General features: G+C 38.1%; 4 protein-coding genes across 4 annotated transcripts; 2 read left to right on the forward strand and 2 right to left on the reverse strand.

The window, feature by feature from the left end:
* The first annotated feature begins 2,374 nt into the window (after positions 1–2,374).
* LOC131537190 (gastrula zinc finger protein XlCGF57.1-like) lies at positions 2,375–11,861 on the forward strand. Its single transcript, XM_058770487.1, has 2 exons — positions 2,375–2,869; positions 10,170–11,861. Exons 1-2 carry the CDS (start codon positions 2,731–2,733, stop codon positions 11,357–11,359), a joined length of 1,329 nt encoding a protein of 442 aa, XP_058626470.1. The 5' UTR covers positions 2,375–2,730; the 3' UTR covers positions 11,360–11,861.
* Positions 11,862–14,087: 2,226 nt separating this feature from the next.
* On the reverse strand, positions 14,088–19,920 carry LOC131537237 (uncharacterized). Its single transcript, XM_058770557.1, has 9 exons — positions 19,905–19,920; positions 17,499–17,686; positions 17,272–17,377; positions 16,926–17,063; positions 16,556–16,831; positions 16,392–16,449; positions 16,084–16,289; positions 14,659–14,818; positions 14,088–14,545 (listed from the first exon to the last, which is right to left on the reverse strand). Exons 5-9 carry the CDS (start codon positions 16,748–16,750, stop codon positions 14,466–14,468), a joined length of 699 nt encoding a protein of 232 aa, XP_058626540.1. The 5' UTR covers positions 16,751–16,831; positions 16,926–17,063; positions 17,272–17,377; positions 17,499–17,686; positions 19,905–19,920; the 3' UTR covers positions 14,088–14,465.
* A 7,138-nt stretch (positions 19,921–27,058) lies between these two features.
* LOC131537301 (membrane-spanning 4-domains subfamily A member 8-like) lies at positions 27,059–33,182 on the forward strand. The gene is made up of 7 exons (XM_058770609.1): positions 27,059–27,348; positions 27,799–27,909; positions 27,999–28,067; positions 28,382–28,525; positions 30,609–30,722; positions 31,860–31,940; positions 32,158–33,182. The coding sequence occupies exons 1-7, from the start codon at positions 27,163–27,165 to the stop codon at positions 32,227–32,229; spliced, it is 777 nt and encodes a 258-aa protein (XP_058626592.1). The 5' UTR covers positions 27,059–27,162; the 3' UTR covers positions 32,230–33,182.
* Positions 33,183–56,920: 23,738 nt separating this feature from the next.
* LOC131537412 (membrane-spanning 4-domains subfamily A member 4A-like) lies at positions 56,921–62,391 on the reverse strand. Its single transcript, XM_058770790.1, has 7 exons — positions 60,430–62,391; positions 59,904–60,014; positions 59,740–59,808; positions 59,309–59,452; positions 58,917–59,030; positions 57,400–57,480; positions 56,921–57,177 (listed from the first exon to the last, which is right to left on the reverse strand). The coding sequence occupies exons 1-7, from the start codon at positions 60,610–60,612 to the stop codon at positions 57,106–57,108; spliced, it is 774 nt and encodes a 257-aa protein (XP_058626773.1). The 5' UTR covers positions 60,613–62,391; the 3' UTR covers positions 56,921–57,105.
* Between the last annotated feature and the right edge of the window lie 9,698 nt (positions 62,392–72,089).

Genomic DNA, 72,089 nt, shown 5'->3' on the forward strand with positions numbered 1-72,089 from the left:
ACTATTCAAATTGATTTGTGATGTCATATATGCTATTTTTGGTTTGTTTCACCAAGTTACGGGTCACTTTTAAAAGAAATGTAAGCACGTCGTATAAAAAATCGGATATAGTCACAAAATCGGAATTGGTCATCAAGACCTGCAGTGTAAATGCAGCCATTGAGTCGAAAAAGGCCCAGCAGAGGTTGTACTTCCTTCCTTCAACCTGCCACAGGAGCTGCTGAAACAGTTCTACTCCACCATCACTAAATCCGTCCTCTGCACGTCAATAACTGTCTGGTTCAGCTCAGCTACCAAATCTGACCTCAGAAGACTACAGAGGGTAGTCCGGACTGCTGAGCGAATCATTGGTACAACCCTCCCCACTCTCCAAGAACTGTGCTCATCCAGAGTGAGCAAAAGGGCTGGCAAAATCACTCTGGACCCCTCACATTCAGCACACTGCCTCTTTGAATTGTTACCGTCTGGTCGACGCTACAGAGCTCTGAGCACCAGAATGACCAGACACAGGAACAGTTTCTTCCCCCAAACAATCCATCTCATGAACACATGACAATAAACGTGGAACACACAACACACATTATTTATTTAACACACATGCTTATTTACATTTCCAATTTGCACATATCATACCTGTACATACATAATTGTCTATATTATATATTGTGTTTTTGCTATTTTGTACATTTGTAAATTATTATTTTTATTATCTGTCGTGTCGCTGTCATTCTGTTGCACTGTGGAGCTTTTGTCACTATAACAAATTCCTCGTATGTGTAAACATACCTGGCAATAAAGCTCATTCTCATTCTCTCTCTCATTCTCTCTTTAAATAATGACCAAATCACATTTGAGGCATAAACAAATGTTTATTTCATGAAAATGCTATTTGATGTTTTTCTTTACTGCAACAAATGCATTTAAATGAGAACTGTCTGTAATATCTGGGCTAAGATTAATGTAAGAAAAAAAAACATTTAAGTCATTTTTTTCTCTCAAACTTTGCTCTGTTTTTCATTCTGTTCTGCTTCAGATTCTCTTCATGCAGACCAACATGAGAAGAATGAGACACACACAGTTTGCTTCACATCTCCTCTTTCTTACAGTTTATTGGTCAGATGAACAATTTAAAAGTGAGGATGAAGAGAATGGCTATGACTGGTTAGAGCTAGTCTGAAAAGATAATGTTGAAGGTCAAGATCCTTGGACAGCATTTATCAGTAGAAGAGATTGTACTGAATTGCCTTCTGTCTTTCTCACTGCAGAGCGTATGTGTTTGTCACTCTCGGTCTCACTTTTAATAACAGATTTAGAATTTTTCCACTACAGTGGTGATTAAATATTTGTGTAGTTATTAGCAAAGCTCTCTTCAGTAGTGTTATGATTTTATATGTCTAGGACTATCGTTTATCCATTGAAAAAAGATTTGTAAAGACTGTTGTCAATTTGGATTTAGACCGAAATTTACTGCACATATGAAGATAGCCCGTCCCAAATGAGCTGGATGAGCTCAGTTGGGGAGGTCACTAGTATAAATATCATTTACTAAATGTAAATGTAAATATCAGTGAGGACAACAGTGACCTCAAATGCTGCTTCGGGACATGAAGGGCTTCTCCGGCACCAGAACTATCGCTGATATTGCCTTGAGCAAAGAACTTTTTGATATTTATACTTTGTTTAATACTTGTATAGCCAACAGTAGTTGTAGAATACTTGTACTGCTAGAGATACTATGTCAAAGTAGGTGCCCTTTAAATTGAGTTTGGTCCATCATTTGTCCCATTGTTTTTAAATTGCATCATAGAAAATTGATAAGCTTGAGGTTTGAGTTGCCTTTAAAAAAAAAAAAAAAAAAAGGGTTTGTGTACTTTAGAAAAAACACCTTGTGTAGATAAATAGTGATTTTTAAAAAAAAATGATAAACTTTTTTTTTTTTTTGACCATTAAACCAAAAATTTCTTTCAAATAAACACCTACCTGAGTGGAAAATGAAGGAATTTGGTGACATATTTTGAAACATACTTTTTAGTAAACATAAGAGTTTTGGTATCAGGACTGTGAAAAAAATGGATCAACCTTTCACATTAAAAAAAACGTGTAAATAATAATAATAATAATAACGTTAGATTGACCAGAACAGATTTTGTATATTACTACTCTGTCTTCAAAAAAAAAAAAAGATTAAAAATGATTTTTTGTTTGTTTGTTTTGGAAGAAAATAGCAACCATTCGGTGGAATGGTCCGTTTATATTAGGGAACCTTGTTTGATTTTCAATGAAATATTTGACTGAATCCTCAGGAAGACTGTTGGTGTTGTTCGAATGCCATGTGAATCTATGATTATTATAATTAAGTTCTTTTCATTTATTTGTGCAGGTCGGCTTTTTTAAAGGAAAATTGAACAGCGCACCTTATGCACCAAGTAATTTTACCCTCCCTCCTCTCGACGATTTACACTCCAGTCCAGCGGGTGGCGCTAAGACATTCATTTGTTTGTCAAACACCATTAAACCTCAGAGGAAGAAGTTTAGTTTCATTGCGCTCTCTGTTGTGATGCTGGTGTAATACAAACTGTTAAAATTGTTGTTTCTGTCAATATAAAAATACAGTTTTTGAATCAGATCAGTAAATACCTGTAATATTGTCATTCTCATAGTCGTGAGTAAGTTTTGAAGCAAGCAGGAATATCTGGAGGAGTATCATTTGAACTGAGATCTGCTGTGAAGATGGTGTTTGTTAAAGAGGAGAGAGAGGAGGACACGAGTGAACCAGAAACCTGGAGAATAAAACACGAGGAACCAGAACCCTGGAGAATAAAACGCGAAGAACCAGAACCCTGGAGAATAAAACAGGAGGAACAAGGAGGTTGGTGTTTATTATTTATTCATCTTTAATGACTTTGTGGTACACAGAGCTGAGTAGTAACTGATTATGTGTAATCTAGATTAAGTAAGGCAATTCCAAAATGAAATACTTGTAATTAGATTAAATTACGTTTTAAAATACTTGTAATCAGACTACAATGACTTTTTTATTGATTACATGATTACATATTATTCACACAATAGCAATTCGTAGTTTATTGATTCTCCTTAATTCTTCTTTTTCATCTTTTAAATGTTTTTCTAAAGTAGCCTGTTACTTATATACATCCAGAAAATCTTCCAGTTTTACAAAACATTCACACAAAGAGCTGCTGCATTTACAAAAATCATTCATGTTTTATGTTTCAACATTGCATGAACTATTGATGAACATGTTAATTTTGATTTGAATTATCACACACTATTATTTATCCATGTATTACTATGTCTTAGGAAAGCTTTTGTCTTTCAACCACATTAAATTCACAAATTCATGTTATTTACATGCAGTGTAACAAACTTTTTTTTTGTCATTTGAGCCTCTTGCACCTAATTTACTTGAAGTACCCCTTAGATTTTAAAATAAATATTTTAATAATTAAGCATCACATTTACGGCTGTGACAGTATGGGATTTTTTCTTACTGCGGTGAAGAAGCAACAAATATTGTTGGTTAATCGCACAAACAAAATAATATTTATTTCTGTAACTTTGTTGTATTTGTCGATATCTTTTGAGTTTAATAGGAATTATGGAACAGTCTTCAACCCTTTACGGACACCTTGGCAATTGAATCGCCATTGACTAGTAGATTTTTTTGTTTACTCGCCGGACTGATAATACTAGGTCTATATATATATATATATATATATATATATATATATATATATATATATATATAGTGGGTACGGAAAGTGTTCAGACCCCCTTAAATTTTTCACTCTTTGTTATATTGCAGCCATTTGCTAAAATCATTTAAGTTCATTTTTTTCCTCATTAATGTACACACAGCACCCCATATTGACAGAAAAACACAGAATTGTTGACATTTTTGCAGATTTATTAAAAAAGAAAAACTGAAATATCACATGGTCCTAAGTATTCAGACCCTTTGCTGTGACACTCATATATTTAACTCAGGTGCTGTCCATTTCTTCTGATCATCCTTGAGATGGTTCTACACCTTCATTTGAGTCCAGCTGTGTTTGATTATACTGATTGGACTTGATTAGGAAAGCCACACACCTGTCTATATAAGACCTTACAGCTCACAGTGCATGTCAGAGCAAATGAGAATCATGAGGTCAAAGGAACTGCCTGAAGAGCTCAGAGACAGAATTGTGGCAAGGCACAGATCTGGCCAAGGTTACAAAAAAATTTCTGCTGCACTTAAGGTTCCTAAGAGCACAGTGGCCTTCATAATCCTTAAATGGAAGACATTTGGGACGACCAGAACCCTTCCTAGAGCTGGCCGTCCGGCCAAACTGAGCTATCGGGGGAGAAGAGCCTTGGTGAGAGAGGTAAAGAAGAACCCAAAGACGACTGGTTGCAATCGAGGGAAAGATGAATGCGGCCAAGTACAGGGATATCCTGGACGAAAACCTTCTCCAGAGTGCTCAGGACCTCAGACCGGGCCGAAGGTTTACCTTCCAACAAGACAATGACCCTAAGCACACAGCTAAACTAACGAAGGAGTGGCTTCACAACAACTCCGTGACTGTTCTTGAATGGCCCAGCCAGAGCCCTGACTTAAACCCAACTGAGCATCTCTGGAGAGACCTAAAAATGGCTGTCCACCAACGTTTACCATCCAACCTGACAGAACTGGAGAGGATCTGCAAGGAGGAATGGCAGAGGATCCCCAAATCCAGGTGTGAAAAACTTGTTGCATCTTTCCCAAAAAGACTCATGGCTGTATTAGATCAAAAGGGTGCTTCTACTAAATACTGAGCAAAGGGTCTGAATACTTAGGACCATGTGATATTTCAGTTTTTCTTTTTTAATAAATCTGCAAAAATGTCAACAATTCTGTGTTTTTCTGTCAATATGGGGTGCTGTGTGTACATTGAGGGAAAAAAAAAGAACTTAAATGATTTTAGCAAATGGCTGCAATATAACAAAGAGTGAAAAATTTAAGGGGATCTGAATACTTTCCATACCCACTGTATGTGGGGCGGATCTATCAAAATAGTGGCGCGACCCTTTTGGTGTATAGGGGCGTGTTTGTTTTGGTGATTTCAAATATCAACATTGGCTTCCAGAAATTGCTTACCCTGCCTTTAAAAGTCCGGTTGTGCTTAATGGGTACATTTTTGTACCCCTTAAGCACACCCGTTCCCATTAAGCTCACATCATGTTTTATTAAAAATTCTTGTTTGTTTTAAACAACCTTTTTAAAGAATAATTGAAAAAAAAAAAAGTTTTAATTGAAGGTACAAAGTCAATCACAAAACAAAAAAACATCACTAAAATCATGCAACAAGGCATTCAATTTGATCAGTTATATATTCACAGTGAAGTGTCATTTAAGCACATAGCAACATCTGGACTAGTCCACGTTCAGCTAAGTAACACGTTAAAAAATCAAACAACAAACTATTTACAAAGTCGGTAAGTATATGAAATCTAGTGTTTTAAAAATCTGTTTAAGTTTTAAAAGTCGTGTAGTGTATTCCAGCCTTTAGTCGCTTTTTTCCTGGACCGATATGACAGGTCTCTAATGGCTCCTCCTATGAATGGACGACATGCCTCTTTCATCTTTGGACATAAACTACAGTTATGTCTAGATTTTTTTCATCTTAAAGCTGTGAAAATCAGTTATTAATCATTTTTATAAAGATTAACTTTAAATATTAACTAATGGTTGTCACTTTAAGTCTGTTTATGAAGAATTTACATAGACGTTCAATGTGGAAGAGCTTAAAGAGAGCACACTGAGCTTATTGGATTTTGATTTTGTAAGATTTTGTTAAATAAATAATCTAGGTCATGTATCCACAAGTTTCCGGGGGGTGCTACTGTAAAAAAGAACGTGGGTAAAACTTCTGGTGAGGTGGCGGAAGTAGTATACCAATGGTATTTTTTGTGCTAATTAGCGAAGAGGCTAAGCCTGCGTCCCAATGTGCATACTATCCATCCTAAATTCTATGCGACATTAGTAATTTTAAATACTATTTAGGGCAGATAGGGTGGATAGTATGCACATTGGGACGCAGGGTACGTTTTTTTTATTTATTTATTTTTTTCAGGTCTTTTCCACTGTCGGAGCCAGTGCTTTAAACGGGCCGGGCGGGGCTAATAACCTCAGACCTGTTTTACAATAAGTGCTACATTGACTAATTAGTTTGTGTCAGGATTGATAACTAGTCACAGAAATAAAGTGGTATTTACCGTTATTTCACAAAAGAAAGACACACACAGCCTATTATTCAGTCGCGTCTGTTTCTGTTTATTTGTAGTCACAGACAGTTTAGGTCTACATCACATTTAGAAAGAATGATCATTTCTTATCATTTTCCATAAAAAATACGACCATGAGTAGCTTTAGCACTCTCTCCAGTCCCAATACATTGTTATATTTTCAGTCAGAAAAACCGAGAGCTCCCGAACAAAAATTAGGTTAATGATTTATGACATACGCGGAGCTATATATGAACATCAGGTATAAAGAGAGAAGACTTATTGACAGATAAAATATGTAAAGAAATAAATACATCACTTGTCTGATTTTTCAGGTGGTTGTATTTACTATGTTTACCATGGTAATGCGTGCATAGTCTTTTGCATCGCATATTTCTGCTTTGTTGATAATCTACATCAGATCTCGCACAGAAGTTATTTCAAATACTCGCTGCAGTCTGAAAGTGTGTTTTGAGCTAAAATTATTTTACAAGTCTTTAATGTTTATGTTAGCTGGTAATTATATGAAATGATCTGCAGTGCTGACGCTCTCCAGATGCAGAAAAACTCAGACAGTCCTGCTTGTTTACTTCGAACTGGAAGACACTCACACTTTTGACGCAAGGCCTCATGGGGCGTAGGAAACTTGTGGATTAAATTTATACATAGTTAATAGTTCTTCATAATGACGATATTGATGACGAAAAGCTTCCAATTTTAATAGAAAAGGTTCTATTTTGAAGATAAGAGACTAAACAACTTAGGGCAGTTTCTTGGCTGCCCACATGATACTTTAAACATTCAATTAGGATAGTCCTAATTGACCTAATTTTATGTTTAAGATTAAATTAAGCTGGGAGATGACGTGACCCTTCAGTGGCAATGCATGCATAGTCCTTCACTCTGTTCACTTTGTCAGAAATTGTATATATCCTGTCAGTAAATTTTGAACCACTCTTTATTTAGCTCACTATGAGTGCCCCAGCAGTCAAGGACAGCCAGAAAAGAGAGAGTGGACAATCGCCAATAAAGTAAAAATTCAAAGATTCCACCATCTCCAGAGAGGATCTCGATGTTGCTATAGCTAACGGTATCATGCTAGCACTTAAAGAGCAACAAAGTACTCTCATTTCGTTAGTGGCTTTGACTGTAAGAGACCCGATAGACTCTGTACTGACCCCAGCATTCCGTGATCTACAATTGGATATACAAACGACCAACGATTCTGTAAAAGAACTAAAAGCAGAAATTGAAAAGCTAGCCATTGCGGCAAAACAGACATGTGACCGGGTCGGTTCCCTTCAAGCAGCTGCACGTGAGGATAGGAGGACCGTCACAAACTTAAGAAATTAGCTGGAGCAACTCACCGAAAAAATTAGGAGGGGGCGTGAGGCTCCGATGCAGCTGGTTTCCTCAGGGCTAATCATTCCAAGTGGATCCCTTCCCTGAAAGGCCGTGACATCAAGATTGACCGGGCCCATCGCGTGTATGACGGAAGGAAAAACTCGGCCGCATACTCTCATCTTCCATGTACTAAGATGGCATAACAGATCGGCGATCCTGAAAGGTACTCGGCAGGCATATCCAGAAAATACACGCAGGACAATGTCACGCTAGTATCTTTTCCCGACTTTAGTCCAGCCACAACTACCAAGACTCCTCACCTATCCGGCCAGCAGTAATTAAACTACGGCACAAGGATGAGCAGATGATGTTCGACTCTCCTCAAAAGGACCTCGGGCTGTGCGATTAATCACATGCGCAGTAAAGCTGGTTCCGTAATTGGCATTAAATCGCCATCACCTGCTCTCAGATGGAGCGGCATTTACTAAAGAGAGCCGTAGTTCATTGACAAGCTAGGCAATATCGTGTTCAAAATCGAATGTGATTCATCTGCGATTTTGAATGCGATATTGCCTAGCTTGTCCGTGAACTACGGCTCTGTTTAATAAATGCCAACTCTATAACTCAGTGGCAAGGGAAAGCAAATGCCCGGCGGATATCGAATCTAAAACTAACGGCGATAGAAAAGTGATTATAAAGAAAATGCAGCGTGTTGCATTCTTCTGACCTCATTTGCTTGCCTGTATATAGTTTGCATCATCAATAAAATGTATTCTGAGGTCTGAGGTCTTTTTTTATATCACTGTATTGGTTAATTTAGGCACGTTACAGTATTACAGCACAGCGTCAAACAAGCCATGATACAATGTTACGGAAACTAAGCAACGAAAGCATATGTCTCCCTCAGATGTAATGTTAGTTCTGTACATCAGCATCGGATAAAAAACAGCATTATAATCTCCTTTTCAGTAAAGTTAGAGAAAGCTACTAACATGTAGGCTATATGGGAAACAAGTAATAGTGATTGTTGAATTAAATGTAAACACAATTTTTTCCACATTTATACTGGTCCTGATAATCATAATTTCTGTTTAGCGCTTGCTCCATTCCTGCAGATCAGTTTTTGTGAATGAATGACTTAATCCACCTGTTGCTTTGGTCTTCATCAACAGCTGCTTGCGCCACCTGCTGGTGAGCAACCGACAGCAGCTGGAGATCATGTATCGGTGCTCTACTGCTATTCCTGTGAGTCCTGGATATGCAATGCTGAATTTTAACCACTACATTTTGTGGAAGCGAATTTGTAAATTGAAATAAAATGGATCAAAAATTGGCTGTTGAATACTATACATCGTATTTCTAAACTGATTGAATATTTCATATGAATGATTGAATTTCTAATTATGAAAATGTGAATTTTGAATTGAAATTTTCACAGCTTAAATAAACAACTGTTAAATTTCAGCCCCTGAAAATACAATGCATTAAAATGCAAACACTTGTTAATACAATGCATTATTTTTTGAGTTCAACAATTCAACATGCCTTTTTGTTTCAAAGACATTTGTCATTATTGTTCTTCCATAAACACACCCTTTTTGCTGGAGCTGTCAATCACACAGCACCAGTTTATCTGGACACTTAAAACTCTCATTATAATTAATGGTTCTCTTACACACCACAATGAACCTTAAAGTATTTACATCATGTTTGCTGTTAGTTATGATGAAAGCATTTCGTGAGAGTGCCGAAAACGAGATGTAATGAGATCAAACAGACTACTTTGTTCACTGCAACCTTTCATGTGATGAGAGTAGATCTAAATATAATTAACACTTTACATGATTAGTTAATCTCGACAGCTTAATGGTAAAAACATAGAGACTGTATTTGAGAATTTTCCACATGCAATACTTCATATGCAAAGATGTTAGCCAGTCACAGCAGTGGATGTTTCCATTGAGTCAAATCAGAGACTAAAATCAGGGTAGAAAATAGACATTTATTTCTATGTGAAAACATTATAAATGTGCACCTCAAGAAATATATTTTGATGTAAAAACATTATAGGTGCACCTCAGGAAACAAAATTATAATAAAAAAATGCAGTTCATGACCCCTTTAAAAAAGAAATAAATTTGATGTGCTGATACCTGCAGATTCCCTGTAGACAGCTTGAAATAATATAGATTAGACATACTTTTCACAATACTTCAAAGGATTCATTTACACTCAATAATTCAAAATATGGAAATGTTTCTTAGAATTTAAGTTTCGCATACAGACTACAGCATTGTGAAAGGGATCCCCGTTTGTGAAAACAATAACATCATGCACATGTGTATTATGTATTCAGTCTATAGGCGGATAGTGTTTCTTTACAAAGTGTCATCGCCAACTACTGGCCTGTCAGCATAATAAAGTGTTTTGAGTTGTTTTTATGGATCTGTGTGAACAGGGACAGTTTTGACAATGTTTTCATCTGTAAACAAATATTTTATCCTTTTATTTTCCAAATTTTCCAATTGATTTTCATCTTTTTAATGATTTCATTTTAGGCCTGAAGAAAGTGAAAGAAGAAAGACAAGATCTGAATGAAGTGGAGGAGAAACATCAGGATCAGAAAGATCATGATGTCAATGGAGAAAAATCAGAAAGTTGCAACATTAATAAAACAGAAGTCAAAAGGCCTTTCAGCTGCTCTCAGTGTGGAAACACTTACAAACATAAAGGAAGCCTTATGAAACACATGAGAATCCATGGTGTGGAAAAGCTTTTCAGCTGTTTTCAGTGCGGAAACACTTTCAAACGTAACGAAAACCTTAAGAATCACATGCTAATTCATGCTGGAATAAAGCCTTACAGCTGCTCTGAGTGTGGAAAGAGTTTTACACAGAAAGGACAACTTAAGAATCATTTGGTAACTCACTCTTCAGAAAAACCTTTCAGCTGCTCTCAGTGTGGAAACACTTTCACACGTAAAACACACCTTAAGAATCACATGTTAATTCATACTGGGATAAAGTCTTACAGCTGCTCTCAGTGTGGAAAGAGTTTTACACAGAAAGGACACCTTAATGATCATTTGGTAACTCACTATTCAGAAAAACCTTTCATCTGCTCTCAGTGTGGAAAGTCTTTCACGCGTAAAACACACCTTAAGAATCACATGTTAATTCATACTGGGATAAAGTCTTACAGCTGCTCTCAGTGTGGAAAGAGTTTTACACAGAAAGGACAACTTAAGAATCATTTGGTAACTCACTATTCAGAAAAGCCTTTCATCTGCTCTCAGTGTGGAAACGCTTTTACACGTAAAACACACCTTAAGAATCACATGTTAAATCATGCTGGAATAAAGCCTTTCAGCTGCTCTCAGTGTGGAAAGAGTTTTACACAGAAAGGACATCTTAATGATCATTTGGTAACTCACTCTTCAGAAAAGCCCTTCAGCTGCTCTCAGTGTGGAAAGTCTTTCACACGTAAAAGATACCTTAAGACTCACATGTTAATTCATGCTGGAATAAAGCCTTTTACTTGCTCTCAGTGTGGAAAGAGTTTCATATGTAAAGGAATCCTGAGGAATCACATGCTAATTCATACTGGGATAAAGCCTTTCAGCTGCTCTCAGTGTGGAAAGACTTTTACACAGAAAGGACACCTTAAGAATCATTTGGTAAGTCACACTTCAAAAAGCCTTTTACCTCCTCTCAGTGTGGAAAGAGTTTCATATGTAAAGGAATCCTGAAGAAGCACATGTTAAGTCATGCTGAGCAAAATTAGGGTTGCCAACCTTTCTGTATAATATGGAATCGTCCTGTATTTAAGGCATCAAAGAAATGTTCTGTATGTAAACCATACGGAACACAGTTTGTCAAATGTACTTGTATACTCAAATATCTACCAATGTCCACCAAGAGGATGGAAACATGTAGCAATAGTATTTTTTCCTTCTCTCTGATGGGTCATTTTGTGGCAATTTTCTGTTCACTATGTCTTTTCACAAAAGAAATGTGTAAAAATAGACATTCAAATGTGAATTTTCTGTTTACATACCACACAAATAAATGTACTGAATGAATTCAAATGTGCATATTCTTTCTCTGTGTACTATAATATTGACTTTTCCCAGTAAACTTTTACCTACCATTGCTGTTAACTAGTGAACACATCCTGCCCCTTTTCCACCAAGGCAGTTTCAGTGCTGGTGCCTGTACCATGATGGTGGCTGAACAAACTCAGGGTTACAGGATTAGTTTTGAGTTGACAAAACCAAACCAGTCCAATCCGGCTTTGTTGGTACCATGAAGCTGATCATCAACTTTCTCTGTCAACTCAGGCTTGATCCTGAGTTAATGGAGCATGTGCACATGAAAGTGTGACATCAGTAATGAGCAGCAAATCACATGCCTTAAAACTATGATTCACTTCTTGTGAGAGAGTCAGTGCAAAGATTAAAAGATTGAACAATATGAAGAATTTAAACACATTTACACAGCACGATCATGAAACGATCTATCCATGAAAGAGGAAAACTTAAAAAAACATACCATATAAGTGCAAGTTGTAAAGTTAGTTTATAGAGTTGATAATATTTATAGGTATAAAAACACTTCATCTAAGCTCATATGTAGTCATGTTTAAATCTATTGATTCTAAAACATATTTATATTGCATATTATCTATGTTTACACTGATTTTAAAGAAAAGCTTAATAATTACTATTAAACTAAATTGGCTTGTGTAAAGGATTAAGGGTATAATAATATAAAATAATTATAAAAAAATAATCCTCTCTAAAAATCAGATGATTTTATATTTAAAAATGTTTACTATGTAGCGTCCTTTAATTTAGAGTAAGAGAAACTGGAGGAGTGGCTTTATTGCGTCAGAGATGTGTCACTTCGCTTAAAGCTGATTGGTCAAATTTTGGTTTGAGATCTCTAAACCAGAACATAACCTGCCCCAGAGCAGGTTAGCTGTGGAGCGTAAGTTACTATGGCGATGAACACTGCTAAAAGCCAAACCACTTTCATGGTACCTAATACCCAGAGTTGGCGCAAACTAAACTGAAACTTACCTGGCTAGCCAGCTAATCCGGCTTCATGGTACAGGCCCCTGGTTCGGAACCAGAGCCTAGTTTCAAATCGGTTCTATGTTTTCCAAAGCACCAGCTCCAAACCAGGAAAAGTTGTTCGTAAGTACCACCAAAACATTGCTGAGCTAGAAGTAAGAACTGCTTGCTTCAGGGGCTGTGGGCGGGGTTACTGTAACCAACAAGACAAACAGAAACTTTTGACCGTCATATTTGAAATAGCAGCTAAACGCAAACATGTTGGATTTGTCGTGTTTCGAAGCCGATGTAGGTTCACAAAGCCATGAACATCACTAGCAATGCAACATCCGCCATTGTTAATGGTGTGTTTAGGCTTGTTCGGGATGCATCGGCGCTGCGTGGACTAGGCTTGCTGCGATAGACGGTGTTGGCAGTGATACCGGTGTTAAGCCGCAACACCGGTTAAGTCACTTGCTCACCACGGCACCGTCCCTCACCATCATTTTGATTTATTTTTTTTTAATAGTAATAAAATTCATTTAGTTCAGTTAGAGAACAGACACTACAATTAAAACTGAACGCGGCTGCTCAATGCAGCACACCGAACGAACGACGGTCGCGCATCACAGACCAGATTTCATTTATCACGTGAGGAGAGTGAATTGAGCTGACTGACAAGAAGAGAGAGGCGAGACAGACAAGACGATGGCAGAAGAGTTTCAAAACCAAATTTAAAAGCGCCTGTTTTAAAAATATTTTGGATTTTGAAAACCTGTTGACCTGCCATTTATCTAAGGTGATATTGGAATTTTTTTTAACATTCGTTTCTCATTTATTTGGTTCCACAGTATTTGCTGAGTTTTATTTTATTTAAACTGTAATTTTTTCCCATTATTTTACATAAAGGTGTATGCAGTCCAAGCCTCCAAACTTTCTTAATCGTTTTGCTAATAAACGTTCTACGTTTTATAATGATTTGTTCCTCAGTTTTTACTGATTTTCAGTTTTGTATACCCATTTAAAATTCATAAGTTGTTTGTTATTTTATATTAGGCATAGCCTATGGTGTATTTTTATTTGTTTTTCTATATAAAAGTTATATGTTCTACGTTGAATTTTGTTGCTGCTTGAATTGAATTCCGAATTGCCACTAATTTAAAAGTGAAAGTAAAATGTGCACGGTGTTTGCTACCTGTTTTTACCCAGGTAGCAAAAATTGTGCGGGCCGAGAGCAGCCCGATTAAGGCTAAAACACTCGGCCGATCCTCGGCATGAATCTAGGTCCGATTGCTCTGTGAGCGCTCGGTTTTAACGCGGCCCGATTGCGGAACTCCGAGTGAGAGGACGTAAAGCCCCCACCGATTCAGTTCCTTGTTTGGGCTTATTTAAACTTTATTTATTTCCATTTGTGTCAGGTTAATACTTAAATTGCTGAGCAGCCGTTCTTTATGCAAGATAAACAGAAAATAAACAGCACAAGACAGTTTTCATGTTTAATGCATTTTTTTATTGGAGCACACTTCACTCTCCCAATCTGGTAATTTAACTCATTTTTCAAATGCGGCTCAACAGGGCTCCTGATTTAGACAAAAAAAAAAAAAACACTTTAACACACACACCATTTTTAATAACATATTGAAATATCACAGCATTAATGTAAAATCAACAAGGAGTTCAAATACTATTTTATAATATCAATATTTTTTAACTTTGAAACATTTAATTCTGGCACACTGCATTTCTGAGTTTTGTCTATGTGGTCTGCCTGTTCGCCCTCTGGCTCCGGCCACCATCCCTATCAGAGGCTAGCTGCAGCCACCTGCAGCTCTATTTCTTTTTCTGTTGAATCTTTGGTCAGGGCATTCCGGCGGACCGCATCTGAGAAAAACACAAGACAGAATACGGCAGCATAACCATGTGATGTTATTCAGCAACCACCAAAACTTAATTTGGATGTTACCACATTGCAGTTATCCAGCACTGACACTCACCCAGAACCACACACTTCAAAATGAGCCCTTTGAACGCAGGCTTTCGGTTGGCCCCACTCCAATTAATGAGCCTCGCCAGCGAGGTGTTCATTGCTCTTTTAAGGACCCGCCCCACAGTGTCTTTAAGAGTCATACCTCCAACCATTCCAAGGAGAACAGTCTGAAACAAAAGACATGGACCTCATTAGTTATTTAGGAATAGGAATATAGCATGCAGGCATGTGATCAGCTAGAGACATTTTTTTTAAAAAGCCGGAAAATCTGGCCACACCCCGGCACTTAATTAAAATATATATATATATATATATATATATATATATATAAATCACATTAAAGGAATTATATTATATTGTAATACATACTATTGTTCTGTAAAAGTAAAAGCAGCATTTAATAATCATGATAATAATTAATATATCATATAGCATATTAAAAGTATTAATATAAATGTTATTAAAGTACCTGCCAAAAGTTTGGAAACAATGATTTTGAAAGTGTCTTCTGTTCACCAAGGCTGCATTTATTTGATCAAACAGCAATATTGTGAAAAAAGTTTTCTATTTTAATATATTGAAAAATGTCATTTATTCCTGTGATCCAAAGCAATTTTTTTTTTTTACCCTAGTCACATGATCTTTCAGAAATAATTCCAATTTGATTTGATGCTCAATGAAGATTTCTGATTATTATCAATGTTGAAAACAGTTGTGCTGCTTCATATTTTTGTGGATTCAGGATTCTTTGAAAAATAAAAAAGTTCAATGAACAGCTTTTATTTGTATTTATCAAAAATATAAAAATGTATTAAAACATTTATTAAATATAAATATTTTGTAATTTTAAATGTCTTCATTCTTCACTCACTTTTCATCACTTTAATGCATGATGAATTAAAGTATTAATTTCTCTCTTTTTTTTTAAATCTTACCACAAATGTTTGAATGGTAGGCTATCATTGTTTCCACAAAAATGTTAAGGAACAAAAACGTTTTTTAACATTGATAAAAAATAGTAAATGTTTCTTGAGCATCAATTCAGCATATGAGAATGATTTCTGAAGAATCATGTGACAAACTTCTCTTTGTTAATTCCAACATATTTATAAACGATTCTAATGACAATTGGTTGCGTTCACAACAAATTAAAGCGTCACAAACGCAGTAGTATTTACAGTGAATCTATATAATTACATCACAGCCATTGCAAATTTTATGATAGTACTAAGTAATATCAAATACTTTCATAAAGTTACCAGGCGAGTAATACATTTCAGCGCTGACTTGGTAACAGCGTCTGCTGTTATTAAGCAACCATGAGCTGCGCTCTCGTGGGTCATTTAATTCCGGATTAATCCGGAAGAATCACATCTCTGAGAGTGGGGACTGACTTTTAGGAATGATCTGATTAATGCATCATTTCACTCACCAAATTCTTCTTCTCCTCTGGATTCTTTAATGTCTCCTCTAAATGTTGTAGCTCCTCAATAGTTGAAAGTGGGAGCCCAAAATGTGTTGGGTCTGGCGTGACGTCTGGAACTGCTTGACTGCTGGAGATTTTTTGGAGCTGCACCAGGATGAGCAACTGCTGCTCTCTGATAGAATCAAGTTGGACGAGGATCTCCTTGGCAATTGCTGTAAAACACAAGAAAAAGCAGGCATAGCAGATTAGTAGCAAAACATTGTATGCAGATATGTCGGAGTAAACCGAGAGAGATCACTTTGTAGAATTCCTACCTGTAGGCACAGCCTCCCGAGAAGACCTGTTTTGTGTGTCATGTACTTGTGGGGTGTTCTAAAAGAAAAGAACAAAAGAAAAAGATGTTTTAATCTCATCAAACATATACCAAAATTAATTTTTGTTTTCATGAGCTATAGAATAGCTTTCTTGCCCTTCTTACTTGACATAAAGTTTGGCCTGATGCCTGACTTCTGCCAGCTGCTGCATGGGTTGTGGTGTCAGTAGGAGGTGTAGCCCATTGACTAGGACCAGCTATCAGGCTGTTGGTAGTGGAGACACCACGGTGGTGGACTAGACGCTGGGATGTTCGCTGAAGGGGGAGAAGCCCACAGACCTGGTGCCGAGCTGTTTGCATCAGAAGGATCAACTGTGGTCTCTGAAATATGGCCTGGGGACCAAAATCCTTGACCAGCTGGCTGACTCCCTTCACCTAGAGCTGTCACAAAGGTGCAATTGGCCGTTATGTTAGTTTCACCCAGATGCTTAATAAAAGATGAATGAAACCACTGTAACAACTGTAAGAGGCCTACCACCAAGAGATGGGATGCAGGGGGATGCAAGTGTGGTGTAAGATCTCTTTTTGGTTGGGGCACGAGGTGCAGCAGTCCTCCCCTGCTCCTCTTCCTCCTCCCCCCCTTCCACTGCTGCTTATTATTCTTTTACAGCCTCTAACATTGATTACATTGGGATGTCAGTTTGTCATTGCAGTGAATAATGAATTATATTTAATACTATTTTTTTAAAGTTGGTTTTGTCAGGAGGTTAGGGGTGCATTTTAAGGCCCTCTAGCTTGCGGCCTAATTGTTTGTCCAGGTGTATTGTAACTTTTGACGCAGCCATTCAAATGCTTCGAAGGAAATTATGGGCCACTCCTACCTATTCTTTCTCTTCATGTACTCTGGCCTGTTGTCCTCATCTTCAGTATTTAGATCAGAGGTAACTGTAGCCTCTAGCAGCTTTGCACAGGCAATCTCATACACGTCTGTCAAATCAAATGCAGATTAGGTCTAAATGGAAGTGCTCCTTATTATGTTACTTGTGCAGTAAGGTTTCAATTCAATAAGTGTGGAATTGTGTAATTTGAAAATGAAGCATTACTATACCATGTGAATACATCACACGGACTCTGAATCGAGTCCAGTCAGCACCTGGCATCACCCCATCTTTAGTTGCCCTACGCAGCTTTGCAAGAGATACAAAAGGGGGCCAGAAACTTTGGCCTCCTTTCAGCCAATTAGAGTGGACAACTTCAACCTCCTTTGAATTGACAAACTCCACGACATGATACATTCTATAAAGAAGAAGAAATGTAGGTCGCCAGCTATAGAACAACAAAATATTAACATACAGCAACATTTTAAAACAAAATATTAAATGGGGCACCAATTATGATCAGCAATGAATCATATAGGCTAACACAATACGCAAAGTCACAAATCAGGTGAAAAACCTGCCCAACTAAGTGGTAGTCAGTGGCATAAGTAATGAGCCAGAACAATATCTCTAAAAATGACACTTAATCTTACCACAACAATTGAGCCTAATGTAAATGCAACAAAGGCATTCCCACATGTTTGCCTTTGAAGGGGAGGAGGACATATTTACAAAGGCCATCATCAACTTTAACGCACTTCAAACTCTCTGACAACTGTGAGAGTTGTCACGCCCAGGCTAGATGAACTGAGGGGATATGTGTAGAATGGCTCAACAGCATGGAACTGATAGTACACTAAGTGCATATTACCTTCAAGCAAGATGATATTCTGAAGCAAGCCAATGTCATTACCTATTTTAATACAGTTATCCCCCTCTGTAATTTTAACACAAAATTGATCCTTGTGCAACTCTTTAAACTCCTGTATTCCTCCTTTAACACCTTGTGGTAAGGGACCACCAACATGCTCTTTCCTTAATACAGTTCCAGCTTTCACATGGCCATCATGGACCCTTCTGTTATTGGTGCGCTCAGACAAGCGACGGACAATCTGGGCAACTGGGAAATTTGGCCCCCTCACCATACGCTTTACCTCACCAAGAAAATTCTCAAAAGGGAACCCAGATATCACATCAATACATCCATGTCTCTTAACATCATCGCTCAAATGAACAAGGCCATGCAGATTGTACACCAGAAAGCCCTCACCATAAAGTCTGCCAAAATGTTCAACAAATGACACAAGTAGTGTCTTTGCACAGTCACATATCCCTACATCCACCTCAGGATTAGCCAGCATAAAAATAGCAACCGACAGCAGCATAAAGTTGTGGTAGACTGGAGCAGCCAGAACATCTACGAGAACGACAGGGCCTGTATACAACAAGAACTGTCTTAGCTCCGTAGCCTTCCATCTCCCCCTTTCCTCAAAAGCTCTAGGCTTTCTAGCAAACTCGCACGGAATGTTATTCTTCAGTGCCTGTAGGTTCTGAGATAGTGCTTTAACCAGCTGACCAGACAAGCGAGTTGGCAAAGGCCCACTACACCATAGGTCAAACAACCGACGTACAACCCCAAGACACACCAAATGCATGTAATCATGAGGAAAATCAAGTACCATGTCGATACCAAGTCCAGTCAGAGGAGACTGTGCTACATGATGATCTTCATCCAACATTTTCCTGAAACTAGCATCCGTTCTTAAGGCGGAGTCAGTCTGTGGAAAAGTCATGCGATTTCTTATATATGCACCCGTCTGTACACATTTATCACAAGCTGAATAGCCTGAATGACTCTTTATGCCTTTAACAAAAGCCCGGGCTGGAGCATCACAAACAACAGAACAGACCCGCAGAAAAAACAGCTTTCCTTTGAACCAAAACCCGGACTGAAGACTACTCAACTCACTCACCAGGTCCCTCAAGTACTCAGTGAGTGATTTGGGTTTGCAATCCCCTCCAAAAACACCAATCATGAAGGGACATTTACCTACTTCCTTCAATAAACCTAGAATGGGCCACAGCTGCTGGTTATTACTCTTAAACAATGGGAGCCCGTCAAAGTTTAACTGTAACTGCAGGCAATGCTTGCTAGGGAGTTTCATCCACACATTTTCAAGAAGGCCTGTTATAGCATTCAATACACCAAAGTAAAAGAAGGCACCTCCTGCTACAGGTAGGATTTTGTAGTTGGTGACTGTTTTGAGGAGAGTCCTCCCATCTCTTGGCAAATTGGGGTGGTGAAAATGTAGGATAGACAACAAGGCAGTAAGTGCAACCATGGTGATATTAAACTCCAAAGCCCAATTGACTAAATCATCAGCAAGGTCAGGTTTAGGCTCAGAAGGGCCCTCTCTATCATCACAGTCACTGTCAAAGTTCCAGTCACGCATCAAGTCATCACTGTCGTTACAGTTTACAACAACGTCCAAGTCATGCACAGTGTGGTCATCAATCAGATCATAGTCAACAAGCTTACTGTCGTTCTCAATACCTTGCACCAAATTAGACACTGATTTAACTGCCTTGCGTCTCAGATTAGATTTGAAAGAATGTATTTGATCAGCCATTCTTACCTTAGAAAAGTGTTTATTTAAATGGGACAGCAAAAGCAAGATTACCTGAGGAAAAAAAAAAAAGATAAGCATGTTACAAAACCACCCATAATGTCTTAGTATAGTAAAGCACTAAAGCATTACGATTTCCCTTTTTTAGTCCAAGCCGCAGTTTGCGCCATAAAAGTACATAAAAGTCTCGGTCACGCGACCACTAAACAGCGCTGTGAGATCCAGTCTCTGTGATTTACACTAGTTTAAAGCCAGATGAAACAGCGCTGACAAACAGGAGAAACACTCCACAACGATACAGTCACAAGGCTTTTCAATCTCCGTACTTTACCATGGATTTACTGTTGTAACACTAACTGCACCATGGTACTGTGACAGAAATGTGGGATATTCATGTAGAATTGTATTATATTATTAATGTAGACATGTATTAAATAAGTAATGGAATATTACAGTATTTTTTATGATTGAGCTGATAGCATTTGAGCATTTATACTAAATGTTTTTAGGCTACTGTTTTTTCATACAAACACCATAGAAACCATATAGATACATTTACCATGGCAGTCAATTATCTAAGTGCATGATACTATGGAAGACAAATGGTTAATTTTAATAAAACTATTAAAATTAGTTATTAGTACTAAGAATATTTAAATTTTACCGTATTAAAATGAGGTTGTTACAATTTTTACAGATGTCCATGTTTTTGTTAATGAACATAAATTTACATCTGCATCTTCCTAGAGTGTAACGATTTCAAAAACATGAAGTGTATTGTCATGTTCTGACAATAAAGAGTTGTTTAAAACCACAAGTAACATAAACCATATATTGTTGCAAGAGTGTGTTTGTCGTCACGTTTCATCAGTCAAAGCGATTCTTTTTATTCAGCTGCTGCTACAGCGCTGAATGCCTTTGGAATACTTCTACGAATCCGTTTTGGACTTTCTGTGAGAGAGCGCCGTCCGGCTTCCAGTATGAATTAGTGTTGCACGAGAGTGTTAGCGCTCCATTCGCCAAGCTGCAAGGAAACCATGAGCTAACAGCCCAGCTAGTCAATGTTAGCTAGCTTCGTTCGCGCCATAATGAAGCTGGAGCCACTTTCATATTAAGTTACCCCCAACTTGCACTACTTTACTCAGACATGATAAAAAAAATGTTCTGTTGTCCTAATTCATAATTCTTAATTTAATTCTCAGTTCTGAATTCTTTCTTTTAGTTTCATCTGGAGGGAAGCAAATGTCGAAGGAACTAACTTACACGAACAAAGTTTAAACGGATCGATATCAACATTTAATCAGCAACAGTTCGAAATATGTAGAGTTAATATAGGATGTTAAGGAAACTCGATTGAAACCATGCTTGAAGTGAAATGTTGATGCTTTTTAAGGAAATGGAACACAAGACTTACCTCAAGATCACCGTGATGGCGCGGGATCGAAAAGGGATGATTCTAAGTCAGGCGTTGAGTTTTATCTCGCCCAAAGTTGTGCACACGTCACTCCAGTGATGAGCTGATCTGCGTGACGCTTGCTGCAGTAACCGTTGAAATCGGCTTCATACTGGTAAAAAGGGTCTGAGCCGAGTGCCCAGAGTTTAACAGCCCTGTCAATGCTGGTAAAAATTTGAATTGGCCAGTAAAATTAATTGCAGACTCAATGTTGCTTACAAAATTGTACATGTAGGCTACCAATCCTGTAAACACGGGATTATAGTGTAACGTTACATCTTAAAAAAATGATGTTGGCCGATAGAAAAATATTTTTACATCTTAAAAATGATGTTGGCCGGTTGAAAAATATTATTAAAATATAAAATATTATTATATTTATTATGTGCGGTATTGATGCCACATCTGCAGGTGGCAAAATGACTTGGCCTAATTAAAGTTGCCGCGACTCAGCCGATGCCGCGACTCAGCCGACAGCGCCGCAGGTTTTACGGAAGCGGCCCGCTCCTAATTGCTAGCTGGGTAAGCAAAGGAAAGTGAGGGAAAGAGGGAAAACTCAAATAACCCACGGTGATACCAGTATTACTGGTGTTGTCACACGTCGATTAACAGGTGGGAGAATTTCCTCACCGTCACAACCCTATAACGTATCTGTCTGAAGTATTCCCTCCTCCACACACACACATTCAAATTTCCTGACCCCGCCTCTGCTTTAATTTCATTGGTTGAATCTGTGAACCAATCATTTTCCTTTCTGCCGTCAGAACATGTTTGAGTAAGTAAAACTCCCATCTGCGCATAACCTGTGTTAAGGTTGGGAACATGACTTTATCCAGCAAGTTGAAAATGCACTGTACGTATATCCTTAGTTGGAAGGCTTTCCTTTTTGTGAGCCAGATAGTTTTTAGCCACTAAAACCTCCTCTGATTTTAGATCTACACTGTAATGATCTGCCAGACCTCGGAGGTGCTCCTCACAAAGGGGAACGTTCCGGGAACCTTCTATGAACGTTGCGAGAAGGTTGTTCTCTGCAGGTTCCCAGAATGCTCCCCTAACCTAAAGGGAACGTTTTATTTACGTTTTTAGAAAGTTCCCAGAAAGTTCTCTTAAGGTTCCCAGAACGTTCTCCTAACCTAATGGAAATGTTCTATTTACGTTCCTAGAAGGTTCCCAGAAAGTTCTCTGAAGGTTCCTAGAATGTTCTCCTAACCTCTTTACTCCGATACCGCTGCTGTCAGTAATCATCCAGCACTCCCGTCCTGAGTACAGTATTTGCGGCATGGAAGACGGACAGATATGGACCTCAATAATCAGCACTACAAACCATATGTCTTGTTTCAAACTATTGCTTAATCATTAAAGATAATCAGAGCACATTTAACCATCATAAGGAGCATTGAATGATATTGAATTATCCGTTAATATAAGATTTCTTTATTATAACTACCATGTACCATATAATAACCCAGATCTTACGTTTCTTAAGCACCAAATAACAATGACTTCAACAAAATATTGGGTTTTAAGAATGCAAATTTTATTTTTACAGACATTAAAAATGAATAACATTCATTTGACTTTAATATTACATTCATTTCTTACCACTGAATTAACGATGATGTGCTTCTCTCTTTTGGTCCGTAAACAAAAACCTCTCGGTTAATATCATGTTCTCTTCAATTACTTATCAAATCTCTCTGAAATCACAATATTTACTCTCGAATATTTATTAATTCTAAGTAATTATTCAATAAAGAGATCAATAAACGAGTGTTGGTCAGTCAGTAAAACAAAATGACCGTTAATTTTTAAATGCGAGTGTGCGGCTTTATATGGAACACAGGAGAAAAGCGCGTGCTGGATGTGCGTGCAGATCAGAGGTGCGCTGTAAAGAAACATACAAACAAACCCAGTGTTTATGTTATGCTTTTCAGACTATGCTTAACCTCGGCTTAATTTCAGCTATAAAATTGGAATTATATTATCATAATAATGCAATTTGACTACTTTGATGTCTGCTCTTTATTAAAAGCTTATTTCAGACATAAAATTCTGCAAAAATAGTTTGTTTATGATTTAAAAAATACACATTTCAGCATTAGAATAATCAGGAAAATCTGCAAAGTTTTAATTAGTTTACATGGTTGTGACAACTAAAAATAACCTGCAGGGAACGTTCTGGGAACGTTCTCTCTAGATTATAAAATAAAATCTAAAAATAACCTTCAGGGAATGTTCCGGGAACGTTCTCTGTAGGTTATAAAAATAAAAATGTAAAATAACTTGCAGGGAACGTTCTGGTAATGTTCTTTTTAGGTGATAAAATTAAACCTTAAAATAACCTGCAGGGAACATTCTGGGAACGTTCTCTTTAGGTTATTAAAAATAACCTACAGGGAATGTTCCTAGAACATTCTTATTTGGTTCCCAAAAAAATAACCAACTGGGAACCAAATGGGAACGTGAGGGGAACGTTCTGTGTTTGTTGGGGCATGGCTCTGGGATCTGATTTGCTGCATACATGGTTCTGACAGTATCATAAAACATAGTAGCTTTCCCATCTGTGCGCATTTGCTTAAGAGTGTCAGTGTCACACACAGCTCTTTTGTACTCAGCAGCTTTAGCAAGGTCTATTGTTTCACTTTGCAGATATTTGTGCAGGTTCTCAGTTACAGACAGAAACGTCTTGAACATTAACAATAGGTATACTGTGGAGGATCTGCTGAGTTTGGCACGGAGTCCTACTGCCATGGAGTTGTTGATACCAGAGAGACACTGAAGAACGGCAGGCAGACTGGCTTGATCAGCAGCTCTTTGAAATCTGCACAAGTTCCTGTAGCAAATCAGCTCAAAAGGGAATTGTATATAAATAATTACAATTAATTATGATTAATTACAATTATTTATATCGACTGACAGTAATAACTGTAGCAGAATTAAATTGCCATCAACTGATTTGTTCGTCCAGCAAACATTCAGTGTAAGTTCATATCAACTCTAAGAAAGGATATTTTCGTGGCCACAGAAAATACTTTCCTAAGTATTAATGCATTAGAGCATGTAGTAAGGATCAAAATCGTAAAGGGACATTAATTTGCAAGGCAGAACCAGAAACTCATGTAATTTGTGCACACAACTTTTATTAACTAAACGCTAACACACATAACTAATCTAAACAAACAAACATACATACACTCACTGTATATACAAAAGGGGAGTTAAAGTGGATGAATGAAGCCATTAGAGAAAACAGAGAAAGCAGTTATGGAAAGAGTCAGTTAACCACCTGAGTAAAACCATCAGCTCCGTTTATAACGGGGTCAATAATTTATACTTAACCTCTGTTTCGTTTAGTTAAATGTACAATACTTGCATTGTACTTGGTTGTTGACCGAGTATTCGGACGCAGTCTCGGATGAAAGTTCTGATGGTTTGAAGGTTTGGTGGTGTTGGAGTTCTTCAAGTTCTTCTGGGTTTGAAGGGTGATGAACTCCAAAAGATGTTATTCTGGCCTGGCGGTAATTGGGAGTTTCTTCCCAGGTAGAAAGTGAAAAAAAAGGCTAAGAAAGAGATCTGCTGAGGTCCGAGGAGTTGAATGGAAAGTCAAGGCCGCAAGGCCTGGCGTAAAACTTAAGGGTCCAGAAGAGTTCTAGCTCACATCCTCATCTTCTCAGAATCTAAAAGAACCGCAGACTGGAATATGTTGGAGCCCACCGGTCACACCCGTACCAGCTCAGGCTCTCCACACGGGCAGCAATCCGGAGATTTAGCAGAAGAGCTTTTACAGAAGAGAAAAAGGCGGAACTGTGTGTGAGCCCTTTAAGGTCTGAGAAGAGTCACGCCTCTCAGGATGGGCTTGACCAATGAGAAAGGCTGAATTTCCAAGCGGGAGTTTGGAAATACTGGGGGATTTTATGACCCTTTGTCTTAGAGCATGATAATTTGCATATGAACTGGATTGGAAGTTGATACAAACTATTAAAGATTCTTAGAATACTAATATGTTGCATAGGTATCAACATGTAATATTCACTCTCAATTAGATCATCCAAAGACGAATTGATAGAGACCAAACATGGTATGAGTGAGGTGATTTTAACTAGTGATCTATCGTAAGCATGCATAAGACAGTATACAATACACAAGAACATATGCAAGAACAGTAATAATATACACAATGACCTGAAGATATGTGTGTTCATTCAAAGAAAGGTTTTTCTATGAATTAATTAGAGAAGAGTCCATTTTTATGGCATAATGTCTTTCCTATAGGAAAAAGGTAGTGATAGTTGCTCTGCCTGCATTCCTTTGAGCAGTAAAACTAGTGTTATCAGATGGGTTGCCATGGAACCAGAGGCCTGTTCTGCCTTCCTCCAGTCCTCCAGTGCCCGCCTCTCCAGGGCCCGTTCCTCCAGAGCTCCCCCAGACTTCAGAATTTCCCCTTGGAAAATTTTGGGTGGGGAGCCATGGGCCATGGCCGCCTGAGAACCCTGATCCGCCATGGCCGCCTGAGTCTCCGGACCCCGCCATGGCCGCCTGAGACCCCTGATCCGCCATGGCCGCCTGAGTCTCCGGACCCCGCTATGGCCGCCTGAGACCCCTGATCCGCCATGGCTGCCTGAGTCCCCGGACCTGCCATGGCTTCCCGGGTCTGCCTGATTCGCCCTGGAGGCTTTCCTCTGTGTCCCTGTCGTGAGTACGTGAGTAGCCTACGTGAGTAGATGTTTATTAAAGATCCCTGTTTGTTTACTTCTTCGTCAAGAGCCTTATTACACAACCACGACTGCGTGACATTATTATGAAAGGGAAGATATTTTTATATTTCCTGGTGGCAATGGCCACCTTTGCCACCCCTCCTAATCATTTAAAGAGCAAAGTACGACAACAGAGCAAAGTGATTCTACAGAACAAACTGAAGACAGGATTTTTTTTCTGGTAAAGCAAGTTACGTACATTAAATTTGACTAACTTTATACAAATATCTATGTTTGCTTTATGTCTGCATTTTGTTGTTGCAATTGTTTTTAACTAAATGGTATTAATGAATGGATTTCTTTTATTTGATGAAAATCTATAATGGCTGGTAGTGCACTTTTGTAACTGTCTTTGGAAAAGAGCATCTGCTCATTTGCCTTGGATATAAATGTAGATTAATTTAAACATCAACTGCTTTTATATAGCATAAACAGTACAGGGTAGATTACTTACAAAGTGTAGTCCATTACTGATTACATATTACATGATGAAAACTGTATTTAGTAATGTAATCTAGGATACTTGTTTTAGGTAATGTATTTGCACTACATTTTAAATTACAATTATTTTTTTGTCTGAATTGTTTTAAACATACCATTAAACATACTACATTGATATAAAAAGAAAATATATTCCTTTTATTTTATATCAGCATCACTAAGTGCATTAAATATTACATTAGAACGTTTTCACAAATCAAGTGTATGTAAACTTTTGAACAAAGTCATTTTTTATATATTCAATTATTACTTTCTCTTGCGGACTATATGAAAATACCTTTTATGTCAAATAGGCCAGGTCGGTACGCAATGTAAGTCGCTTTGGATAAAAGCGTCTGCTAAATGCATAAATGTAAATGTAAATGTAAATAAAAAATACCATGTATTTTGTATGATCCCTCTTGGTTTTGGTAAAATAATTAACATTTTGCAGATACTTGCAGATATGTACACTTTTGACCACAACTGTACGTAGAAAATCTATTTTATAATCATATTCTTTACATTTTTTGATGTACTATGATTTTTGTATAGGGCAATTTCAGATTCGGAAACAAGAATGTCCCACACAGTCTTACCCGTGAACTCTTCAACACTCATCATCCAGATTCAACCACCAACACAAACAACACCAGCTGGGACTGTGACAAATGCTCCTGTGCCAGCTTATGTCCAACAGGTAGCAGGAGTTTTTCCTCTTCATGGACTACAGGCATTTCTGAAAGGCCAACCAAAAGCCCTTGGGGTAAGAAATTTTTCTTAAACCTAAATAGACTTTTATGTGTGTATGCCAGTGTAAAGTGAGAAAATGACGTGAATAAATTCTTTAAATAAAGGAGTGGTACACAACAAAGCATACACAATGTTTTTATTGCATAATGTGATATAGATAAGATGACGAAGACCAAAATAAGATAAAGTTTATCAGTTACAGATTAAAATTTATGGTGTACCAATCATATAGAAGTCATAGAGAAGAATGTTTTAGTTGTTGATCAAAAAATGTTAACTAATTGACAAATTTTGCACATTCACAAATCAGTATATGAATTTATGCAATGAGAGTTCCACGCTTGTAGTACAGTCATACGTCCATAGCTACAGTTGCCATAAATTTATGTTGTACATTTCATATTCATCCCCAAAATTTGAAACTGTTTTACTTTATAAAAGTCATTTTTCTTGTCCCTCACAGACAGTCCAGGTAATGATTGGTCTGTTGACTTTCCTGCTTGGGATCGTGTCTACAGTTCGTGCGGAATCCATATCTGTCTTTAGTGGTATTCCTTACTGGGGATCGCTCATCGTAAGAAACAACTATACTATTCAACTATACTAAGACAAGCTACATTTTCCAACAGAAGCCTCCATTTTTGCCTTTCTCTCTCCTTTCAGTACATTATTGCAGGTTCACTCTGCATTGCTGCCGAAAACAAACTTAATTCACCCTCCGGTGTGTGTTTGGTATGTACACAACACTTATTACTTTTAGGAATCTAAGCTGCCCAACACTGGCAGGTGACTTCATAATATGTCTTGCATTTTGGTGTAATGGCTAGAAACAGTTTTTTTCCCCACATAAGCCATTGGTGCTTTGAATCTGATGATTGATGTTTGTGGTTTATTCTTTCTTTTTTTCTTTTAATTTATTTATGTCATGTAGTGTAGTTTTTTTCACACGTACTTTCACATGTACTTTTCCATTTATGTTAACATCGATGCATTAAAGTTCCTCCTAATTTATTAGTCTAGTTTTTTTTTTTTTTTTCTGCTTATAGGTGAAAGGTTCACTTGGAATGAACATTTTAAGTGCTTTAACTGCAGGTGCTGCCCTTATTATAATTTCAATGGATTTTGCTCTAGGACCATTGCACAGTTACTGCTACAATTATGACTGTTATGATTTTGAGGGAAAGTATAAGGTATGTCATCAACTTTAAAATTCACATTCATTTAGCAATTACAATAAGATCACCGTGTGGACAATACACTTGTCAAAAGTAAATTGATGTCAAAAATATGTTCAGTCTTTTTTCCCAATATTTCAGAAATGGTTTATAGATATCTTACTATTATTGATCAAATATAATTAGTGCTGTCAAATGATTAATCGCGATTAATCGCATCCAAAATAAAAAAAATTGTTTACGTAATATGTGTAATGGGGCCAACGAGACGTAAGACGTGCGGATCCATGTGCAAAGCTTTTATTATACAGCGACGTGGTCAAAATACAGGCAGGGTCAAACATCAGTTAACAGATATGTTGAGGACAAGACACAAGAGTATTCCGAGGGCATGCGTGGGTCGTAGATTGGCGAACAATATGCAAAGGGTTTAGACAAGAGGGGTAATCCGAGAACACGAGCAATAGTCCAACCAGGGGCAAACAGAGTCCAAACGGAAAGACGAAGGGTTAATCCAGGAACACAGGCAAGAAACAAAACATGAGAAAACAGACAAGGCGAGACTAAGACAACTAAGAGGGTTCCGTATCGCAACTAAAACTAGGAAAGTAATAAATGCAGAACAATACTGGAGATTACACAGAATGGCTTGGTAAGGCAGCTAACACTAGGGGAGTGCTAAACACAGAACAATACTCAGCAATCTGTGAAAGGAAGTCCATTGTTTAAGTAATGCCGAGTTCACACTGCACGATTTTCAAACTCGTCGGATCGCTGTTGTTTTCACACTGCGTGACTATCTGGGGTAGCATTCAGTCGCTGCTGTGTTCACATTGCACGACAGGGGCTTTCACATTGCACGATTTCACAATAGGAAGAATCGCCGACAACTCTGTCTGACCCGCAAACTACGTTTCACAACAAAACGCACGCGAGGAGTGATAAGGAAATAACGCGAGAACCTGCGTGCGTCAGCCTGTTGTTCTGGAGCGAGACTGGAAGTATTAAAAAAATATAGCCCGCAAATTGTCTGTGCGCTGATTTCCGGCTACAAAAACAAAAACAGATTATGCAGGAGGGAGATGCAGGGATTGTGTTCTGCAAAGAGTGGTAAATAATAATTTGCAGTAACTGTTATGCTGATGTTGTGGCTGGTCAAGTGTTTGTGCTCGTTTCTGTATGATATAATTGTACATATTAAAATACTGATATGGTCTATAACTCCTCACTGAACTTCCCTCTGCCCTGTATCTTTGTCTCTCATTGGCTGAAGGTCATCGTGATGTAGTTTTCAGTCAGAAATCATTGCACACAGCGTGATTGTGAATCGCCGACAGCTCCAGATATTTAGCATGCCAAATATTTCACGGGCGTCGGCGACGTGTCGGCGATTCTCTCAGATCGCGTCTGTGATAATTCACACTGCGCGATTCTCACTCGCGTGAACGAGCTCCGATTTGCCTCCGATGTCGGGCATTTGTCGGCGATTTATCAAAACCTGTCGGCGAGTGAAAAATCGGGCTAAAATCGTGCAGTGTGAACTCGGCATAAGGCGTGTAATGGGAGTCAGCTGTGTGATCACTGCAATCAGATGTGTGTGTCATCAGTGCAATGGAATTGAAGTCCTGGGTGATGAACAACAGTTAGTGTAGTGCAAGAGTAAATGTGGTGAGCGAGTGACCTCTGGTGGTGAGTGAATGGAAGTCCATGGACCTGATTCGTGACAATATTTGTGTACTGTGTATATATAAATACACACACATACAATATATATTTTGAAAATATTTACATGGATTTACATGTATATATTTATATAATTTATATTATATATGAATACATTTAATATATAAACATAACATTTTTCTTAATTATATACATGCGCGTGTGTGTGTATTTATATATACATAATAAATATACACAATACACACATATATTATGTAAACAAAAACTTTTATTTTGGATGCGATTAATCGCAATTAATCATTTGACAGCACTATTGCAGGATCATATTCATTACACTTGAAGCAGCCAATGTACTAGTGTGAGTACTAAATATAAACTTTATTTTTATTTGTGCTAATGTTGTATTTTCTCTCAGACTCTCTTCTGGGGAATTGGTAGTGTATTGTTCATATTTGCTTTGCTTGAGTGTATCATCTCCATCTACCTGTCAGCATTTGCCTGTAAAACAACCTGCTGCTGTTCTCCACAGGTGAGTAATTTGTCAGTTGAAACCCTTGGATATGTATATAATGAAAAGAGTTAAGGACGTTCACACTTGGGTTCATGCTTTCCAAGAAACGCTACAAGTTACAAATACAAATATTTTTTTCTTAAATTCTTTACTTTCAAATATTCAAACCCACAAGCTTGTAACACAAAATTCTTGAGCTTTAAACGTCTGTCCACAAACATTTTTGAAAATATATGAATGTCTATAAAGTGGATTTAGCATGCAGACGTTAAACTTGCAGCGCTTGCAGAAGAGGAGCTTGTGAGAAGCAACATTTACTATGAACCAAGCCACTCTAAAAGCTGTGGTATTATAAGATACATAGGTGTAAAGTACAGTACAGTACAGCTCTTCACTCTAAAACACAGTGCAACTGACTATATGGGTCATTGCTACTATTTGGTGGATTTTATCTCCCCATAAAACAAGCTCATGATACGATTAAAAAAGCTCATGATACGATATTGGATTAACGAGAACAAAACAATATTTTTTCACTATTTTTAAGAAATCGTCCATGAACAGATATGACTGGAAAAAAAGTATTTTATTTGACTGAAAGTTACAAAATGTAAAACAGTGCAGGTGCATTTGAAGTTTTAAACTAATCATCTTAGAAAGTGGAACTGACATTTATTATGAGTATAAATTATCATATGCAGTAAAAGACAGAATAATATCCAAGCACTGTAAAAGTTATTGCCACAAAATCAACCAACTGGTTTCTCTTCTTTATGGTTTCACATGAGCCTCTTCAGATCTTATAACTATACATGAGCTTCTAACTTCTGATTGAAGCTGTGTGCGACCTTATAACTGAACTCCTTTCCGCAAATTGAACACCAAAAATCAGCGCTATCAAGCAATTTTTTTTTTTTTTTTAAATCTAATTAATTAGATAAAGAGAAATTACTCCCCCTCCTGTTTTCCAACATGTCATTTTAGATCTAGCAATGGAGGCTTGAGCCATTGAAAAGTCTGTGCATCTATCAAAAGTGTTTAGCAGCAGCATCTCTACTAATAGCAAAACCTGTAATACTGTAACTGTCTGCCAGTGTTATTCGATTTATGGCATTTTACGGTAATAAGGCAAATATACTGTTCATTTTTCCACAGGTGCAGTATGTTCCACAAGTTTTACCTGCACAGCCCTGTGATGTTAGGCCCAATCATTACCATGATCCTAAGTTCTCAGAGGTAAGAGACGCTTGAAAAAACAGTTTTTAATTGGACTTTGAGTAAAATGGTACACAAAACAATGAAAAAACAAAACATCATTATTTAGATTTAGTGTTGAGTGTTCTTGTACTGGAAATGGGTAAAGAACTGAGTAATTGGTGCAGTAATTGTTTATTATCAATGAATTAACAATCAATAAGTAAGGAAGCTGATCATATAGCTTTTTTTCTTGCAGATATCTGTGATCAGCAACCCTTCCATGAATCACCATCCAGTAGAAATTCCTCCACAATACAGTGAAATATGATTCTGCAGTTGTGTGTGATGCTTTCATTGGGACACATTGGCTTCCCGATGATTTGCTGTCCCTTACTGCTATTGTCCTGTCATTAGAAAAGAGAACATGAAAGCAAAGTATCTACTTGGTCAGATAATAATTACAGATTTTCAAAAATCATGTGTGTAAGCAATAACCATTTAACTATACTAATAGATACTATTTCTGATTTTCTTTCGTTAGTTAAGTCAAAGTTGCCTAATCTTAAGTAATTACTTAATACTGTGTAATCTATGAGCAGTGTTGGGAAGGTTACTTTGGAAATGTAATAGGTTACAGATTACAAGTTACCCTATTTAAAATGTAATAGTGTAACTTTTTCAGTTACTTTACTAAAGTAATGTAACCCATTACTTTTGATTACTTTTCTAAATTACTAATGAATGTTTGGTAACACTTTACTTGAAGGGATGTGCATAAGACTGACATGACACCTTCATAATCATGACATGACACATGTCATGTCATGAATATGAAGGAGATTTTATGCATGTTTATGACAACTGTCATTATGTGTAATTCACTCAGTTATGTCACTTTTAATGCAGAGATGACATTGTTTGAGATGTCTTTGTTATGACAACTTGACATTACCAAGACAACATAACCTGTCATAAATCTGTCATGTTTATGAGATTAATTATCAAACTTAAGAAATTACTTAGCTTTATGGGTTAACATTACATTAAACTGTCATGTGGTTGGTTTTGCCATTGGCTGTCATGAGGCCATTATAGTTGTGTCATGAATATTTTTCTTTTATTCAGTGGTACAAATTGAATTTGTCATTAAAATATCATTAAGTGTTGATACTCTGTCAAATAATTTTATAACAGTGTCATGAATATTTTTCTGACCAATTTATTCAGTGGTACAAACTGAATTTGTCATTAAAATGTCATTAAGTGTTAATACTCTATTAAATTATTTTATAACAGTGTCATTAATATTTTATTATCTTTTTGCGGCTTGATATTCACAGACATTAGTCCATATCGCGTTTTGATTCAAGTGTACTGACCTACTTTTTATTTATTCATCCAAAATGTGGCATATTCCGTGACATTCCGCGTTACAGAAATTCCCTTTTTATGACTGGATTCAATGAACCAGTCCGTGTTTTCCGCATCGCAGAAATCATAGGGTCGTAGGCCTATGTCTCATATTTTAGAGTAGTCAGTGCAATTTGGGAAAGAAATAAATAAAATCTGTATGTGGATGTGTGTAAATATATAAATGTAACCCCCTTTGTAATCGTTAACATTTTCATAAGTAACTGTAATTTAATTACACATTTTTTCTTAGTAACTGTAACTGATTACAGTTACATTTATTTTGTAATTAAATTACGTAATTCCGTTACATGTAACTAGTTACTCCCCAACACTGTCTATAAGAAAAAGTATACTAAATAAAAATAGCTTATTCTTGTCTCTTTTTTAACTTGATCTTTAATGTAATTAGACAAGTTAAGGCCCTTAGCCCTTCTTGATTAGTGTTTCTTTTAGCAAATTTGCCTTACTTAACTTTGCCAGTTTAAGGGTAGATTCTTGCCCACTGAATTTAAATGCAGAATAAAATAGCAGCTGTTATTGGTATAGCAGTATTGCGTATATAGCATAATGTTCACTGAAAAGGGTAGAAACTGATGATGATAGCTGTTTTTTACATCAGACAGGGCTTTTGAGGTGGGCACAAGGGTGGGAATGATGTTTTAAAAATGTTTGTAGGCACTTTATTAGCATTACTTGACAGTAAATGAGAATTTTGCTTTATGGGTATTGGAAGGGGGTAAATTGGGAAAAAAAATTGTGGGTTTTAAATGTATTATCTTATAAAAGGGAAGGTATTGTATAGTGAAGTGTCAGGTTTTACATCCTTGTAGAAGTGGTCACCACTCCCAACCACCTGAACTATACCTGCGTTGAACAGTATCGCCAATTGCAGTTATACCATAAAATATGCCTTATCTTTGTCACAAGTTCACCAGGCCAGTCACCAGCTCAGAACTCAATTTCCCAGCATTCCCCTTGATCCACACCTGCAACGACTTCCCAATCAGTGCACCTGTCAGTGATCACCTCATTCCCTCACTATATAAGCAGTCAATATTCTCTCCTTCATTGCCTGGCATCAAATAATGCATGGGAACTCAGTTGGCTATGCACCCTTACCTGCGATTACATATCTGCTAGCTGCTCAAGCGTTCTGCTCCCCATTCTCCTCCGCTCCAGTGCTCCATCGTCTGCATGGTCCGCCGTTCCCTTGGAATCCCCTGGAAAAGGAAACGGACTCAGTCACTCACAGATAAGACCCACTAACCTTTGCAACTCCCCGTATACTCACCTGGACTCGTTGCCCTGCCTTCTTCGACCATCAAAATAAACCTGTTGTTGTTTGGACCTACCTCTGTGTCCCTGTGTCTCAGACAAACTTAGAGGCACTCTTCATAAACTGTAAACCTTTCTACTCGCCACGGGAGTTTTCCTCTTTCATTCTTGCGAATATGTTCATTCCTCCAGACGCGTGTGTGAGCGCTGTGAAGCAACAACTGGCTGAACAAAAAACTGAAATGAAGCAAAGTTACCTAGACTCATTTTAATCATACTTGGAAATTGTAACAAAGCAAATCTCTCACGTAAACTGCCAAAATACAGACAGCATGTTACATGTCCCTCCAGGGAAAGTAATGTTTTGGATCACTGTTCACCACAATAAAGGATGTATATCACTCTGTCCCTTGGGCAGCTTTGGGGCTCTCTGATCACCATCTAGTTCAGTGTTACTCATTGCACGGCTCGCAAGCCTCATGCGGCTGCCCGAGCTTTAATTTGTGGCTCGCATGGCAGTACAGAGATTTCATAAAAATATTCAAAAACAAGCAGGGCTATAACATAACCCATTGCTGAAGAGCGCAAGTTTTCAGCGTCTGCCGTCTTGCCAAATGAGGACATAAATACATGAACAACAGTCAGTGTCTGCTCTATTAAAAATGATATATATATATTTTTTTCAATACCCAAAACAGCGGGATTACAAGATGGAAATATAGACTAGAAAGATAAACTTGCTCTGCCCTTACGTCCATGACATTTACTGCGTTTACATGGACATCAGTAATCTAATTATTTACCTTTTTCTGAATAAGACAATATTATGATTAAGATGTTTACATGAGTTGCTTTTAGAATAATCCTTTCATGTTCCCGTTTTACATGTTATAGTACATAGATCGATTAATGGCATGTGTCATTACGTCACCACGTGACGCCATCCGACGTCTCCTCCAGAATTTCACGTATAAACATATAGTACGTCTTCGTGACGATGCCATATACAGTTTTGGGTGTTTCGTTTTTCATTTTAGGAAAGCTTCAAGTGCAGTTAATTATTTGTAAGTGCATACAGTGTTGAAGCTCTTTTATTTGCCGTCACATGGTTGACTACTGCCGTGTGTGTATCCTGTCGCAAAATGCTGCGAAAAGTCCTACACGACGGTAATAGTTTGATTAAGTTGTTCACATGTCTGTACTGCACTTCAGTAATGTGACTGAAATAGAATACTCCACATGTATTAATTCGATTTGTGTTTACTTCGATTATGACTTTAGCCGGATTAAGGTAATCAAAAATATCTGTTTACATGGTAAACTCTTAATCACAGTATTGTCTTAATCGTATTAACATCGGATTATTGATGTCCATGTAAACGTAGTCACTGACTCACTACGGAGTTGTTTTGGCAATCTTTCCAGCTCTTAATGCCGAATGTGCTCTTGGATGGTTAGATACATGATGGGCTAATGCAGAAGCAAATAACTTTAAATAACTTTTTAAAATAACGCCCTTTGTATTGCATTGCATGTTGTATGTTCAGGGATGACAGATGGATAAGCAGACATGCTATTTATGACTGGATGTAACTTTTGATACTTTGCGGTAAAAGTGGCTCTCCTATTGACTTTATCCTATAAGTGCGGCTCTCATGAAAAAAATAGTGAGGACCACTGGTCTAGTTCATCTTATACCAACCTATGGGCAGGAACTGAAAACAACTAAACCTGTATTAAGATCTGTTAAAAGATGGACTAATGAAGCAGAGCAGGATTTACAAGCCTGCTTCGACTGCACTGATTGGAGTGCTTTTGAAGCTGCTGCCACCCATTATTACTGTCTATGATCAGTGGAGGTCAGTGATGAGGTAGTGAGCGAGACAGCTACAGAAAGGGCCAGTTCAAGCAACACAGAAAGTACAGTTGTGAGGGAGGAGAGGAATGTTTCGAATCCCAGCATCAGAGACAATATGACACTTTCACAGGTCATCACAACAGATCATAAAGAGGATACTGTTTGTATAGTTGACTTGGACATTTATCTCTAGTTAGGAGTCCTGCAGACTGTGATAGTTGATTGCGCTTTATTTTACAATATGTGGACTTGCATATACATACAGTGTACTTACCTTAGAAAGTACTGAGTAATATAAGGTATCAACATGAGTTAAGGTTAGATTTAGGGTTAGTACTTATTTATAGTGATAACAATAACTGGATAACTGAGTACATAGTATGTACGTGTGGAGCTGGACTGCAAAATTAAGTGCTACCTGTTTGTTACTCTGTTGGATCTGGCTCGCATTTCCAATCGAAACCAGAGCAGTTATCCAGAGGCCTCAAAACGTACAGAGGAAACCTCTTGAAGAAACATGAAATGAGAAAGGTGCTCAGTTTCCAAATGGACATGAGAGACTGTTATAAAGAGAGGGAGAGAGCAATCCTGACATTTTATAAGACCGCAAGTATAGAATGGTATTATACTGGATAACAGTATCTCGATGCAAAGTAAGCGACGCGCATGGGAACGGGTGGCGGAGGCCGTTTCAGCGGTGGCCAACTCCCTTAGAGATGTGGATGGGGTGAAAAAGAAATGGGCAGACTTAAAGTCGGCTGTTAAAAAAAAAGGAGCAGAGAGATCAAGGGAGCAAAAAATGACAGGTGGTGGATCACCGTCTATTATTCTGGATGCATTTGAAGAGAAGGTTCTGTCAGTCATCGGAGATACAGCGGTGACAGGCATTAAATCCTGTGTGGATACAGAGGAAGCTAAGCAGTTATCCAATTTGTTTAGGTACAGTGAACATTCAGCTTATTGTTTTTATTATTCACATAAGTTAGTAGTATTTTTTTTTAATGAAACATTGCTAGTTACATAGGCCACACTATCTACAATAGCCGGATTAACGTAATTATAAATTATATATATATATACATGCATATAAACTTTAACGTTGTTTTAACCCAAATACAGTAGGACTATATCAAAAAAGTCAGCAAAGTGCCAAGGGTAATGCTTTATTTACTATGCAGTGACCTTGACTTTGGAGCTCCTGCCGGTTGTTTCACCTTCCACATTGGACCTTGCTGGTGAGAGAGAAGTTGACGAGGTAATCTGTGCATCATTAATTTTATAATTAGTATATCTTTGGATATATGTGTCATGAAAGTTGTATTTATTTTGTTTAAGGCACCCCTGGAGCCTGAGATGAATTTATCCCAGATCCTGTTAGATGGCAACCCTACTCTGTGCCAAACTCCCAAGCCAAAGAGGTTCCGCACAGAGGAGATGGTTGACATACAGACCCAGCTGCTGAAAGAAGTTGCTGCACTCCGAAAGGTTCAGGAGGAGTTGCTTCAGGTGGAGAGAGAGAGAGGCTGGAAATAGAGAGACAAACACTAGAAATAAAGAAATGTAAACTGCAGTAATTCAACAAATATTTATTTATTATATACAAATATTATATATATTACATACAAATATTTATTTTGCAGAATTGTAGTTCAAGAAATATATATTATAATATAAATATATATTTTATGACAGAATTTTAATAATTTGTATTGTAATAATTTACTTGAAAATAAAATATTTTTACATAAATCAAATGTTTTATGAACAAATGCAGTAAAGTTTTTTTTAAGTAACAGTAAAGCATTATTAGTTTTTCTCAGGTGAATCATCGTTCTATTAGATTATTGCGTGCTTGCATTCCTGAGTTGGTTGGTGGGTTTTCTACATCCCTCAGAGGCTCATCAGGCTCATCAGGGGCCTCTGCAATGTTGGGAAGTGGCACACGATGCATCTGGCATATGTTATGCAGTACACACACTGCTGCAATAATTCGGCATGCCCTCTCAGGTGTGTACAAGAGCACTCCACCAGAGTGATCAATGCATCAGAATCTAGATTTCAGAACTCCAATGCATCTCTCCACTACTCCCCTCGTTTTCCTTTGTGCCCTGTTGTATCTTTCATGTGCCTCTGATGCTGGATGAAGAATTGGAGTCATCAACCAAGGTTTTAAGGCGTAGCCACTGTCCCTTGTAAAACACTGGTATTTTCTGCTAACTGAACACAAACGTAACAATGGCATTCCCAAACTAAAAATTTTTATTCATGATTTTTTTTTTTAGCATGTTCACTTTTGAAAGAAGACACTAAAAGCATAGAATTAACTAAAAGCATAGAAAACATGAGACTGAAAATTATTTATAATAATAATAATAATAATGTAATATGCAAAATTAATTTGTGGTTGATATGCCCCCCCAAAAAAGTATATATATTATATATATTATTTACCTAATAGCCACCCATCAGAGATTTGGCCTTCACTGAATTGTTGACCCAGTGCCGAGTTGGTGAATATGAAAGAATCATGGGTACACCCAGGCCATTTTGCTACAAGGTTTGTTATTTTCAGTGAAGCATCACAGACTATCTGGGCATTAATTGAATGAAAATTCTTCCTGTTAACATACAGTTCTTCATCATCAGATGGTGCCTACAAAGATAAATGTTGAAAGCAAGTTAAAAAGAAATAATGTTAATCTAACTAATTTATGTATTACATATTATTTACCTTAATGGCAATGTGTGTCCCATCCACTGCACCCAATACATTTGGAAATGCTGCAATCTCAAAGAATTTGTTTAATGAGGATTTGCTCTGCCACTGTAGATGGAAATTTGATGAAGTTCTTCACCATTCTGCTGAGAGCCCTTGACACGTTGAAGACAATTCGGCTTACGCTAGATTGACTAATTCCCACAGTATTACTTAAAACTGCTTGAAATGACCCAGAAGCAAAGAAGCGTAGGGCAACCATTATCTGCAGTATAACGGGAAGGGGAGAGGACCTTTTTGTTTTTCGCTGCAAATTATCTCTCAGAATATGTGCAAGATACATTACTGAGTTTCTTGGAAGCCTATAAAGTCTAAGCAGAACATGGTCAGGAAGGGTGAGAGGATCTGCTCGGTCTCTAAGGGGCCTTTCTGGCTTTCTCTCCCTGTTGACAACCCATAGTATTTCCATCTGGAACACAAACATCTAATAAGCCAACTATGCTATTTTATACAAGTAAAATATTGTAGTAGTTACACAGAATGTTATAAGTTTTATAATTTTGTAATGTTTAATATTTAAAAAATGTAACAATATAATAATATAATATAATAATTTCAATAAAAATCTTACCCTTTATGGATCTACGACTAGTTGGCAGTTATCTTAACTTTAAGAAGTTATTTAAGATGATTTTTAAGAAGATTCTTTTCAAGAATTTGAATTTTTCTCAAGTTTTGTCTAAAGAACAATCTTAAGAAAAAAGATAAGAATATTCTGAAGAAGAATGTTTGGGAATACAAAATATTCTTAACTTTTTTAGTTAAGAAGTTAAGAAGAAATTTCTTCTTAAGAATGTTTTGTGAATCCGGCCCCTGATTCCTTCAACATCACAGTGTTTTCTGGATAGTGACCTCTTCATGGTGGCAGGCCATATGATTGGGCACTCTTTCCTGCATGGTGGTCCACGCCTAACTGCTCTAAAATATGAGACACCAATGTTTCAGGAGTTTAGGATACAGAATAGGACACATGCTCATTCAATAACTGTTTTATTTTCTATTTGGGTTTATGCATATATATACTTTATTTTTTAAGGTTAACTGTTTTTTTCCCCAAAGCATTGTCAGATGCCAGCGTTTGCTGTCATAGCTATGATACTGAAATCAAATCTTTGCGTAGCTATTAAACTATTTCTTGTTACAATTTGTAATCTGTATTGAACCTCAGAACAATCTCAATATAAGAAGAGATGTTAAAGTCTGATTTTGTGGTGGCTGTGCTTTAAAATTAAATTATTATAATCTTAATTCAAGTGAAGAAAGATTTTGAAAGTCTGACAGTAATCAGTGTTGAGCACTTCTGTAAGATTAACCCTTCCTGCTTTAAATGTTTAAAAAAAAAGATTGACGTTTCTATGCATGTCTGCACTATCATGTAAAAAACGGACAGGGCCGTGCTGTCACGAGCAGAGGTAGTCACTCCATGAATCATGCCAGTTGTTTTCTCTTATGTCGGTTGTTTTATCATAAGCTATAGGCCTACTCCATTAATTGATACTATAAATATACAGTGAGGAAAATAAGTATTTGAACACCCTGCTATTTTGCAAGTTCTCCCACTTAGAAATCATGGAGGGGTCTGAAATTGTCATCGTAGGTGCATGTCCACTGTGAGAGATATAATCTAAAAAAAAAAATCCAGAAATCTCAATGTATGATTTTTTAACTATTTATTTGTATGATACAGCTGCAAATAAGTATTTGAACACCTGAGAAAATCAATGTTAATATTTGGTACAGTAGCCTTTGTTTGCAATTACAGAGGTCAAACGTTTCCTGTAGTTTTTCACCAGGTTTGCACACACTGCAGGAGGGATTTTGGCCCACTCCTCCACACAGATCTTCCCTAGATCAGTCAGGTTTCTGAGTTTGAGCTCCCTCCAAAGATTCTCTATTGGGTTTAGGTCTGGAGACTGGCTAGGCCACGCCAGAACCTTGATATGCTTCTTACAGAGCCACTCCTTGGTTATCCTGGCTGTGTGCTTCGGGTCATTGTCATGTTGGAAGACCCAGCCTCGACCCATCTTCAATGCTCTAACTGAGGGAAGGAGGTTGTTCCCCAAAATCTCGCAATACATGGCCCCGGTCATCCTCTCCTTAATACAGTGCAGTCGCCCTGTCCCATGTGCAGAAAAACACCCCAAAGATGATGCTACCACCCCCATGCTTCACAGTAGGGATGGTGTTCTTGGGATGGTACTCATCATTCTTCTTCCTCCAAACACGTTTAGTGGAATTATGACCAAAAAGTTATATTTTGGTCTCATCTGACCACATGACTTTCTCCCATGACTCCTCTGGATCATCCAAATGGTCACTGGCAAACTTAAGTCGGGCCTGGACATGTGCTGGTTTAAGCAGGGGAACCTTCCGTGCCATGCATGATTTCAAACCATGACGTCTTAGTGTATTACCAACAGTAACCTTGGAAACGGTGGTCCCAGCTCTTTTCAGGTCATTGACCAGCTCCTCCCGTGTAGTTCTGGGCTGATTTCTCACCTTTCTTAGGATCATTGAGACCCCACGAGGTGAGATCTTGCATGGAGCCCCAGTCCGAGGGAGATTGACAGTCATGTTTAGCTTCTTCCATTTTCTAATGATTGCTCCAACAGTGGACCTTTTTTCACCAAGCTGCTTGGCAATTTCCCCGTAGCCCTTTCCAGCCTTGTGGAGGTGTATAATTTTGTCTCTAGTGTCTTTGGACAGCTCTTTGGTCTTGGCCATGTTAGTAGTTGGATTCTTACTGATTGTATGGGGTGGACAGGTGTCTTTATGCAGCTAACGACCTCAAACAGGTGCATCTAATTTAGGATAATAAATGGAGTGGAGGTGGACATTTTAAAGGCAGACTAACAGGTCTTTGAGGGTCAGAATTCTGGCTGATAGACAGGTGTTCAAATACTTATTTGCAGCTGTATCATACAAATAAATAGTTAAAAAATCATACATTGTGATTTCTGGATTTTCTCTCACAGTGGACATGCACCTACGATGACAATTTCAGACCCCTCCATGATTTCTAAGTGGGAGAACTTGCAAAATAGCAGGGTGTTCAAATACTTATTTTCCTCACTGTATTTCCAAGATTATAAAATTCGTATGCACTGCCGGCTTATAATGACGTTGACATTTTACAAGTTTATTTCCTTTATTGACAAAAGCAATTATGTCAGAGACAGAGTTTAGGATAAGGAATATCAACATCGTCACTGTTTAATTACATGGCAAATCCATCATGGCGGATGAAATTAATCTTATATGTAGGTTTTAATCACAGGTTAGATCCCCGATTTTTTTTATCTGTTTTTAAAATTAAGTGGTGCAACAACTTGATTTAAAATAAAACCCAGATCAACAAATCCTTGATTAGCTATAAACATTGCTTAATTTAATCCTTGTTGGTGCAATAAAACTAGAATAGCTTAGGCTGTTAAAAGCATGGAGTACAATTGTGACATACCATTAAACAGTCTGCAAAAAATACACTGCAATAAATGCTTTTCTTACTTACATTTTTTTTTGTCTTGTTTCCAGCCAAAATATCTATAATTTCTTAAATCAAGAAGAATTTTCTACACTGAAAAAAAATTGGAGTAGGATTTACTTGAAAAAAGCTTGGAAACAATTTTCACTCAGAAAAGGCTAGTTAATTTACAAAACATTACCAAGTAAAAGCTTAAACATAATTATTAGTAGCTTTAAATATAAATTTTTAAGTTTACTTGGGAATTCCCAGTAAATTTTATTGACTCTTTGTTTGTTCGTAAAGCTTACTTAAGTAATGCTTATCACTGTAAAAAAAAAAAGAAAAAAAAGTGCTGTTAAATAACAGTAATTTACTGCACTGAAAACTTTGTTAACTTAAATCTGCAATACTCAAATACGTTTCACTCAGGCACGGTTTATAAATACTCAAACAATGTAGCACTGGAAAGAGAAACCATGCTATTAAAGCATGTGGCTTACTTACAAACATCTAAGTAAGCATGTAGCCAGCTTGTTATCCTTTTAAGATAATGTGTCCACTCAATATAATTCCAAACCAAATGAACACAGAGACCTCAATACTTGGTACACCATTCACAATGGCGGAAACAATCAGTGAATAGTGTTTGAGTATGAATGGGTCATTTTGAGTAGAGAATGAACTCCAGATGTCACAAAAGTAAGTTACTAAACCTAACAACAAAAGCAACCATAAAACAGTATAAATACAACTCTAAAACAGTGAAAAATGTAACCTTTTTAATTATTCATGCCCCAGTGCACGATGGGAAAAATGGGATCATAACTTTGATATTTACTTAAAGAATCCTTGTAAACATAACAAACAATTCCAAGTAAAACCACTGTTAAAAATTGCTTTCTAATTTACGGCAGAATTTCAACAGTATAATCCTGTTATGTTCAAAAGCAGTACATTACTGTTTTTTTTTTTTCGTTTTTGTGAAATGACATAGACACAATATAACTGCATTCTACTCAAAGGAAATAAAACATTACTATCCAGTATTTTTGTAAACGGCATTGAGCACGCAGGGACTTCATCCGTCTTGTTATAACGGGTAAGTTCCCCTTTGCTTTGCGCGATTTCATAGACAAAATACATTACATTTGCTGCTGCAACTGATCTGTATAGTGAATATCTGAAGTGACACTATCTTTTATTTGCTCTTTTCAGTGATAAACACACCAAATACGACATCATCGAGTGCAACTGGATTTCTGACTCTGTGACTATTATATTATTATATTATTCCCAATTACAGGGTGAGTTTCATTCATCATGAGATAATTCTTATGCAAAGTTAACTTTTCAAACACTGTTGCATTGAAATCACATTGATGTCTCTGTAACATACTGAAATGGCCGGTGTTGTTGGCTAATAGGCTAATAGGCTATCAGTTTGCAGAATTTCCTAACGCGTTAAACCTCCACTGTTTGAAAAAAACAAACGAACAAACTCACAAACTTCGGTGTTATTGTGATTGCAAATTTGGGTAAGCATGTTCTAGTATGACATATGTTTATTCTAAGGGGGATTTTTACTGTTGTGCTTGTTTTGTTGTTTTTATGTTGGTTATGTTTTTGCATCAATCCAAGTTGGTTTTGTAGTTAAAGTCATAGAATACTTATTAGCTGGATTTCTGAATCGGAAATCATATGCTTGGAGCACTTAAAAATGTAAAGTATGAGAACCAATGTTTTCATGTGTAAAGCTAGCATGTTTGAAATTGAGTTTTTATTTACCATGCACTTGTGTGGACTTTCAGTGGATGGGCTTTCTTTGTTGTCTGAATATAAATGAAAATACATTTTACAATACACAATTTACAGTATACACATTTTGACTTAAAGGTCTGTCCAGACCAGTCCATGTTGAAATGCTTTTCTTATATTAGAACTGCTGAACTCTGTGACTGCCAGATTACAAATGAATGCAAGGAAAATTAAAATCATTTTAAACAATGTCAAATTAATGTTATGTCAATGCTGAAATTAAATGTGAATTAAATTAAAACATTAAATGTGTTTTTCTTTTTAAAGGTTCAGGTGAAACACCAGGAAGAAGAATCCAGCACTGGATGATCAGCCTTGAGGAGCACATCATTTGTGAGGGCATCCAGCCGGCTTTCCTGTCTGGGTTTGCTGCTGATTTTTCTACTTACAACAATTTCAATCTTCAATACCAAGCTGAAGACGCATGCACGTTGGAATTTATTCAAAGGTTAGATACTTGGATGCATACATTCAATTCACTTCACATTTTATTTCTATATCACTTTTTACAATACATATATTTTTAAAGCAGCTATACAGAAAATGTATGTTTCATTGAAACATTTGGCCCTAATAAACAGGGAATCTAGCATCAAATAGAGAAATTTCCTATCAAATATTTGAGCCCCAGTGAGCAGTAGGTGAATGTCAAGGAAATAAAATGTCTATCGGTGGTGAGGTGTTGGTGGAAACCTTGAAAGGAAGCAGATTCATCTAGGACCCATCCTTCTTTAGCATTAAAATGATGATCATGTGCATATGTTACAGTTCTATCAGACATGGCTAAAATAGTAGGGTATAAGATGTGTTATGTCAAGGCTTGAACAAGGAGATATCTTTAATCTAGACTGAAACACATCATTCAGTCCAAAAGATCTGAGTGTTGGAGCTTCTTAAGAAAGCTTTCCTTTCCTGACAAAGTAAAGTGAAGTGTTCTTGAAACAAGAATAGAATTTTATATACTTTTAATATGTATATGTTATCCGTGAGTACCCTTTTTGGTTACACTTTAGAATAGGGAACACTTATTCACCATTAACTATGACTTCTTCCTCAATAAATTCCTAATTTGCTGCTTATTAATAGTTTGTAAGGTAGTTGTTAAGTTTAGGTATTGGGTAGGATTAGGGATGTAGAATAAGGCATTTATATGTGTTTAATTAGTACTAATAAATGGCTAATATTCTAGTAATATGCATGCTAATAAGCAACTAGTTAAGAGACCCTAAGATAAAGTGTTACCATCTTTTTTTCCCTCCACACTAATTCCAAACACACACATGTGTTTTTCAGGTGGTTCATCGAGATAAATCCGGAAAAGGGGACCAAGGCTGGAGGAGTCATATCAAAGCGGACGGGAAAGGTCACCCAGAAAAAGAAAACCGTGAACCCTCGTGTCTCCAGTCTACTAAAAATTTATGGATTTTGAGTTTGGACTTTATACAAGTATTACACACCACAGACCACACACACACTCACATCACACACACACACACGTTTGTTTTTGTGAAAAGTGGAGACATCCCATGTAAAAACTCTATGTGCTATTGCCCTACACCTATCCCTAACCCTTACAGGAAACTTTGTGCTATTTCAGATTTTCAATACACTCCATTCTGTGTGATTTATAAGCGTTTTGAAAAGTGGGGACATGGGGTAATGTCCTGAAAAGTCACCTTCTCCTTGTAATACCTGTCATTATACACATTTATGTCCTCATTTGTCACAAAAATGTGCGCGCGCACACACACACACACACGCACGCACAGTCTCTTGATCTCTATTTTTTTCAGGTATTCATTCATTTCTATTCACTCAAAAACATTTACTCTGTTTTTCACTTAATCTCTGTGTCCAGAGTTAATTTTTTGGACAGCCTGCATGACCTATTAGAATGAATTGTTAAAGAGTTAAAGCAATTTATTTATCATTTATACAGCTGAAATGTACATTTATTGTCATAAATGTAATAAGCTTTGGGCTTTATTTTACAATTTGTTTTCATTTTGTACCAATGTTCTGTAAGTCAGAATATGATTTGGGTGTCACGAATCAGTCAGGCCCTTCACCCCACCAATCACAGCGTTCCAGGTCACCAGAGTACTAATCACCCGCACCTGCACCAAATCACCTCAGTAATCAACCCGGCTACTTAAACCAGCACCACTCACACTACACCGTCCGATCTCGTTGATTGCTACGTGGACTCTCATCTCAAGAAAAACTAAGATATCCTTACCTTCCTAAGACTTACCTTTTAAGATCTATTCCTGTTGTTCTCCATTTGCCTCTGTTGTCTTCCCCTTCCAGATCCTTCGTCGACGGTGTATAAGTGTGAGTCTGTGTGGTTCCCCTCGTCTCGTCTTCATAACCTGCTGAAACAAGAAACCAGTCATTCACGGATTGTCACTGCACCTTTTGAATACTCACCTTGCTTGGACTCACTTCAATAAACTCACCTTTGTTTACACTCACCTTTGTGTCCGGCTCTGACCTTAACAGAAGATCGGACCGAACCGACAACACCACGATGAGCACTACGGACCCATTCCAGGAGCTGGTGGATTCCATCAAAAAGGTACTGCTACAGCAACCCACACCACCAGCTCCACCAGCTCCACCATCACCACAACCACCTCCAACGATCACCAATCCTTCCTCACAGATCATACTGCCAGTCCCATGGCCCGCCCAACACCCTTCTCTGGTTTGGCTGAGGAATGCGATGGCTTTTAATGCAATGCACATTAACCATCAATCTTCACCCCACGCCTTTACCACAGATCAAGCAAAGATCGCTTTCATCGTGACATCCCTTACAGGACCTGCGCTGAAATGGGCGGAGTCCATCCTCAATCAAGCCGGCCCCGCGACACACAGCCGCCAACTTCATTCATCACTTCAAGGAAGTGTTCAGCAGTTCGCCAGGGATTCCTCCGTGGGGAGAAATTATATCATCTTCGTCAGGGTAATCAAACCATACATCAATATGCATTGCAATTCCGCACTCGCTGCAGCCAGTGGTTGGAAAGAACCATCCCTTCTTACAGCCTTTCAACAGGGGCTCGAACCCCGCCACGCACCCACTTGAGTTCATACGACGACACCTTTGGACTGGAAAAATTAATTCAACTGGCCATTCGATGTTCCAATCGGTTACAGTCATGCTCCCAGGATCCATTCTCAGCCACCGCATCTCCACCACCTCGCCAACCAGAGACAACTGACCCTCCAGAACCAATGCAAACCGATTCCACTCGATTAACCTTGCAAGAACGCCAACGGAGAATTACCCAGCGATTATGCCTATACTGTGGGGATGACAAACACCGGATCCTGAGTGTCCCATACGCCCTCGCCGAGCCCTGGTGAGTTCTGTACTCCCTCTTTTCATGAATACAAACCTCTGTCCACCCATGCGCTGCTTACTGCCGGTTCCCATATGATTACAGTTACCGTCCTCCTCGACTCTGGCTCAGCGGGCAACTTCATCGCAGGATACCTCCTCCGCAGCTCCGACTCCCTACCTCGACCACGACGACCGCCTATGCGGTACAATCCATAACTGAACGCCCATCACAAGACGTTCCGTCCGCCGCAGCGCTGGGCCAATTCGGCTACAAATTGGGCAGCTACATCAAGAGGAGTTGCATTTGTTGGTTCTGGAGGGTTCCACGGTGGATATCATCTTGGGTCGTCCGTGGCTGGTGCAGCACAATCCCCATCTCTCCTGGCGGACAGGAGATGTCCTAAAGTGGGGTGAAAGATGTTTTCCTCAATGCTTCCCCAATTTGCCACAGCCCTACGACGAGCCCAGGAAGTGATACCGGTCCTCACCACCTCCACAGAAAGCCCTACCTGTTATTCCCACTTTAGCGACGTCTTCTGTCCGAAGAGGGCTGCCCAGCTACCACCTCACCGGCCATGGGACTGCGCGATCGATCTCATTCCGGGTGAGCCTGTACCTAGAGGAAGGATCTATCCCTTATCCCCACCGGAGCAAAAGGCCATGGAGGAGTACATTGAGGAGGCTTTACAACAAGGTTACATCATTCCATCTACCTCCCTGCTGCTTCCAGCTTCTTTTTGTTGCCAAGAAGGACGGTGGCCTCACGACCCTGCATCGACTACCGTAAGCTCAATGACATCACCATCAAGTACCGATATCCCCTTCCCCTTGTCCCAGCAGCGTTGGAACAACTCCGCGGCGCCACCATCTTCACCAAACTGGACCTCCGCAGCGCCTATAATCTCATCCGGATACGAGAGGGAGATGAGTGGAAGACTGCTTTCGTCACGCCTACCGGCCACTACGAATATAGAGTTATGCCGTATGGACTTGTCAACGCCCCTCCGTATTCCAAGGATTCATCCACGAAGTGCTCCGGGAGTTCCTACACAGATTTGTGATTGTATATATAGATGACATCCTCATCTACTCCCGGAGCCAGGCCGAACATCGCCATCATGTTGCGGAGGTCCTCCAACAGCTCAGAAAGTTCCAACTTTACCTCAAGGCAGAAAAATGTTTATTCCACCAACCCTCCGCTCACTTCCTAGGATACATCATCGATCAGCGTGGCGTCCGCATGGACAAGGGGAAGGTGGAAGCAGTCACCTCCTGGCCCACACCATCCACTGTTAAAGAATTACAAAGATTTCTCGGATTCTCAAACTTCTACCGAAGGTTCATTGCCAACTACAGCACCGTCACCAGTCCCCTCACAGATCTGCTCAAAGGTTCACCAAAAACGCTCTCCTGGAACCCGAGAGCCCAAGACGCCTTCAACAAACTCAAACATGCCTTCACCAATGCACCTCTCCTCACTCACCCCGATCCGGAACTACCCTTTGTGGTAGAAGTGGATGCCTCCACCACGGGAGTAGGCGCCGTCCTATCTCAGCAGCAGGAAGCCTCCCAAACTCCATCCATGTGCCTATTTCTCCCGCAAACTAAGCCCGGCGGAAAGGAATTACGACATCGGCAACCGAGAACTCCTGGCCATCAAGCTCGCCTTAGAGGAATGGAGGCACTGGTTGGAGGGGTCCAAACATCCATTCACCGTCCTAACCGATCACAAGAACCTACAATACCTCCGTGACGCAAAACGACTCAACCCCCGACAAGCCAGATGGGCCCTATTCTTTACCAGATTCCACTTCCAGATCACCTACCGACCCGGCACCAAGAACACCAAGGCAGATGCCCTTTCTCGTATACACACCCCGGACGATAACTATGAGGAACCTGAGACCATTCTCCCCACCAAACTCATCACTAATCCCATTCAATGGACCTCTCCACCAGCCGCATCTAATACTCCTCCAGCCAATCCGCCGGGCTGTCCACAACACCTTCAGTATGTTCCTCGCCTTCAACGTAACCAACTCATTAAAACCACTCATACCTCCCTAGGTACAGGCCACCCAGGGGCCAACGCCACTCTCTCGCTGCTACGCAATCGCTTCTGGTGGCCCAACATGGCCAGGGATGTGAGAAGGTTTGTGCAAGGCTGCCCGGACTGTGCCATCTCCAAAAGCCCCCGTCATCTCCCTACCGGTAAACTCCATCCACTACCCATACCTCAACGCCCTTGGTCACACCTAGGAGTTGATTTCATAACTGACCTCCCCGAGTCAGACGGGAAGACCTGTGTCTTTGTCATAGTGGATCGATTCTCCAAATTCTGCCGACTACTCCCCCTAACTGGTCTCCCCACAGCACTTCAAACAGCCGAATTGCTCTTCAACCACGTCTTCCGCTATTATGGTCTCCCGGAGGACATAGTGTCAGACCGTGGACCCCAATTCGTTTCAAGAGTCTGGAAAGCATTCTTCTCTCTCCTAGGTGTGACCGTCAGCCTTTCCTCAGGATATCATCCACAGTCCAATGGGCAGACCGAGCGCAAGATCCAGGAAGTGGGGAGATTCCTGAGAACCTTCTGCCACGGCCACCAGAACTCCTGGAACCAGTTCCTAGGCTGGGCCGAGTACGCCCAAAACTCGTTACGCCAACACTCAACTGGACTCACTCCCTTCCAGTGCGTACTCGGTTTCCAGCCTCCCCTATTCCCTTGGTCAGGAGAACCATCTGACGTCCCCGCCGTCGACCACTGGTTCCGGGAGAGCGAGAGGGTCTGGGACGCCGCACACCATCAGCTCCAGCAGGCAGTGCGCAGGCAACGAATGACAGCCGACATCAGAAGAAGTGACAATCCTGATTACCAACCCGGTCAAAAGGTATGGTTGTCCACCAAAGACATCAGACTGCGCCTGCCTTGCCGAAAATTGAGTCCCAGATTCGTTGGCCCCTTCACTATCCTGGAACGCATAAACCCTGTCACCTATAAACTTCAGCTACCACCACAATACCGCATTCACCCAACATTTCATGTATCCTTACTTAAACCCTTCTCTCCTCCCATCTCCACAGGGCCTGACCAGAATGAGGAACCCCCTCTCCCGCTCTTAATGGACGAAGGAACTATCTACAGAGTCAAAGAGATTCTGGAATCCCGGCGTCGTGGTGGAAAACTCGAATATCTCGTGGACTGGGAAGGTTACGGCCCGGAGGAACGATCCTGGGTACCCAGAGACGATATCCTGGACCCAACACTCCTTCAAGAGTTCCATTTGACTCATCCCGATCGTCCAGCACCCCGAGGCAGGGGCAGACCACCGCGACGCCGAGGTCGGCCCTCAGGAGCGGGCCGTGGAGAGGGGGGTACTGTCACGAATCAGTCAGGCCCTTCACCCCACCAATCACAGCGTTCCAGGTCACCAGAGTACTAATCACCCGCACCTGCACCAAATCACCTCAGTAATCAACCCGGCTACTTAAACCAGCACCACTCACACTACACCGTCCGATCTCGTTGATTGCTACGTGGACTCTCATCTCAAGAAAAACTAAGATATCCTTACCTTCCTAAGACTTACCTTTTAAGATCTATTCCTGTTGTTCTCCATTTGCCTCTGTTGTCTTCCCCTTCCAGATCCTTCGTCGACGGTGTATAAGTGTGAGTCTGTGTGGTTCCCCTCGTCTCGTCTTCATAACCTGCTGAAACAAGAAACCAGTCATTCACGGATTGTCACTGCACCTTTTGAATACTCACCTTGCTTGGACTCACTTCAATAAACTCACCTTTGTTTACACTCACCTTTGTGTCCGGCTCTGACCTTAACATTGGGGAACATGTTGAGTTTATTTCTGTTATGACCACTTCTTCCCCTTAAATTTCAATTATTGTCTTTAATGTTTTTTATAAGAAAGTTTTTTTAATAAAGCAAAACAAGTTTTGAATCAACACTTTAAAGCTGCTTTACTTGTGTTACATTTCAAGTCACTATTTCAAAGGGTACAAATATATATTAAAAACCAAGAAGAAAATGTTTTACTCAATAGCGTATTTATAATAATATTTGTATTGTAATTTCCACATTGTTAGTTTAGTTGTGAAGAAGAGCAAAAAAAGTGTTATGCTGTATTTGCAAAAACAGTAGCCAACTGTAAATTTCACCAACAGTAAGACAAAGTTAATTTAACAGTAACTTGCTGGCAACCGTGCTGCCAGTTCTTTACCGTTTTTAATAAACAGTAGCCAACTGTAATTTTACCCAACAGTAAGATACTCTTAATTTTACAGTAACTTGCTGGCAACCAAGCTGCCAGTTCTTTACTGTTTTTTAACAGGACAATTTTTAACAGTGTATACTTATAAGTTCAAAATTTAATTTCTACAAACTTAAACTGAGTACTAATATAGAATTTACTTTATTTATTTATTTTTTAATCTTGCCTGAACTAATTTATTTAATGTAGAAATTACATTTGTTTTATGTACTATTTACTTCGATACAAAATCATTTTTATTAGGGGAAGACAAGTAAAACTTATTGTCTTGTTTTCAGAAAAAAAAACAAGTCAAAATTAAGCGAGTTTTTGCTTAGAACAAGCAAAATAATCTTCCAATGGGGTAAGCAAAATAATCTTTATTTCAAACAGAAAACAATTCTTCCTATTTTGAGCAAGCTCTTGGAGAAAATTGTTTTAAACCAATTTTACAATATTTTAGAATTAATGGATTACTTACAACATGCTCACAGACCAGGACACTCCACAAGCACTGCTCTTATGCACATGACAGAAGAAATTGGTCAGACTATACAGACTATACAGCAGCTTTTGATGTTATTGATCGTGATATTCTTATTGCTAAATTAAAATGTTATGGTTTTTCACTCACAGCTCTTGATTGGATTGGAAGATATCTGTCTAATAGAAAACAGAGAGTGTTTTATAATGGATCTTTCTCGGAGGCTAAAAATACCTATTGTGGTGTTCCACAAGGTAGCTGTTTAGGTCCATTATTGTTTCCTATTTTTATAAATGATTTACCATATGTTGTTAATAAGGCAAATATGGTTATGTATGCAGATGATTCTATAATGTTCTCTGCAGCACATACATTAACTGAGCTTCAGGAAAATTTAAGTGATGAGTTGTTAACAATTACGAAGTGGGTTCAAATTAATAAACTGATTTAAAATTTAGAAAAAACTAAACTTAGTTTTTAGTAACAAAAATAGTATGACTAAGGCTGCTGATTTGAATTTATTTATTAATGGGGTGCCAATAGAACAAGTAACAAATGTTAAGTTACTGGGTGTGATGCTTGATAATACGTTGTCCTGGTCCAAACATATAGATTATATAGTAAGTACTATGGGAAAAGGTATAGTGGTGGCCAGGAAATGTTCTGCATTTATCCCATCTTTACTTTTAAAAGATGTGGTACAGTCATTAGTTTTATCGCATCTTGAGTATTGCCCTATGGTATGGTTAAGTGCATCTGAGAAACACCTAAAAAAAAATTCAGATGGTTCAGAACAGAGCAGCCAGGCTAGTGCTTCATTATCCATTTCGGGCCAATGTTAGTGACATGCATAGACAGTTATCGTGGCTGCCGGTGAAGTTTAAATTACATTTACGATTGTTGGTATATTTTCATAAGGTATTCAAGTATCATACTCCTTGTTTTTTCTTTGAAAAGCTTGTTTATGTGGGGCTTAGACATGATTATAAAATACATCAAGTGAGTAAGGATCAACTTTTTTTTTACTGTGTCCACAAACAAATTTTATGAAAAAGACTGTACATTATCGAGGTTCTGTTGCTTGGAATATGGTTCCCATAAATATTCAAAAAAGTAACTGTACATATGTATTTCAAACAAAATGTGAAGATATGTTTATAAATATGTAGATGTATATTTTAAGTGCTGCTACTGCTGAGATGTATAGTTTGTGATGTGAAATTTGTTATCTATTTGTACGACTGTTTGTTTTGGATTGAGTTGTGGACCCCAGGAAGACTAGCAACCACTTTGTGGAAGCTAACAGGGATCCAAATAAACAATAAAACAAAACAATAAATATATATTTTTTCATGTAGCTACACAAACAAAATAATAAACCTAACATCTTATTATATAAAAGTGAACTAACACACTATTTTGAGACTCTTAAAGATATGAGGAATAAAAAGTCAAACATTTGTATAGAGTTCCTGATACCTTTTCTTTTATTGATTTATTGTAAGATAACGCCCTATGTAGTCTCATTTTCACACTACGGAAAGCACAAAGTGTCCGACCTGATGGCCGTCTCTTTACTACTCCCCCGCCTGCAACTGGCAGATCTCACCAGCAGGTTAGTGTAGTTCATCTCGAACAAGTCTATACACACACATAAAACCGATAAGAGGAATAAATAAATAAATATATGCCACAGCCATATCACCCTGCAGCCCAAGACTGCTTTCCCACTGATGCTGGCAGGGTTGAGTCTGGTCAGTACCTGGATGGGAGACCTCCTGGGAAAACTAGGTTGCTGCTGGAAGAGGTGTTAGTGAGACCAGCAGGGGATGCTCACCCTGTGGTCTGTGTGGGTCCTAGTGCCCCAGTATAGTGACGGGACACTGTAATGTAAAAAGCACCGTCCTTCGGATGAGACGTTAAACCGAGGTTCTGACTCTCTGTGGTCATTAAAAATCTCATGGCACTTTTTGTAAAAGTGTAGGGGTGTATCCTGACCAAATTCCCTCCACTGGCCCTTGTCAATCATGGCCTCCTAATAATCCCCATCCACTTGATTGGCTCTATCTCTCTCTCCTCTCCACATGTAGCTGGTGTATGGTGAGCGCAGTGGCGCCGTTGTACACTGGTGGTGGTTGAAGAGAGAGACCCCTCACATGATTGTAAAAAAAATTTGCCTCTCTTAACTTTGCCAGTTAAAGGGAAGATTCTCTCCCACTGAATTAAAATACAGAATAAAATAGATGTTATTGGTATAGCAGTCTTGGGAAGCAAAACATTAATCAGCGTCTAATTCTGCGTCATGTCCTTACTTTCCATCTGTTCCCCATGAGTATTGTTAACTTGTGTGTTGCCTAGTTTTTAAAAGGCCATGTGTAAGAATGAATATAAAAAATATTACCGGAGCTTCATCTGGCTGAGAAACTATTTGTAGATGGAGGCTTGAAAAATTATGTAAAATTTACATTTACATTAAGTCATACTTACAAATGAGGACAATGGAAACAATTAAAATCAACAAAAGAGCAATATGACAAGTCTCAGTCATCCTAATGCGATACACAGCAATTTTTTTTTTTTTTAATTATTGTTTAAAATCATATTTTCTGCTAGAAGAACAGTTAAGCAGTGCTGCCAATTCACGCATTCAGCATGTTAAATAAACACTTTTCTCATGCAGTGAAAAGCACCCTAAGTTGAAACTGTATTAATACGATATTGGAGAAACAGATTGGGTAAACATTCCAGTGCGTATTTGTGTTTGTGCTCTGGAGAGCCTCAAAAGTTTCGGTCCTACTTTATATTAGGTGGCCTTAACTACTTTGTACTTACATTTAAATTAATCATTTGATACAATGCACTTATTGTGTACATACATGTTTTTACATTGTACTTATATTTTTAAAAATACATGTATGTAATTACATATGTATTTAATTTCTGCAATTAAATTTATAATTACATTGTTGACCCATCCCTTACACCTTAACCCACCCTTAAACCTACCCATACCACCAAACCTATCCCTAACCTTACCCATATCCCACCTCAATAGCAGCAGAAGTATTTTGCAATACAATATGACCACAATGTCATATGTTTTGATGTAAGTACATAGAAACTTTGGTCACACTTTATATTAGGTGGCCTTAACTACTATTTACAACTTGTTTTTGTAACATTGAGCAATGTAGCAAATCACAGACACATGTGATTCTTGAACACCTCGGATTGGCCATTCCATTCAAATGACTCAATTTACTCATGGCTAAACGCCAGATTTTGTTCTGCATGCTCGCAAATCCTCTCAATGTCACACGATGTAAATAAGAGGTTCATTGATTATAAAAACTAAATAAAAACTTTGTGAGATCGTGGTGAGCTGAAATGACACCTTTTAGTGATTATAAAAGAAGGGCTATTTGTGCACTTTCTAGGCTAAATATAATCTGTTTATTGAATTTGAATATTGAATATAATTCGAATAAACGTTTTTTTTTTTTTTTGCTGCTGATGCAGCAAAGTTTCGGGAGTGACATATAAATCCCTCATTCATTTTTGAATGGGGGAAAAATATAATTTGCCAAAATAAATGTTCATTAAGCAATGTAAATGCAGACTATCAGAGTAAAAGATAAAAATATTTGAATTTTTTTGTCAAAAGATATATATTTTTTAAACAAGGTGGCAATTATTTCTAAACATAGTAAATCTTGCAATTCTCTTACATAAGAAATCAGTTTCACATTTTTGGTTAGCCTGGTCTATCTGCCAAGGTGCAAATACTGTAGCTCATGTTTCTTGAGTTCTCAGCAGAGAATTTCACTCACATTTTGGCACCTCATGGTGTAAAGTACGGTTCTCGGAATTTAACTTTGGGTCAAAGACATGGCTGAAACAATAAAATTATACTAATTTAGCTCTAATATAATCCCTGTTTAAACTCTTTCATATCTATAGTTATATATGTTTACCATGTTTAAAGCAAAAAAGAAAGCTATTTTTAATGTCGCAGTTCCATCACCCATGTTTAAGAAACACATTTTCCTGTTTTAATGAAGTTTTAATATTTATGTCCTCCAGGAGATTGATAGTCTCCTTCCAGGCCTTTTCTGTAAATAAGAATTCATTAATTCAAGTGACTTGCACGGTTAAATAAAGGTTATAGACAAGAATAAGCCATTTTTATTCAGTATATTTTATTCTTACAGCATTAAGCTATTACTTATTCAAAACAATCTATTCAGTTTCACTGATGATTAGGCAACTTTGACTTAACTAAAGAAAGAAAATCAGGAAATAGTATCTATTAGTGTCTTGAATAGTTATCATTTATACATATGTGACTTTTAAAAAATCTGTCAAATCCGTAATCTGATGAAGTGATTTCTTTGCTTTTATGTTCTCTTTTCTAATGACAGTACATTAGTAGTAAGGGACAGGAAACCATTGGGAGACCCTGTGTCCCACAAAAACTGACCCCTTTTTTTACTATTCATATTTATTTACATTTCACTGTATTGTCGAGGAATTTCTGCAGGATGGTGATTCATGGAAGGGTTGCTGATCACAGATATCTGCAAGGACAAAAAAAATCTATATGATCAGCTCCTTACATATTGCACAATTATTGCACCAATTACTTTCACATTTCACATACTGTTTTCACATTACTAGTACAAAGACACTCAACACGAAATCCAAATAATGTTTTGTGTTTTTCATTTTTTCCTTTCTTTTTTATGTGCGTATCATTTTACTCAAAGTCCAATTAAACTGGTGTTTCAAGCTTCTCTTACCTCTGGGCTCTTAAGATCATGGAAATGACAGGGCCTAAAATGACAGGGCAGTGGAGGTAAAACTTGTGGAACATACGGCACCTTTGGAAAAAAAAAATTGCACATGTAGCGTTTTATGCCTTCTTACTGCAAAATGCCATAAATGCATTAACACTTACAGACAGTTCCAATATTACAGATTTTGCTATTAGCTAGTATTAGCACACACTCAGGTAATTTACATACACTTCGATCTCTGCATATCAATGGCTCAAGCTCCATTACTATCTCTAAAATGACAGTTTGGAAAATGTCAATATAAAATGTTAATAGAAGTGTAAAATTTATTTAAATACATTTTCTTGAGAGAAAAACAAATGACTAATACATACATACTTTGTTCTCAAAGTTGTTTTCTTGAAATTATGTCACTTCTAGCAAGTCGTGATGTAGGGCATTACACTTAAGATTTTAAAGGACAAGTAGCACCACTGTAACAGGGCGGAGCGATGTTTGAGATACATAAATTAATTTAATGGTTTTATACATAAAAATATGTATCATAATTGTATTTTATGCATTTTAAGAGAAAGGGTAAATGGGAACATGGAAATCTGTCAAGTGCTTCAATGTTTGTTTGTATTTTTATGTATTCTTAGGTACTAATTATGAGTTAATGAGGTACATCTATGCATGTAAAACTATGTGGCATAAAAGTTGACTAACATTTTATGCAGCATATACAGTACAGTACAGTAAAATATGAAGTATTGTTTAGTGGTGTAAAGAGATCTCATGATATTAAAATGACAATGTGCAATAGTTTAATAAACAAGAAGTTGATATTGTGTGACATTTTAGACTCAATATTATCTGTTTTGCTCAATTTTACCGACAAAATAGTTCCAAATAAAGCCACAGCAGAACTGCGCTTCTCCAAGCAACACAGCGGTGTTGAACAAATCGGTTGAATGAATGACCGAATGACATTAAGGCTGTGACTTTATAATTATTTATAATTATTATTTATAGTGTTGAATCAACATATTAATTTCTAAAGCTACTTTTGTAGTGTCTATTCAATGCTTTTCTCATTTAAAACAATAATGACTTAAAATTATCTTTTGGGTGATTAATGTGATTAATTAGATTAATTAATCAGCACATCATGTACTTAATTAGATTAAAATGTTTAATCAGTTGACAGTCCTATTTCTTATGTTCAGTTTGTGGAAAGGAGTTCAGTTAGAAGATCACATAAAGCTTCAATCAGAAGTTAGAAGCTAATGTTCAGTTGAAAGGTCTGAAGAGACTCATGTGAAATTATATAGGAGAGAAGCCAGTCAGTTGAGTTTGTGACAATAACTTTTATAGTGTTTGGATTTTGTTCAGTCTTTTAACTGTGTATGATAATTACTTCAATATCGTTTCTTGAGCGAAGTGCACCGTCACACCCCTAATATTTTTTCACATGGCCATAAAATCCACCACATAGTAACAATGACCCACATAGTCAGTTGACGTGATGCATTACTCACCTGTGGACAACAGCAGGAGGTGACTTTACAGGCAAATGATGATAGATAGATGGAGATGATAAACTCAAGCAAGGCAAATATCAGTGAAACACTACCAATTCCCCAGAAGAAGGTCTGAGAGAAAATACAACATCAGCTTAAATAATAATAAAATAATTGATAATTAGTACTCACACTGGAATGCCGGCTGCTTAATGTATAATGTCAATGCCTTCTTGCATTATAAATGAACAGAAATATAAGATAAGAGTTCTATAAACTACTTCTGAAATTTTGGGGAAAAAGACTGGACAGATGAGTGTATATTAAGGATTGACTTTTGACAAGTGTTCTGACCACACAGTCATCTTAATGTAATTACTAAATAAATGTGAATGTAAAAGGTGACATACCTTATACCTTTCCTCTAAATCATAACAGTCATATCTGCAGTAACTTTGGTACATTGGTCCTATAGCCAAATCCATTGAAATTATAATAAGTGCAGTGCCTGCAGTTAAAGCACTGAAAATGTTCATTCCAAGTGAACCTTTCACCTATAGGCAGAAAAAAACCCCATAAAACAGATTAATAAATTAGGAAGATCTGTAACGCATTTTGTTAACATATGTTAACGTAGATGGAAAGGTATGTAGTGTGAAAAAATAGCGGAATTTTTTATAGATAGAAATAAAATCAGAAAATATACATTTAATGATAAAGGGGGAAAACTGTTTCTAGCCATTACTGAAAAATGCAATACATATTATTATTATTATTATTATGTCACCTGCCAGTGTTGGGCAGCTTGAACCCCTAAAAGTAATAAGTGTTGTGTACATACCAAACACAAACCGGAGGGTGAATTAAGTTTGTTTTCGGCAGCAATGCAGAGTGAACCTGCAATAATGTACTGAGAGGAGAGAGAAATGCAAAAATTAAGGCTTCTGTTGGAAAATGTAGCTTGAATTATAAAAGACAGATCACTTAATTGTAATTGTTTCTTACGATAAGCGATCCCCAGTAAGGAATACCACTAAAGACAAAGATGGATTCTGCATGAACTGTAGACACGATCCCAAGCAGGAAAGTCAACAGACCAATCATTATCTGGACAGTCTGTAAGGAACAAGAAAAATGTACAGGGTAGGACAAGATAGTCTTTTATAAAGTAAAACCATTTCAAATTTTGGGAATCAATATAAAATGTACAATACAAATTTATGGTGACTGTAGTTATGGACTTACAATTGTTCTAGAAAAACAAATATCCTAAAAAATAAATTCTACAAGCATGAAACTCTCATTGTATGAATTCACATACTGATTTGCGGTTGAGCACAATTTGTCCATTAGTTCAAAATTATTGATAGTTTGCAACTCCTAAAACATTCTTTGTAACTTTTATGTGAAAGCAATACGTAAAATAAAAAAACATAAATTCTTTTTTTAAAGAATTTATTCATGTAATTTTCTTACTTCACACTTACATACGCACAATAAAATCTATTTAGGTTTATGAAAAATGTCTTACCCCAAGGGCTTTTGGTTGGCCTTTCAGAAATGCCTGAAGTCCATGAAGAGGAGAAACTCCTGCTACCTGTTCATAAACCGGCACAGGAGCATTTGTCACAGTCCCAGCTGGTGTTGTTTGTGTTGGTGGTTGAATCTGGATAATGAATGTTGAAGAGTTCACGGGCAAGACTGTGTGGGACATTCTTGTTTCGAATCTGAAATTGACTTAGAAAAACAGGTATACACACACACACATTTACACGTATTGATGTACTATGATTTTTTTATATTCAGGTGGGGACTTAAACCTGAATACACACAGACTCATGGGGACTCGTATCACGGAGGGGACCTAAATTGAGGTCCCCGCGGATAAACAAGCTAATAAATCACACAGAATGAAGTTTTTTGAAAATCTAAAAATGCAGAAAGTTTCCTGTGAGGGTTAGGTTTAGGTGTAGGGTTGGTGTAGGGCAATAGAATATACGGTCTGTATAGTAGAAAAAGCATTACGCCTATGGAGAGTCCCCACAATGATAGCAAACCAGACATGTGTGTGTGTGTGTGTGTATATGTATATATTCAAAGCAGATAACATATTATATAAATACAGTGAATGTTTAATTTAATGTACATGTACATACTAGACATTTAGCAGATTCTCTTTTCCAAAGACGTTTACAATAGTACCTTACCAGCCATTATAGAATTTTACAAAATAAAAGAAATCGGTAACACTTTATTTTAGGGTCTCTTAACTAGTTGCTTATTAGCATGCATATTACTAGAATATTAGCAATTTATTAGTAGTAATTAATCACATATCAATGCCTTATTCTACATTACCTTATTCTACATCCCTAATCCTACCCAATACCTAAACTTAACAACAACCTTACTAACTATTAATAAGCAGCAAATTAGGAATTTATTGAGGGGAAAGTTGTAGTTAACAGTGAATAAGTGTTCCCTATTCTAAAGTGTTACCAAGAAATCAATTAATATTTAGTTAAAAAACAACTACAACAAAATGCAGACATAATGCAAAGATAGGTATTTGTGTAGAGTTAGTCAAATTTAATGTAAGTATATAATATGTTTTACCAGAAAGTCTCTTCAGTTTGCTCTGTAGAGTCACTTTGCTCCGTAGAGTCACTTTGCTCCGTAGTCGCACTTTGCCACTCCTCCTAATCACCCGAGCTCTATAAAACACAAACCTGGGCACTGTAACCAGGACATATAAAAATATCTTCCCTTTCATAAGATAAGATCAATTAAAAAAAAAAAAAAAAAACACGGTAATAAATAGAAGTATTCATGAATGTGTTTATGTTGTGCATAATAACAAGTAACCTACCTGCTGATTTAGAAATGGTTTTTTGCGTATTGGAAAAAAAAAAAAGCGATACAAATAATGATCAGAACAGTGATTTGTGACCCATTTCATGTGGTCGGCAGTGTGGATTTTACTAACTGGTTAAGGTACTTAAGCGTAAGTACAATATCTCATCTGGCCTGGACTTTAGTCATGACATAATTCTAGCCCTGCACCACAAAGCTAATGCAAATGTGATAGGAAGTCTGAAAAAGGCAGAGAGTGTAGTGATCTGGCTTGCTCAGTTGGGGACACTTAATTTCTAGCGATTATCACCGATTTGATTGCACAGATACTATTTAAACTAAACTGAGCTAGACAATGACATCTCTGAATTCAATAATGAAATGCCTTTAACTGAAAATTGAGTGTTTAATCTTATCATTATACATTACTGACACTCTGTCCTCCAATTTGATACTGTTAAGTGCTTTGACACAATCTGTATTGTTAAAAGCGCTATATAAATAAAGGTGACTTGACTTGACTTGACTACTACTGATGGGTGGACTTAAAGGGCTGTTTAGAGCTACATTAAAACTTTTAACAGAACTGTAGCTTTGCAGACACGTTTCTTGAAGCATCTTGGAGACGTTGCCACAGTTCTTCTGGGTTTAGTCTGTCTCAGTTTGTTCTGTTTCTTCATGTCATTTCAGACAGACTGGATGAATCTGAGATCAGATCTCTGTGTGCAGCACTGGCTGTTGTCAGACAAAAATCTCACTGGATTATTACAATTAAAATTGACCTATTATGCAAAAATTACTTTTATAAGGTGTTTGAACACAGTTGTGTGGCTGCAATGTGTGAAAACAACCAGCCTATAATGTTAAAAATCCACCTACTCATTTTTTATAAAACCAATAAATCATGAACAATCTCTCCAAAAGAGCTGTTTCAGATTCTCCCTCTGTTCACGTCACTGAGGGGAAAAAGTCCAGCCCATTTGTGACGCTCTCTGCCCTATTATAAATACAGCCCTGAGTGAGAAACTGCGGTCCACCATTACTATGATGGATATATACAATGTCAGTGCCAAAGAGGCATTACAAGTGTTGTGTTTTGGGATGCACTAATGAGCATAATCTCCCCTCATCTGAGCCGAGGACACTGTGGTTAAATTTCATTTTCGAAGGAAATATCCCAGAAATAATCGGTAACGTCCCCTAAATGTTTAGGAATCAATACCAACGCTTCGTGCGTGAACGTCAGCTCCAGACAAAGTAAGTATCACACGTAGAGATCGACCAATATATTGATTTACCGATATTTTCCCGATATTTAAGCATTTTACCATAATCGGATATCGGTTTTGTAATATCGGATTCACAGATAAACGTCGCCATCTTGTGGGTGTTTCGAGAATTGCGCGCAGGATCGCCATTGCAGCGCATCTGAGGGGAGACGAGACAACAATGCACAGGTACTTGCACAGGTACTTGATTTGCTGTAGTTAGTAAACTTTATTTAACATAACAACCATTAATGCACAAATTAGATGTATTACATAAATGCCTGATATGTAGTTTATGCAACAACAAAAAACCTAAGCTGGTTGGCTGGTTTTACCTGGGCTTCCAGCTTGGTCATAGCTAGTGTGAAGGCTGGTTTTAGAGGGGTTATGACCACTTCTTTAACTGAACAGGCTGGGAGACCAGCTGACCAACCAGCTAAAACAAGCTTGGCCAGGCTGGGAAAACAGATAAAACCAGCTACTTCCAGCTTGGTTATTTAAAAAAAAACAAAGTAGTAATTACACTCATATTATGAATAGAAAGTATAGACATACATTGCAGTAGCTTAATTGTCAGCCAATTACAAATATTATACAAGTTAAATATACATAATGAATATTCCAAAAACAAACAACAACAAAAAGTATGAGAGAACTTACCCATTGTTTGAAATAGTGTTGTCATGGTACCAAAATTTCAGTATTCGGTACCAATACCAGTGAAAATCCACGGTTCTCGGTACCAATTTCGGTACCACATGCTAATTAAAAAACACACTATTTTTAATAATAAAGTCAAACAAAAATAAAAAGTACAAAAATGAATGCCATTCTTTATACTTATTTAAATTGTGTTTCAAGTTTTTCCGCAAGTAATAAAGGTATGAAAAACAGTAAACAGTAAAGTTGGAAGAAATATTGTGTGATTATTTTTTTTTTAAATAAATATTTTTTTCAACAGTAGTAATAGTATCACATACATTAAACTAAATTATAGTAATATATTTCTGGCACAATGTCTGTAAGATAAACTTTTATTTTGACGGGTTGCCATGAATACCTTTAAATTTCTGTGTGTAGCTATATGATATGACGCTGGTTTTACTCAAATGAAACGGTAAAATGCTCGTGAAGTGACTCTCAGAGCAGTTCTGTAGATGTTGTTTATGTATTTATGTCCTCATTGAGACGGCAGATGCTGAAATCACCGCAAGCGTCACGTGCGCTTCAGTGTGTGTAGCAAAAAAAAAAGTTAAAAAAAACGCGCGTCTCTACTTTTCATTCATTCACACAGAGACTCGCAGAACATGGGGGATTCATATCTGAATCGACTTTTGTGGCTTAATATTTACAGATACTACTTCATGTCGCGATTTGATTTAAATGTAATGACCTACTTTTGATTAATTCATCCAAACTTTGACAAATTCCGTGACATTCCGTGCTAAACTGTAAATTCCGTTTTTATAACTGGATTCCGAGATTCCGTCCGCATTTTCTGCATCGTGGAAATCATAGAGCCGTACGCGTCAAGAACCAGGTTGACCGGGTACTCGGTACCACCGGTACTTAAAAAAACCTGGTACCGTGACGTTTTCATTTTTTTAGTACCGACTTGGTACCGAAGTACCGGGTCTTTTGACAACACTAGTTTGAAATCTGTCCGCCTTCAAGTCGAAAAACAGCACATTCTATATCGAAGTCTGAAACGACACGATCGAAGCTGTTTTCTTGGTTGTGTTTGTTGTTTACCATTTATATGCGAATGTTGTGCACCACCCATGTTATGCAAACTTTCAAAACTATCAAGTTTATCAATAACCAATTTGTACAAACAAATTTATAGTTGTCTTTGTAATGAAATGCTTACCTTGCTTTGGAGCCGCTGCAGCCGTGACGCTCTACAAACGCTTCCAGTGTGAATACTCTCGCAAGTTTGCAGCTGCAGCAACGCTCACGCGCCACTCACACTTGTGGTGTGAAACGGGCGTTATATTTCCTATTTGAGCCAATGCAGATGAATGATGTTATTTCAGAAAGAGACCTGATAGTAAAGCAAAACGTGATTGGCTATAGCGGGACCATGCTACAACTGGTCAGTGAAGTGTTGCTGTTATCTGATTGGCTTGACTAGACAGTGGGTCTAGAAATGTTTCAAAATCTAGAAATGTTTCAAAATCCACAAATGCACACAGCGATTAACAAATGCACGGAAAGCCATTCACAAATGTACAGGTAGTGATCCACAAATGCATGCAGAGATCTATAAATGTGTTGAACACGATTCACAAATGAATGCCAGGCAAAGTTGTTTGTGACAGAAAAAGATATATGTGAATATGTTTTTTTCATTTGAAATCTCATTTTATTTACTTTGTGAAATTAATTCATGTTTGTGAAACTCTGACATTTAATTATGCAACAATTCTATCTCCATACCCCAATGGCTTTTGGCTGATGTGGTGACTCCTGCCACTGCTATGAGGAATCATTCTCAAAGTCTTGGAGTTTTGATGTCAGAAGATAAGACTTTATTATATGTGATAATGAAGCCTGAGAGACCCTGCAGAGAATCTCCCGAATCTGGGTTTGCACCCTCTTATATACAGTTTTTTCTCCTAAGGCGTGTTCAATACATTTCCTATATCATTATTGTTTACCTTTATTGGATGTTCTTCTAGTCTGCTTTTATTGTTTACCTTTTTTGGATGTGCCTCTAGTCTGCTTTCAGGAAGTGGACAGGAGGCCTCCATATATGTTAAAGAAGAGGCACCATCATATAGTTTTTGAATAATGTCACAACAGGATGTGCAGTTTCAGCACAGAATGTATGTCTGCACATCCTCTTCTCATGCTGGCCTCTACACACAGGCAGATACATGTTTATAATAGTAGAATAACTTAATACATAAATGGCTATATTCACATTGATTATACTTGATTCATTTATTTTGATTAATAAAACTCTTCTACACTGACTGTCTAAAAATGTCTGTGCATGCAGAGTTGAAACTCCCACCACTTGTATATTAACAGGCACAGGAGCACCAGTGTTGTTTGAATAGAGGGTTGAAACTGAATGGCAAGTTCATAGGTGTGGCATGTTAGCATGTAAGTTTGGCATCGGGTCAAAAAAAAAAAAAAACTGCCAGAACATAGTCAAAGGATAATTTTTGAAATTAATTGATGAAAAATGCAACTAGAATTGCCTGTGACAGACTGTTACAGTGTCTTTTGTAACTGGAAAATCCTGTAGTAGGACAGTCATTAACAAAAAGCCACATTTGTGTGGCGGTGTCCAGGTTTTACACTGGATAAATTAAAGGGGTCATATAATGCCCATTTTGATATTATTTGATACTTGATATTATTCTTTAGGGTCTTAATTGAAAAGTCTGTACCAATGAGAAATTTTAACCAAACTATGTTAGTGTAAAAAACACCTTTTTTCACCCTGTCAAAAACAGCTCTTGTCAGAGCAAGCGGTATTGTGTCATTCTCCTTTAAATATTAATGAACTCTGCTGACTCCGCCCCTCTCTTCCGAGCCGCTCTCTGAGGGACTGTTTACTTTAGCCGCATTCATCGTAAAACTTGCTAATTAGCACATTATTAGGAAAGGCCATTTGCAAAGATTCATTTAAAAAACCTTGTACTCACTTTTTCTGGAGGTGAAGCTGGATCACGAATGATTCGCGCGAACATAGACACATTTAGGTAGATGGAGGGCGTATTCCCTTCAGAACCAAACATAATCCTCTTCAGCCGCTCAGATGAGGGGAGTAAATGACTACTGCTATGTTCATTACTACATCCAACAACTAAACACCTCAATCGCTTAGGAGTCCTTCTTGTCTACATCTGCTCCGACGGTGAAACAACTGATGACAGCTCACTCAGGGCGGGTCTGAGGTAAGACACCAGTGCAGTCTTTGCTAAAACGCTGCTGTCAATCAACAATCGTGGGAGGGGCCTCCGATCTTGTGACGTCACAAGACGAACAGCTCGATTTAAGACGGGAAAACATATTAGGAGATTAAAAAAAAAAAAAACATTGGGTGGATTTTTATCATTATAGGATGGTTGTGTACAGGCACTGCCAACACACATTTCAGTACAATCAACTTGTAAAAGTGGATATAGCATTATATGACCCCTTTAATAAAGCAGAGTAGTGACACGTAACCTGGCAGTGTCAGACTGTGTCTCCGCGTCCTGTGTTTCTCCCCTCCTCTTGTGACCGTATTTGGAGTTCCTGTCCTCGTGTGTCGTTATTAGTTGATTAGTCCCCAGCCGTGTGTGATTGTTCCCCATCTGTTTCAGTTCTCCTCCTTTTTTTTCCGTGTGTTTATAAGTTCTGTGTTCCCTCTCCTCAGTGTTCCGTCTTATATTGTCAATGTTATTGTAAGTTCCTTGTTCTCTGAAGTTTATCATTAAAGATTGTATTATTAGAATTACTCCGCGTCTCCTCGTGCCCCTGCTCCGACAACACATCCTGACAGAAGACGGAACCAAACTGAAAGAAGCGAGATGGAATTCGCCGCTGCCGTCCTCGCCCTTGCTCAATGGGATCTCCCTTTCTTCGAGTATGCGGCGGAGTTTGTACATCTTGCCGGGAGGATGCCGCTGGACGACGCGGCCATCCTCCACCTGTTCCGGCTCGGGGTCTCGTACCACCGCCCCGTGGACCTCCCAGACACCACAGGATTGGGAAGCGTCCGATCCCGAGTCGGAACCAGCCCGCCACCAGCGGCATTTCCTCCCACGCCGCCGTCCGCGGCCCGCCCTAATCCGCCGCCGCCAGAGTATATGGCAAGCCCGCCGGCAGAGAATAGGAAATGCCCGCCATTGCCTGCCCCTCGCAAGTGCCCGCCAGTGCCTGCCCCTCGCAAGTGCCAGCCAGTGCCTGCCCCTCACAAGTGTTCCCCAGTGTCCCCGCTGGTCCCGTCCAGCTCCGCGCTTCCAGAGCGCCCCCCAAGAGTCCGCGCTGCCAGAGCGCATCCAAGAGACCGCACTTCAAGAGCGCCCCCCTCTGTGCCTGCGCCACAAAGTCACCTCCCTGTCTCCACGCTCCCAGAGCGCATCCAAGAGTCCGCGCTTCAAGAGCGCACACCAGTGCCTGCGCCGCGAGGGCGCTTCCCTATCTCCGCGCTGCCCGAGCGCCGCCAAGAACCCGCTACCCCTGATTGCCTGCCCAATAACATCCTGAATTTCCCCAAGAAACTTTTGGTGGGGGGGTAGTAGGGCTCCTGTCAGAGAGGCCGAGGCGAAGGCCGAGGTCTCGGTCCGCCCTGGAGGCCTCCAGAGTGACCACCCCCCCTCCCCGTTGGATGTTGTACGACGCGCCTATTGGGAGGGGGGGATAATGTCAGACTGTGTCTCTGCGTCCTGTGTTTCTCCCCTCCTCTTGTGACCGTATTTGGAATTCCTGTCCTCATGTGTCGTTATTAGTTGATTAGTCCCCAGCCGTGTGTGATTGTTCCCCACCTGTTTCAGTTCTCCTCCTTTGTTTTCCGTGTGTTTATAAGTCCTGTGTTCCCTCTCCTCAGTGTTCCGTCTTATATTGTCAATGTGATTGTAAGTTCCTTGTTCTCTGAAGTTTATCATTAAAGATTGTATTATTAGAATTACTCCGCATCTCCTCGTGTCCCTGCTCCGACAACACATCCTGACAGCAAGTATCTTCATTCACCAATTTCGTCTTGTGAAAACACACGAATGTGGGAGATGCAGAATCGATAAAAATAGCTCAAAAAATAAAAGAGGACTTGAAAAAGCCCATTAATGGCATGTTTGAGTCATGCTCTTAACGAACTGTTTTATTTCCTCTTTCCATATTGTGAATAATAAATATGACGATATATATCGGATGGACGAAATAAAAAGTCTATTGTTTCATATTATGTTCTACCGTTTATTTCGTGGTGTCGCAAATTACATTGTTTACGGTAATACTTTTTAATAATTTGGATGACTGAGATCTTTACACACCACCACGGGGCATGAAGGGGAGACCAGGCCCGGCGCTACGGGGGGGCAAAGGGGGGCATGGCCCCCCCAGAAAGAATTTGTGCCCCCCCCAGTTTTTCTTAACAGATGTAAATTAAAGCGTTGTTGGATGACTAAATTCGTCATATACTTTGATATAACAGTTTCGTTAATAACGTGTAACCGAATTTATCCAAAGACTGCAACGCCATCGCTTACCTAATCTCAGGCTGATGGCTTCAGCGCGCTAATGAAAAACAACATGAAGGCGCAGTGGAATGCGGCGACAGAGGTGGCATTTTCTTGATGGATCTTAAATTCTTAAACATTTGTTCATTAAATGCAACTCTCATGAGCTCTAAGTGGAAAAGAAGACCCAAAAGCAAAGATACTGTATGTAAATCATGCTTTATTAATTAAACTGATAAAAGAATATTAGTTAGCACTCATTTTTGTTTCTTTCGCGTTGAACCACTTATGGTTGTGTTTATGAGTCTTTGTCTGTTACTCCGCATCACATCGGATTTTACGGAACATATAAGGATCACGAAGCGTGGCTTGAATATGCTGTCACAGATTTCACAATGACTGACACTGTAGCAAGGTGCAGTCCTTTCAGTCTTTTCAGTTTTTCACCAATGTATTGTACAGCGACCGTGGGCTTGCGAAAAGTGTAGAGGGAATTACACACATTGAAGAAGTGCAAATGCAGCAATCCACCAAATGCAGCTGGTGATTAAAGTAATGCACACGCTTGCAGTATTTTTTTAAATTATTTTATTTATTTATTATTATTATTATGCATTCCGCTGTGTTTTCCAGACATAACCTTGTTTTCCTGGCTTAAAATCTTGTCGCAGCTGAGGTCAATAGAAATGTTTTCACATCCAGTTAGGTCTTTAGTTCCATCCACTTTTAGGGTGTACCACAAATCTCCTTCAATGTGTTCTGTGATAATCTCGCTCATTAGAGATATGTTTTGTCTCTGCCTAGAAATGGTGTTCTGGACCAGCATAGCCTAAATAATTCGTGAAATTCATAGGAAAAGAGTTATTATCGTTGACTAAATCACTTTTGTAACTTTAATACTAATAATATTAATAAATAATAATAAAAATAATGATATATATATATATATATATATATATATATATATACATGTAAAGAATCTATACATAATACACGTGTTAATTATATCTATCATAGATAGATAAATATAATTAACACAGTGAAGACTAATTAATTTACACAATGTAGCGTTTCTTATTTATTGTAGTTTTTTTGTCCTGTTGCTTGCAATTAGTTTCTTATTTCAACTTATTTCATCACTGACTATTTATTTTCAGTGAGCTTGAGTTTTTTGTTTTTGTTTGTTTTTGTCTATTTTAGGCTTGTATTAGTTTGATATTGACATTGGTGACAAGGATTATGAAAATTCTATGGTATCACAGATTTTAAGATCATAAAAACCTTTTTAAAAGAAAAAAATTACTATATCGTGATATATATCATTATCGTGATATAAAATTAGTCATATCGTGATATAAGATTTTGGTCATATCGCCCACCCCTATTTATCAGGTCAAATTTCCAAAGTACACTAGCCTGTACTCTGGTCTCGTATCTTTAGTCCTACAGTTAATGAAGACTTTACATTTTAATGAGGCCTATCAGCTATATTCTCTTGATCCTTCCTTTACAACTTATTTGGTTTAACTCTACCTGCTCTGACATTTTAGATTCTGTAGCCCCTTTGCAGAAAAGACAGCACAAATTTAAGGCTGAACCATGGCTAAATAACACTACACGGGCCCTGAGACGAGTATGTCGGAGTGCAGAGCAGAAGTGGAAAAAAGTGTCTCTTGAAATCCTACGTACTTCTTTGAACAACTATCAAAAAGCTGTGAAAGCAGCTAAATCTAAATATTTTTTCAGATATTATATCAAGAAATTGCCATAGACCCAGGATTCTTTTTTCCACCATAAATTCGATTATAAATCCATCTGTTGATTTTCACTTTGATGAACCTGCTATAGCTTGTGAAAGTTTTCATAGATTCTTCACAAATAAAATAAGTGATATCAGACAGCTTATTATTCCTGCAGATTATGACCCCTCAGTCCCTCCGGCCTGTAGTTCATCTTTTAGTGAATTTGAACCAATTTCTATAGATTCTCTTCGAGAATTTACTAAGCAATTAAAACCCACTACGTCTTCAACTGATATTATTCCAACACGTTTATTTATTAAGATTTTGGATGCTGTTGGGCTGTGTATCCTGGCTGTAATAAATAAGAGTCTCTCTGAAGGGACTGTCCCTGAATATTTCAAACATGCAACAATCAAACCTCTCTTAAAACGACAAAATTTGTATGTGACTGTGTTATCCAATTTTAGCCCCATTTGCAATTTACCTTTTATTTCTAAAATTTTAGAGAAAGTTGTTTTTAATCAATTGCTAAGCTATTTAGATTCAAATAGTGTGTTTGAAACTTTTCAGTCAGGTTTTAGGAAACATCACAGTACTGAGTCTGCCCTGTTAAGATTGTTAAATGATATCTTGCTATCAATTGATACTGGTAACTCTGTAGTACTTTTGCTTTTAGACTTAAGTGTAGCATTTGACACTGTAGACCACAGTATTCTTATTTCCCGTCTTGAACACTGTGTTGGTATTGGTGGTTCTGTCCTAAAATGGTTCAAATCCTATTTGAATAATAGAACTTTCTCAGTTTGTGTGGATGGGTGCTCATCATCTAAATCAGTGTTGACTTGTGGAGTTCCTATCCTTGCTCCCATTTTATTTTCTTTGTATATGCTCCCGTTGGGTTCTATTTTTAATAAGCACAAAGTGTCGTTTCATTGCTATGCTGATGACACACAAATTGATGTGCCTTTTAAGCAAAATGACAACCAGAATTTGAGTGCATTAACTGCTTGTCTGTCTGATATTAAGGCTTGGATGTCTCTTAATTTTTTGAATCTCAATGAGAGTAAGACTGAGGCAATTGTGTTTGGTTCTTTAGCTGTATCTGGCAACATACAGCAAGTGCTGGGTGATCTGGCTGCATATGTCAAGCCC

The sequence above is a fragment of the Onychostoma macrolepis genome, chromosome 03, assembly GCF_012432095.1.
Source record: "Onychostoma macrolepis isolate SWU-2019 chromosome 03, ASM1243209v1, whole genome shotgun sequence".
Classification (NCBI taxonomy): Eukaryota; Metazoa; Chordata; class Actinopteri; order Cypriniformes; family Cyprinidae; genus Onychostoma; species Onychostoma macrolepis.

Coding starts and splice junctions, on each gene's coding strand:
- LOC131537190 (XM_058770487.1), top strand. CDS start 2,731: ATGGTGTTTGTTAAAGAGGAGAGAGAGGAGGACACGAGTGAACCAGAA. Junction 2,870..10,169: donor AAAACAGGAGGAACAAGGAG/GTTGGTGTTTAT, acceptor ATTTCATTTTAG/GCCTGAAGAAAGTGAAAGAA.
- LOC131537237 (XM_058770557.1), bottom strand. CDS start 16,750: ATGCAAACAGCTCGGCACCAGGTCTGTGGGCTTCTCCCCCTTCAGCGA. Junction 16,290..16,391: donor TCGGGAGGCTGTGCCTACAG/GTAGGAATTCTA, acceptor TGTGTTTTACAG/CAATTGCCAAGGAGATCCTC. Junction 14,819..16,083: donor CAGAGGAGAAGAAGAATTTG/GTGAGTGAAATG, acceptor CTTTTGTTTCAG/ACTGTTCTCCTTGGAATGGT.
- LOC131537301 (XM_058770609.1), top strand. CDS start 27,163: ATGTCCCACACAGTCTTACCCGTGAACTCTTCAACACTCATCATCCAG. Junction 28,526..30,608: donor ATTTTGAGGGAAAGTATAAG/GTATGTCATCAA, acceptor ATTTTCTCTCAG/ACTCTCTTCTGGGGAATTGG. Junction 31,941..32,157: donor ATGATCCTAAGTTCTCAGAG/GTAAGAGACGCT, acceptor TTTTTCTTGCAG/ATATCTGTGATCAGCAACCC.
- LOC131537412 (XM_058770790.1), bottom strand. CDS start 60,612: ATGTCCCACACAGTCTTGCCCGTGAACTCTTCAACATTCATTATCCAG. Junction 60,015..60,429: donor GCCAACCAAAAGCCCTTGGG/GTAAGACATTTT, acceptor TGTTCCTTACAG/ACTGTCCAGATAATGATTGG. Junction 57,178..57,399: donor ATGATCTTAAGAGCCCAGAG/GTAAGAGAAGCT, acceptor TTGTCCTTGCAG/ATATCTGTGATCAGCAACCC.